General features: G+C 30.1%; 3 protein-coding genes across 3 annotated transcripts; all 3 read right to left on the bottom strand.

The window, feature by feature from the left end:
• Nucleotides 1–1,597: 1,597 nt before the first annotated feature.
• Nucleotides 1,598–9,777, bottom strand: LOC126676351 (bZIP transcription factor TGA10). The gene is made up of 11 exons (XM_050370536.2): nt 9,310–9,777; nt 9,101–9,198; nt 8,544–8,632; nt 8,268–8,396; nt 8,017–8,088; nt 7,863–7,922; nt 7,667–7,744; nt 7,488–7,575; nt 7,102–7,373; nt 4,940–5,179; nt 1,598–1,864 (listed from the first exon to the last, which is right to left on the bottom strand). Exons 1-11 carry the CDS (start codon nt 9,630–9,632, stop codon nt 1,715–1,717), a joined length of 1,599 nt encoding a protein of 532 aa, XP_050226493.1. The 5' UTR covers nt 9,633–9,777; the 3' UTR covers nt 1,598–1,714.
• Nucleotides 9,778–35,642: 25,865 nt separating this feature from the next.
• On the bottom strand, nt 35,643–38,761 carry LOC126676779 (uncharacterized). Its single transcript, XM_050371061.1, has 4 exons — nt 38,422–38,761; nt 37,458–38,351; nt 36,180–36,266; nt 35,643–36,082 (listed from the first exon to the last, which is right to left on the bottom strand). Exons 1-4 carry the CDS (start codon nt 38,659–38,661, stop codon nt 35,918–35,920), a joined length of 1,386 nt encoding a protein of 461 aa, XP_050227018.1. The 5' UTR covers nt 38,662–38,761; the 3' UTR covers nt 35,643–35,917.
• A 3,041-nt stretch (nt 38,762–41,802) lies between these two features.
• On the bottom strand, nt 41,803–44,326 carry LOC126676780 (histone H1-like). The gene is made up of 4 exons (XM_050371062.2): nt 43,943–44,326; nt 43,116–43,874; nt 42,260–42,346; nt 41,803–42,161 (listed from the first exon to the last, which is right to left on the bottom strand). Exons 1-4 carry the CDS (start codon nt 44,171–44,173, stop codon nt 41,973–41,975), a joined length of 1,266 nt encoding a protein of 421 aa, XP_050227019.1. The 5' UTR covers nt 44,174–44,326; the 3' UTR covers nt 41,803–41,972.
• Nucleotides 44,327–52,371: the final 8,045 nt, after the last annotated feature.

The following is a 52,371-nucleotide window of genomic DNA, read 5'->3' as shown; positions in this document are numbered from 1 at the left end:
TTAAATATAACTATTAAGATAATTATTTTTAATTTGATATAACTTATAACAATCATATTATTTAAACATAATATTAATAAAATTATACATTATATAAAAATTAAATGTTAACAAAAATAGTTTTATTTTTAAGATTATTAAATTATAGTGTTTTTACTGTAAAATGCACTTCTTGTGCGAAAGCTTAGTGTTGTTTAGTTGCCACTTCTTGTGGCTTTTTATAAAATTATACTTTCATCAAAAAAACTTTTAAATTATTAATTATATTTTAATAATTATAACTTTAATTTTACCAACATTATAGGTCATTAAGTAAATTTGTATGAAAAATTACTTACAAAGGTGATGAGTCTCTTCTTATTTTTATCATGTCATTAATATCCGTTTGAAAAAAAATATAAAGTTTGTAAATTTTAAAACATGATAAGTAGATTTCTTTTGAAAATTATTTAATAATATTCCGTTATTAGTAAAATTAAATAACTACCGAACTACTATAAGATTTTAAAGATAAATAAGTATTTATAAGAACATTATAGCTTTGATAAGACAAAACAATTTTAATTATATTCATAATTTTGATTTTTTTTTTAATTACTTTGATTAATTTATCAAATATATCTCTTAGAAAAGATATTATTATTCTAGTTTTGCAAATTGAGATTACGACATATTCAGATCCAAATTTTAGTTATTTTTCAAATTTGTTTTTATAATTTTTTTGATTACGTAAAATAATATTGATCTTTAATTCTAGTTTAAAATGAGTCATTTGGATTTAAAATGAGAATTATGTGCTCGAAAATAGGTTTAAATTGAGGATTAAATATTTATATTGATTTATAAAATTGGCGAACCAAAATATCCAAATTATATATTAGTAATATATTTAATAAAATGATCAAAATTATGAAAATAAAATAATATTTTACAATTATTTGTAATGAGTGATTATCACCATTCAACGGTTGTGTTATTTCATTTTTACAACTAGCCAATAAGTATTTGCAATATTAAAATATCTAATTATTTCTTATTTTTTATTAAATGTTCTGATATTATAAATGCCTTATTAATTTTTATACAAATAACTTGACACAACCGTCTTTAAATAATTATTTTTAACCGTGAATTTGCTCATATCGCATTGAAGAGGAAAACTCAAAAAAGAGAAACACACAAAGCAAAAAGCAAAAAGCTTGTAAATTAGTGAGTTTAATTGTAAACAAAAAGCAAATGCATGCAGACACACAAAATAAGCCAAATGGACGTGTAAGTTTCAAAAGATCCAACACCCGGCTTCTCAATCCTCTCTCTAACAATTTTAGTTTTTGTCTTACTCTTACAAACACAAACAAAAATTTACTTAATTTCATCATCTTTTTCTTCTTCCTTTCTCCATTTTTAATCTCTTCAGCTGATCTTCTACCACTACATTAATATCTAGTCAAGAATGGCTGCCATTGGATTCAGTTTCTGAGCCTGTTAATTAATCCATCACATATTAAAAACAAAGAAACAAAGCTCTACTGCTTTTAAGTTTAATCTACCTTTTGTCTATCTATACATATCTGATCTGATCATCTGTAGAAAGTAATCAAAAGAAATAATATAATTTCATCCATTTAATAATTGAGAGAGAACTGAGATATATATTGTGAGGATTCTTATAAAATTCTACTAATTAATTAATGAACTAGGGTTTCTTTTTCTGTTATTCTTGACGTGGACGACCCAACCACAGAGAACTTAAAGCTCGAAGACGATGGAAATACTCAGCAATCGCCAGAAAACACCTCGCAGCTTGCCGGGTTGTCAGTATTTGATGCAGCCGATGAAGGGTCTGGTGCCGCAAATTATCTGCCTGTAAGTTCAGTTTCTACATTAATACACATCACTATCGTTCTATTTATTGCACAATTATTACATTCAGTTTACACTCAGAAAATTACACCAATCAACCATATCCTAATAGTCAAAACATTATGTTTGAAATTACCCTTAATTTTAATTTGATTCTGAAATTTCAATTCGTATCAAAAAATTATCGTAAATTTAATTTACATTTAACACAATAGCACTTAGACAAATTCAAACAAATTGACATTCGAAGATGAGAGTTTTATTTCAAATATCATCTTATATATCACTAATCAGATTGAATTTCTCTAAAGACCATTGTATGAAAAATATATATTAAATTTTTGGTAAATTTGATACAAATAAAAGTTTCAATATCAAATTAGAGTTAAAGCTGATAACTTAGTAGCATACGGACATCCGAAGTAAGAGTATTATCATGCAATTATCATATTCCATGTTAGCATCAATCGGTTAGATCTGAATCTGTCTAAAGACTATTTTCTGAAATACTATGTATTAAATTTATGGAATTAAAGTTTTGATATCAAATTGGAACTAAAGGCAAAAGTTTAGTTCCATATAGGTTGATAACCCTCATAAATTATATATGAATTAGATGGTGGTGCTATAAAAATAAAATGTGAAAAAATAATAATTAGGAAACTTGAATGTAAGTGCTAATGTTAGAATTGTACGCAACACATGATACATTAGATTATACATAATTAATTGACTTTTAAGAGCAACATTAAGAATAAATGGGTCTTGAATGTTTAACATATATTTTAATGGTTATCTACCAAGACTTTTATGAAATTTATGGGGTTTCATTTTCAAATGGGCTATAGGAAGAAAGATTTTAGAAAGAGAAATGTGGGCTGTTTTCTTCTACCATCTCACTGTCACTTAGTAATATGTCTTGAACTTTGACAGGGAACAGAACCATATTAGAAATAAAAACAAATATTTGGGAACTTTTATGTATACCTAATTTCCTTGAATTCATCAAGTCCTTCTCTTTTCCCAGTTTCTATAGGTGCTTGATGTTACATTTAGACCAACCAAATGTTAATTATTTGAGTGCACAAGGGTAGGGATGTGCACTCGGTAACCGAACTAAAATTTTCTATATTTAATATCGAACCGAATTTAAATTTAACGAAATTAATATTAGAATTAAACACAATCATTTGTTTTTTTAGTTCAACTATATATCTGTCAAAAATAGAACGGAACTTAAAAATTAATTTGTTTTTATTGTATGCAACCAAATTGAATTTATCGATTTCGGTTTCATTTGACCTAGCCTGACAAATGGGTGACTATTGCTATGATTTCCATGACTTTCTACATTGTAATTTCATATACTTAATACTTTGCTAGGGTAAAAATCTAATAGGAAATGTTCAAGAATAAGGACCAATTCTACTTGTAAATTTTCAGAGGATTGTGTTAACATTTCAACAATTAACTCTACCTAAGCCAACTAAAAGATTTTAGTTTGTGGAAATTAACTATTAGCAATATTACATATGATAAAATGCATATATATAATATTTTTGGTCAAATTTAACATGCTTAATGGGATAAACTTAATTGTTATGCTAGTGAATTAATAAATATGTTATTTACATTAAATCTAATCGAGGAAAAGGGTATCGGAAGCAAGCACTTACTAACCAAAGATTCGAACCTCAAGCGGATATCAAACAATCCACTTATCCAAAAATAAATGAACTATAAATCATATTTTTTTTTATCTTAACATATTTTTATATGTAAATATTTATAAAAGTTTAAACGTTAAGAAACAAAAATTTAGTTTATTTTATACATGTTCGAACTCCATTTTTTTTTTAATTTATGTAAGGTTTGTAAATATGTTTTAGATACAGTTTTAACAGTCAAAAAGGAAGTTATGGAGAATGGACTATATTTGTCGTTTTAAGTCAAACGGTTACGACTCTTACATCATAAAAACATGGGCTTATGATCAACTGTTTTTTTATGGATGTGGATCTCTATAAAATTATGTTTGTGGGTCCACATTTCTAACACTCTGCCACGTCTACCTAATCACTCTAATAATTACCGATCTGTCTTGCTATTCTAAACAAATTCCCTAATTATTTGAACATACACCCTACTATATAACCTAGGCAGTGGGTTGGATTATTGATTAGACTAATGATATTAATTACATTTTCAGATCAAGATTGATGTTACAATATTCCCCTATTAATTAGACTAGTATGCCTAAAGATTTAAAATTCATATAGAGTTCACTTGTATGAGAAGATTAATTCATTTTAGTCAAACACTTTTAATTGATTTTAATTTTGACAATGAATTTTAAAATTATAAAAAACAACTATCAATTTTTTTCTTTTTTAATTTCGCATCATATTAAGTCTATGTAACAACCAAATCTCTCCACACCATAAAACAATAAATTATTCTTCTTACACCAAAATAAATAAAATAAAAATTTAATGCTCGTGTAAATTTAACTTTAGTATAAATATAAGAGAAAATATAACATGTCAAGACCCAATAGCCATATGTAAATTCAATTTCACAAAAAAAACCAATAAAAAAATATTATTTTAGTTATAATTTTGAAATTTAGCAAACAAATTAAAAAGAAGTTACATTTTTATGATTAAAATAAAATAAAATAAATTTTAATGATCATAAAAATGTATTTTTTTTACAGAAAATAGTCACTATTATTTGAGTGAGATAAAAAGAATCAGTTTTTATATATTTATGGCAAGTTAAACTATATGGTACAGTGGTTCATTGAAATCCTAGGTACAAGGGTCACTTTCAGAAATTATTTATAAACCAACAATTAATGTTTTTGTATTTTGAGTTTATATAACCCAGCATTTCCCTTAGATGTTTATATACTTGTTTGACTATACAACCATAGACATGGTTCATGTCTTTGGGGGTAGGTTTATTCCTATTCGGATCCTACACGTGTATATTAAAACCCTAAATTAATTTATCACTAAATAATACTAATGTCAACTTATAAAAATAAAAATAAAAAAAGTAAAAGCATATATACCTGTCTAACAAAACCTTCAAGTGTAGAAAGCTTGTTCATGGCTAGAGCCATCTGGGCCATGTAGTTAGCCATGTTAGGAGGGCAGCTCAGTGAATCAGAAGCAATTGTATCTGATAAAGATTGATTTAGAGCTTCTAATCCTTGTGATAATGCTTCTTCTGCTTCTTGTGTTGATTGCTGCAATCCACATATTCCTAATATTTGTTGCTCTGTTAAGGGCTCTATTTGGTTCAAGATAACCTGCAATTTTTAATCGAAGTCAGAATAGATATTACAATAATCAAAGGGGTACTTTTTTGTTTTGCCATTTTCCTAAAAAAAATCATCAATTTTGCTATATTTTCCAATTTTATTTTCAATTGTATCCATTTTTTTCTTCAAATTGAACATTTTTCACTTTGAAAAAGGATCAGATATATCATTCATATTTGATACACAACCTAAATAAGCCCTTAGTATTTTAAAAAATACTAAAAATTGATTTGAAACTTTTTCAAGCAAAAAACCACCAACTTTAAAAATATATAAAATTGAAAGTGAAAATAAAAAAAATGGAGTAAAATTAACAATTTTGAAAATTTGAGATATAAATGAAGGACGTTGAAATATAAAATATTTTTAGATGATTAAGCTTTTTAAAGAATAAGAGTGTACCTGATCAATTTAGGTCAAATTTTACTTGACCAGACAGATTGCCACGGAAGTAAAATTTCGACATGAATTGATAAGATATAACCTCTCATTGTATAAAAAGTGAATATTGAATTACCAAAATTCAACAAACTGAACATGGATAATTGTTCTGTAAAAGTAATATATATACTACTCAACCTAAATAAAAAGAAAAGAATCAATAGCTTAGTTGTCTTAATCATATTTCCATTTCTTATGCGTTGATTAATGCATAAAATAATATATGTTTGTGAATGTTTGGTGAAAGTTGCGAAAAACATTGAAACCATAATGAAGTAGAGACCAAAAGAAACCATGAAAAGAGAAAAAAAGAATCGTGCAATTGTATCCAAACCAATGTTTTGAATTTGCATGCCAATTGTAAGCAGAAGTTGGATTAGCAGACATGAACTTTTTTGGCTTGACATCTTACTCTACCCTTTAGTAGAAAAAAGATTGAGGATTCGATCGTCATTCATTGATTTTCATCTTCTTATATATATTGCTATATCTTCTTTGAAATTCTACCAACAAGTTGCACCATGCAATTATAACGTACTATATGTCTCGTGCACTATTTCATAATCATATACTACATTATTTTTTGCTTATTTTCTTTCTGCCATAACTCCCAATTTTTATAGGATTATATATTATCAATAAAGCTCATTTGTTTGTAACTTTTATGTATTTATTTTTAAGGAAAAATAACTTTTTATGTCTATAATTGATAAATTATGATGAATATTTCAAATATATCCTGAATAGAATACTTAGATAGTTTGGTCCTATAATTTTTAGGTTTTATGTCAATTATATCCAAAGGATAAACAAAAAAAGTTGAAAGATTTAATTAATAAAAATAAGATATATATACAAATCAATATATGAAATTATTTTTTATAATCAATTAGTGTATATTTGGAGAAAATGTTTATAATTTTTATAATAATGTAAATTTTAATAATAATATACAGACTTTGATAATATTAGATAGATAAGTTTTCCTTCAATTATGGACTGAATTATTATTCATCAAAAAATAATAAGTTAAGAAATTAAAATATATATATTTTTTTATCAATTATACCCTTTATAATTTTTTTATTTACTACTTGAATAAAATTGACACAATTGTAAAATGTTAGACCAAACTGTCCAAATATTTTTTATAAATTGATTATAGTTTTAGATATAAAAATTCATTTTTCCAATTCAAGATTTAACAGTTTTGAAAAAAATAATTATTTTTTATGTGTCAATTTTATTGGAAAAATAATTTAATTAAATCCCAAAAAGTTTATTAATCAAATTAAAAAAGAAAATTATTTATTAGTTGTCTTCAACTAGTTTTACACTTAATAATGCAAGCAAGCTTCTGTCATTTTCTTGTCACATATATTAGGGTAACACTTTTTGCAATAGCTAAGTACTGGAATTAAAATTAGGTAACTTTTTGGTTGATCGGAAAATGAAGAAGAGGTATATACCTTGATGAGCTCAGATGGCCGGAAACCTCCCATCCACATGAAGCAACGCTCGGCCGGAGTTTTCCACATACCAGAAACAAGATGAAAAACATCCGTTTTGGCAACCATTGTTTTGAGGTTCATAACCTCATCATAATGAGCTAAGCAATTATCCACAAATAGCCTCAGCTCATTTTCCGGTAAATGCTCTTGCACCGCTGCCCGTAGCTCACATGTTAGCCGATGATGCTCCTCTACCCATCTTGCGTACTCCATGTCAAACACAGCAGCATCTAACCAATACATATGCCAAGTTTAAAATTAATTTTTAGAATTTTTTTCCGAAAAATTTAAAACGACGAAATATAGTACCCGATAAGTCTTCGTAAAAGATGAGTTATATATACCTGAGCTGATATTGTTAATACCTACGGGTAGACCTTGATCTCCTCCTAAAAGACCTCCACCACCACCACCTCCACCGAAGAAAAGACCCTAATTGAGCCAAACAAAAAAAGATCAGATCATGAAATAAGAACATGTTATTATGTATAAAACCTAACAAAAATGAACTGAAAAAACTTACTTGAGTTCTAGCTCTTTGTAATTCTTGTTCAATTTGGGTTAGCCTAATTCTACTTGACTCTAGCTGCTGAACATAAGCCTGCAATCATTAACCAAGGAAATGGAAACAAAACCCATCATTTTATGCGTTGAATTACTAAAGTTTTAAAACAGTAAAAAATAATAACAAAAATGATTGGAATGGACTTATAATTAACCTTTTTTCTTAGTCTACTTTTTCTTGCTGCCTCTCTATTCTGAGCAAGTCTTCTCAATGTCTACATATAAATAATTTAATCAAGCCAAAATATTTCAATAATAAGAACAAGAAATTAAAACAAATAATTAAGAAATGTAAAATATATAATTTACCTTTGGGTCAGGTGTTTTAGGTCCTTCTTGCTCTGAACTTGAAGTTGTTGGACCTTTACGGGCTCCTTCACGCTGCCATGATAAAAACAAGAGTCAAATTTTATAATAATTCAACTTGTAATTAATAATCTACAGAATCTCAGTTTTCCATTAATTTATAGTATAGACTTTTTGTTATATGTGGTTCTTGATTTATTTAATTATTGCTTAATAATTTTTCAACATTAATTATTTAAAGTAGTAGCTAGTACCTTAATTGATTTAGCTGGTTCAGGAGCAGATACAATATTATCATCTCTTATGTTGGCCAACTCCATGGACGGCTCTGATGGTCTCTTTGAACCACTAGTTGCTGAAGAAACTAACCTTGGAGTATTAGTCTACCAAATCCAAAACAAACCCATTAGTTTTATTATTATTAAAAAATGATTAGGTTAAATAACCCATAGAACAAGAAAACAAGAATCATAATTATAATATTAAGTTAATTAACGGTTTGGTAATTAGAGTTTAATTATCATATATACCTTTGTTGATGATGGCTCTACTACATGCATAGGCTGAGATGGAAAAATGTTGAGAGTTGGAGGTCTCATTCCACCACTACTACTACTCTCTGCAACAAATTAAACCCTCAAATTTTTTAATTAATCTTGAACAAAATATATATGATTAATTATAGCAAGAAACCCTTACCCTATTTTAGAAAAAGTTTGATATTATAAAGTTATGAAAGAAATTCATGTTTGTTAGATGTCATGGTCCAATCTCCAAACAAAAAGAAACCAAGAAAATAAAATTGAAAACTTTTTTGTTAATTCTTGAAATTGGAAAAAGGAAATTTTCTTTTTGTATGTGAATTTTCTTTCTATCTGCTGCAAGGATCTGGTCAAAGAAAGTACCAACAGGAAGCAGATTTGATCAGTTGGACATGCTATACCTGTGACCCCCCAAAAAAACAAATTTCCAAAGAGAATCTCCCCAACACAAACACAAAAGTAAAAAAAAAAAAGAACAAAAGAAAATCAAAGATATAGAGCTAGAGAGAGAAGCTAGAGAGAGAAGTTAGAGGTGATTGTTATACGTCTTTGATCTTGAACAGTGGAAGGATCTTGACCATCAAGATAAAGAAATAGGGCTTGATCCAATTCTCCCAAGTCATAAGCTCCCGCATCCTTGCTTCTGCTCACAGTACCAAACCAATTAAATCTCTTTTGCATAACATAAAAAGTTGAACAGTATTGTATATAGGGTTCTTGATTGTTGTTGGTTATTAGTGGTGAAGAAAATTACATGAAGCTCCCTGCAGGGATGGAGGATGATGATGATGATTGCATCATTCCATAAGGAATTTGCTGATGATCATGGTGATGCTGTTCTTGATGATGATGATGATGATGCTGATGATGGTGATTTTGTATTTGTTGCTGTTGTATTTGATGTTGTTGTTGCTGATGATGGTCTAGTTGATGAGCTGAGTGATGATTGATGACTTTATTATTACTAGTAGCCATGAAAGAACTCTCAAAAAGCAGCTTTTTTGAGTCTTGTTCTTGATTTTCTTCTTGTTTTTCTACTACTACTACACCTTCTCCAAATGCCCATGAAAACCCCATTAATTATATAACCGCTTTCTTCTTTTAATTCCTCCTTTCAAGATCATCATCATCTACTTTTTTTTTTTACTTCACATATAGAACAGACCAAGATAAGAAAAAAAATAGAGAGAGAAAATGAGGAATGGTTGAATTATAACAAAAATAAACTAAACTATTATATCTATCTTCTAATATTTAAAAATTAGACTGACTTTTTATACACTAAAAAAATTAAAATATAAAGCGGTCTTAAGGTACCTTGTTAGGGTAGGAAGAAAAATAAAAAATGAGAAAAACCAGAAGACCTAGATAAGTTGGCTTGCCAAAGTTTTTTCTTAGCAGATTTGACAAAATGACGGAAATGCCCTTGAGGCTGTTGTAAGAAGTTTACTGTTTGACATTTCCATGCAAACTTACACGTAGACAGTGAGGCGGCTATGCTTTCATTACCATTGGCTTTTTCCCTTTTATTATATTTTGAAGGAAATTTTTTATTTTTCCCTGTCCCCTGTATTCTTCTGGTGCATTCTTTGTTTATATATTTTCTGGTACAATTAAATGATTTTCTAAAAACGTAACTGAGAATTTAATCTTTTTATTATTTAGTTAATAGCTAATCAATTTCTTGTATGTGGAAAGTAAGTAAGAACTTGTCTTAAATTAAAAAAAACTCCCTCTAGAAAAGTTAAGCGGTGCTCTACTAACTTAAAATTGAAACTTTTTTTAAGTCTCGCTTGGGTCGTTTTATAGCAATTTCTGAGAAGTATAGTTCCTGAGAAATTAACTTCTCAGTAAATTGATAAATATTGTTTGTGTTAATTTTTATTTACCGGAAAGTACGAAACTAATTTTTAATTAAAAGATAAAAATGTCTTATGATAATTTTTCTATAAATTTAAAAAGAAAAAAAAAGAAAAAATTAAGGTTAAATTAGAAAAATACAATAAAAGTGTTAGGGAAGTTCTACTTCATTGGGTTTTATTAAGGAAGTTACTTTCCTAATCAAAGGGAAGTCAAACATCCAACTTCCCGGGAAATAGAATGTATAAATTGAACCAAGTAAAAAATATTTGCTACTTCCCGGAATATAGAACGTATAAATTGAAACCGAATTTTTTGATTTAGATAAAAAAATCAACTCATCACCAACCATATCTCCACAATTTCAGTTGTTTTAATTTTAGTTGAATAAATCTACTCCATTTTTAAAATTTTGCATATTTTTGATATGTTTAATATTGTTATTTTTAGTTAAAATGAGTGAATTTTTGAATCGATAAAGTGTTTAGCAATGCACAGAAGATCCAGTAACATTCTTTTGCTATTGCAAGAGATCAAGATTTTTCATGATGACAGGTAAAAGGTTGTTCTTGCGAGCGGAAGACCTCGATTGCGCTTACAAAACAAGTACAAAGCTGCATATTTTTAAAGTCTCAAAAAATTTTATCAAAAAAAAACAAAGTCTTAAAAATACCTCCGAAAACTTGAAAAATCCAAAGGCGAGTTTGAAATTCTCTGTTGATATCTATTTCGGCCAAGAGGGTATAAAAAGGCCTCTTTTTTATTAGCCACAATATCTTATATTTTCTCTTTTTTAGCAAACGCCCTAGTTTTTTAAGAACTCTTATTTTTTTTAGATTAGTTAGTTTTAATTATTTGTAATCAATATTTTCTGGATCAAGGCTTCAATTGAAGGTGTCAACTCTATTGAGTATTTATTCTCTCTTTGATGATGTCTTCTCTTATTATGTTGTTTGTTTTTGATTTTACCATGAGTAGCTAGACCCCTTGATTGGGGGCAACATGATGTATGTCTGATTGATTGTTATTGATGTTTTGTTAGTTGGTTTGGGTTTATATGTTTTTTGTTTATGCTTAATGATATGTGTTGGACTAAGTCTCATTTGAACTCTAATTTTGAGTTTGATATTCAATTTAAAGAGTCTAATCATGTTTATTAGTGTGTAGGGACATATAAAAACCATCCCGGATCGAATCGGAGCTTTCTGGTAGAATCGAAAAATCGGATTTCCCACTAGTTCCAGTAGGTTTTTGCGCCAAGATGCCTCAAGCATCACAGGCGAGATCCATTAATCTCGGGCGCGACAAACCACATCGCGGGCGCGATATACCATGCATCCAAACACCTTTGGCTCATCAAGTGTATCGTGGGCGCTACATATGCATCACGGGCGCGATGAATATGACCGTTGAAGGTCCAACGGCTATTTCAAAGCCATCCATCAGTTGCTTGACAAGTGGCCTTCAACCATTGGCTGAAATCCTGACATTGTGTTTTATTCAAGATTTAATATTACAATTTATTAATTTTTCGACTCTTAAAATTAAAAATTCAAATCTGATTAGGAATATTATTAATCTATACTATATATAAAAGCACGAATGGGGGGGGACAGGCACTTTTACCTAATAGCCCTTTCTAATTTATTAGTTAATTAGGTGTTTTAGTAATTTGCTATATTTAACTAAAAAGTAGCTACTTTTTAATATTTACAGCATTAATTAATAATTAAAAATAGATTATTATTAGAGTCCTAATTAAAACACTAATATGAATCTCTCTTTATCTAAATTATAGTCTAAAATATAGACTCGAAGTTGAATTATATATTCCCAAACTATGGGTTTTGTCACTCGGATAATTATGGCAAGTAAGTAATTGTGAAGACTATATATATTAGTAATTGATCCAGTTGCCAATTGCACGAATTCAACAATTTAAAATTTGAAGGTGTTGTCCAAACACAAACTTTGGTGTGCATCTATAATTTAAAAAATTAAAGACTCATAATATAGACCATCAGAAAACTCTTTTGAACGAACACTTTCCTTAAAAAGAAAAACAAGTACAAAGCTGCATATTTTTAAAGTCTCAAAAATTTTTATCAAAAAAAAACAAAGTCTCAAAAATACCTCCGAAAACTTGAAAAATCCAAAGGCGAGTTTGAAATTCTCTGTTGATATCTATTTCGGCCAAGAGGGTATAAAAAGGCCTCTTTTTTATTAGCCACAATATCTTATATTTTCTCTTTTTTAGCAAACGCCCTAGTTTTTTAAGAACTCTATTTCTTTTAGATTAGTTAGTTTTAATTATTTGTAATCAATATTTTCTGGATCAAGGCTTCAATTGAAGGTGTCAACTCTATTGAGTATTTATTCTCTCTTTGATGATGTCTTCTCTTATTATGTTGTTTGTTTTTGATTTTACCATGAGTAGCTAGACCCCTTGATTGGGGGCAACATGATGTATGTCTGATTGATTGTTATTGATGTTTTGTTAGTTGGTTTGGGTTTATATGTTTTTTGTTTATGCTTAATGATATGTGTTGGACTAAGTCTCATTTGAACTCTAATTTTGAGTTTGATATTCAATTTAAAGAGTCTAATCATGTTTATTAGTGTGTAGGGACATATAGAAACCATCCCGGATCGAATCGGAGCTTTCTGGTAGAATCGAAAAATCGGATTTCCCACTAGTTCCAGTAGGTTTTTGCGCCAAGATGCCTCAAGCATCACAGGCGAGATCCATTAATCTCGGGCGCGACAAACCACATCGCGGGCGCGATATACCATGCATCCAAACACCTTTGGCTCATCACGTGTATCGTGGGCGCTACATATGCATCACGGGCGCGATGAATATGACCGTTGAAGGTCCAACGGCTATTTCAAAGCCATCCATCAGTTGCTTGACAAGTGGCCTTCAACCATTGGCTGAAATCCTGACATTGTATTTTATTCAAGATTTAATATTACAATTTATTAATTTTTCGACTCTTAAAATTAAAAATTCAAATCTGATTAGGAATATTATTAATCTATACTATATATAAAAGCACGAATGGGGGGGGACATGCACTTTTACCTAATAGCCCTTTCTAATTTATTAGTTAATTAGGTGTTTTAGTAATTTGCTATATTTAACTAAAAAGTAGCTACTTTTTAATATTTACAGCATTAATTAATAATTAAAAATAGATTATTATTAGAGTCTTAATTAAAACACTAATATGAATCTCTCTTTATCTAAATTATAGTCTAAAATATAGACTCGAAGTTGAATTATATATTCCCAAACTATGGGTTTTGTCACTCGGATAATTATGGCAAGTAAGTAATTGTGAAGACTATATATATTAGTAATTGATCCAGTTGCCAATTGCACGAATTCAACAATTTAAAATTTGAAGGTGTTGTCCAAACACAAACTTTGGTGTGCATCTATAATTTAAAAAATTAAAGACTCATAATATAGACCATCAGAAAACTCTTTTGAACGAACACTTTCCTTAAAAAGAAAAACAAGTACAAAGCTGCATATTTTTAAAGTCTCAAAAATACCTCCGAAAACTTGAAAAATCCAAAGGCGAGTTTGAAATTCTCTGTTGATATCTATTTCGGCCAAGAGGGTATAAAAAAGGCCTCTTTTTTATTAGCCACAATATCTTATATTTTCTCTTTTTTAGCAAACGCCCTAGTTTTTTAAGAACTCTTATTTCTTTTAGATTAGTTAGTTTTAATTATTTGTAATCAATATTTTCTGGATCAAGGCTTCAATTGAAGGTGTCAACTCTATTGAGTATTTATTCTCTCTTTGATGATGTCTTCTCTTATTATGTTGTTTGTTTTTGATTTTACCATGAGTAGCTAGACCCCTTGATTGGGGGCAACATGATGTATGTCTGATTGATTGTTATTGATGTTTTGTTAGTTGGTTTGGGTTTATATGTTTTTTGTTTATGCTTAATGATATGTGTTGGACTAAGTCTCATTTGAACTCTAATTTTGAGTTTGATATTCAATTTAAAGAGTCTAATCATGTTTATTAGTGTGTAGGGACATATAGAAACCATCCCGGATCGAATCGGAGCTTTCTGGTAGAATCGAAAAATCGGATTTCCCACTAGTTCCAGTAGGTTTTTGCGCCAAGATGCCTCAAGCATCACAGGCGAGATCCATTAATCTCGGGCGCGACAAACCACATCGCGGGCGCGATATACCATGCATCCAAACACCTTTGGCTCATCAAGTGTATCGTGGGCGCTACATATGCATCACGGGCGCGATGAATATGACCGTTGAAGGTCCAACGGCTATTTCAAAGCCATCCATCAGTTGCTTGACAAGTGGCCTTCAACCATTGGCTGAAATCCTGACATTGTGTTTTATTCAAGATTTAATATTACAATTTATTAATTTTTCGACTCTTAAAATTAAAAATTCAAATCTGATTAGGAATATTATTAATCTATACTATATATAAAAGCACGAATGGGGGGGACATGCACTTTTACCTAATAGCCCTTTCTAATTTATTAGTTAATTAGGTGTTTTAGTAATTTGCTATATTTAACTAAAAAGTAGCTACTTTTTAATATTTACAGCATTAATTAATAATTAAAAATAGATTATTATTAGAGTCCTAATTAAAACACTAATATGAATCTCTCTTTATCTAAATTATAGTCTAAAATATAGACTCGAAGTTGAATTATATATTCCCAAACTATGGGTTTTGTCACTCGGATAATTATGGCAAGTAAGTAATTGTGAAGACTATATATATTAGTAATTGATCCAGTTGCCAATTGCACGAATTCAACAATTTAAAATTTGAAGGTGTTGTCCAAACACAAACTTTGGTGTGCATCTATAATTTAAAAAATTAAAGACTCATAATATAGACCATTAGAAAACTCTTTTGAACGAACACTTTCCTTAAAAAGAAAAACAAGTACAAAGCTGCATATTTTTAAAGTCTCAAAAAATTTTATCAAAAAAAAAAAACAAAGTCTCAAAAATACCTCCGAAAACTTGAAAAATCCAAAGGCGAGTTTGAAATTCTCTGTTGATATCTATTTCGGCCAAGAGGGTATAAAAAGGCCTCTTTTTTATTAGCCACAATATCTTATATTTTCTCTTTTTTAGCAAACGCCCTAGTTTTTTAAGAACTCTTATTTCTTTTAGATTAGTTAGTTTTAATTATTTGTAATCAATATTTTCTGGATCAAGGCTTCAATTGAAGGTGTCAACTCTATTGAGTATTTATTCTCTCTTTGATGATGTCTTCTCTTATTATGTTGTTTGTTTTTGATTTTACCATGAGTAGCTAGACCCCTTGATTGGGGGTAACATGATGTATGTCTGATTGATTGTTATTGATGTTTTGTTAGTTGGTTTGGGTTTATATGTTTTTTGTTTATGCTTAATGATATGTGTTGGACTAAGTCTCATTTGAACTCTAATTTTGAGTTTGATATTCAATTTAAAGAGTCTAATCATGTTTATTAGTGTGTAGGGACATATAGAAACCATCCCGGATCGAATCGGAGCTTTCTGGTAGAATCGAAAAATCGGATTTCCCACTAGTTCCAGTAGGTTTTTGCGCCAAGATGCCTCAAGCATCACAGGCGAGATCCATTAATCTCGGGCGCGACAAACCACATCGCGGGCGCGATATACCATGCATCCAAACACCTTTGGCTCATCAAGTGTATCGTGGGCGCTACATATGCATCACGGGCGCGATGAATATGACCGTTGAAGGTCCAACGGCTATTTCAAAGCCATCCATCAGTTGCTTGACAAGTGGCCTTCAACCATTGGCTGAAATCCTGACATTCAAAGATCTCGGGCGCGATTGACGGCATCACAGGCGCGACAGAGAGTTTTTCAGCACAAACTTGAGTTTTCTTCTAAAAGATTCAAGGTTTGTTGTTAGGGTTATAAATACCCCTTGTCTACCTCATTTATGAGTTTAGACACTCCAGCAACAACAAATATACTCAGGCATTCAATTTATTCTCTCTAAATTTATTGTGTATCATTTATTGATTGCTTATTCTTTTTGTTGATTGCTTAATCTTTGCAATTCAATCATTAGTGTTGTAGGTTTGTGTTTTATCCTTAGAAAAACACATTGTGAGTTTGAGATCATCTCTTAAAAAATCTCTTTATAAAATTTGTGTTTAGCTTTAAAGCACAGTCCCTATTAGTGAATTCTAAAATCTCAATCCTTAATTGAGTAGTGGAGTAGGATCGAGTTGTGATCTGAACCACTCTAATTGCTTGTGTCAATTTCTCTTCTCTTAAACTCCTCCTAAATTTGAATTACCCACTATACCTTATTCACCCTCCTATAAGATAGCTATTTAGGGATTTCACCTCAATTATTAATCAATTTAGTAATTTTCAATTTTATTATTTTATTTGAGCACATTAAGTTTGAATTTATTTAATTTTTGTTGTTGTCACCGTCTAAAATGACAATCGAATATTCTTCTCATTCAAAATAATTTAATAAAAATTGATCAACAAAATTTAAATTTTTCATTTTTTTTCATGAATTAATAAAAATTATTTTATAAAAGAATATAACTAACAAATGGTTACAGTTTTTATAACAAATGGTTACTGTTATGAAAATTCCAGTATCGTAATAAAAGAGTTTTCAGGCATGAGAATACGAACATAGGGTTGTTGGTTACTTGATTATTTGTTGGGCGGTTTTGTATTATTCTTCTTTTCACTTTCAGTTTCCTTACACTAGAAGTGATGTTTTTAGATGTTTAGATTGTTTTATCAAGTCACATTGACTTGCTGTAGCCATTTTAATTCTTTGTCTTCCACTCCTTGTGGATGAGCTAATAACAATCTTTTTTATCTAAAAAAACTTTGACAGATGATTTTTTTATTATTTAGGAGTTTTAAAAAGCACACAATAGGAGAGTGTTGAGAAAGGAAGTTTCGTGATATTTAGATTTGATATTTTTTACTAACTAGTTTTGCTTTACGTGTTTCACACGTGGCTCGTAGTGTGACTTGTCAAATTATGTAGCTCGTAACGTAACTCGTCAATTACATATTAGTAAATTTATTATAATTATATCAATTTTTTATTTATAATTAATATTAAATTAGTTAAGAATTTTCGTAAAAGTAAATATAATATATTCGGTTATTAATTTTTTTCCATTCTTCTTTTGGTTTTATAATAACTATAATTAAATATTTAACTTAATTTTATTAATAATATCTTTAAAAATAATAAGATAGAAATTTATATAATAATATATTAGTCAAATATAGTATTTTAATTTTTTAGTTCAATCAAACTAAAAGATAGATATTCCTATTAATTTGGAGACAATTTAGTTATTTTTTACATAATAAAAATTAAATTGGAGATAATTTAGCTACTTAGTCTAATTAGGACTTTAATTACAATTGTGAATAATTAAATAACTAATTAGTTAATGACTATAAAACCTTTATTTAGTAGTAAATTAAAAAGGATTATTCAGTAAATTTGCCTGTCCCCCCCCATCCGTGCTTTTATATATAGTATAGATAGATAAGAACGTCATTCATTATAAATTTTATAATTTTTATTTTAGTTATAATTGCACCAATGTTTTTAGAGACCTAAACTCTTTTTTAAAAAACTGGCATTGTTTTTATTTTTCATTTTTTATTATCGTGTTAATATAATTATTAAAAAAAGTTTTATTGGTGATCACCTAAGTAATATGTGTTATTTTAGTCATAATCCAAAGATGGAAATCTAATTTGAAAATCGTGAAACCAAAAACATCAGAACATATTTCTGACAAGACACGTGTGTCATTGACTCTCAATGTTTTAGGTCAATTCTATTTTTAGAATGGATTAAACATGATTTCAAACAAAAAAAAAAGCAGTGGATTAACCTGCATAGTATAATCGTCAAATCTAACAATGGAACTAATATCATATGGATTTGTGAGTACAAAACTTACATTCGTAAAGCAGGTTATGGGCCGGGTCAGCCCGTGAATCGATCCGAAATCGTTTAAAGTCGAAATCAGCCTGGAATTGTCGAAAGATCGGTTTCGGACCGGTTATAAATTTTTTGAACCGTAAAACTGCAGTTTTAGATCAGAACCGGCGGTTCAAGGGTCCAACTCATTGATAAAAGTTATTTAATTTTAATATATATATATATATATATATATATTTTATTTTATATTATATTCTATATTTTTATAGTTATATTATATTATTATTATTTATTTTAGTTTTAAATTATATATACTTTTTAGCTTTTAGTAATTAAATTTTAATTTCACTTTTAATTTCTTTCCGAACCGCCTCGGACTTGAAACCGGAAGCGGAACTGGCCGGGTCCAAACCGTTATCTAAACGGGTCCGGGCCGGTTTCATTTTCTTTTGAACCGTGTTCCGACGGTTTCGAACCAGAACTGGCGGGTTATGAACCGTTGCCAGCTCTATACATTCGTATAAAATTTATAGATTTAGTGACCTTTTAAAATTCTCAACTAAACTATTTCAATTACCGTTATTCTTCATTTGAATTTTTCTTTTTATTAGTTTTTTTTATTTATTTATCTAAAAATACTTCATTTTTTAATTTTCTTTTTATTTATAATCTCACTTTAAAAAATAATAATTTTAATTTATTTTTTAATTTTTAATTTTTATTATAGTCATTTCTCCGGAAAAAATAAATATATCGTTTATATTACTTTATATTGTTCCAATTTGCATTATTATCATACCAATTAAATTTGAAGTGATATAGAGGGTTGTGTTTGAACCTTTTTTCTTTCTAATTTAAATAAATGATGGTAATTTTATAATTTAATTAATTTATACTCTTTCCGTCTCTTTTTAAAATAATTTTATAATTTAATTAAGTTTATCTTATATAAAACAATTCATATCAATAATTTCAATAACTATTATACTATTAGTTGATTTAAAATTTTAAAATTATTGTCGTTCATCAAGGGATAAAAACACAAATAAAAATATTAAAAATTATTTTCAATTGCTAATATATAAATAACCGATATTCATTTTCATTTATATCCGACAATAGTTCAAATTTTACAAATAATCATGTAAGCTAATATTTTATTAGCAATAATAAGCTACAAATATTTTTGATAAAAGATACAAAAAAAAAATTTACGTTATTCAAAAAGAACACATATTTTAGACTGTTTGAACTCTTGATGTTTTTAAATTGTACAATAAAGTCTTCCTTTTTTTGGAAAGAGCATTTAATTTTTTTTAATTTATTTTTAAACACTTGACCCTTCAAGTTTTCAGTAAATATTTTAAACATTAAAATTATTTTTGAACATTTTTTATATGGTTGTGAGAGATATGTTAGCAATTAACAGGTGCTCCTGAATTCTGATAGTGTTGGACGAAAAGGATTATTTATTCTATTTTGGAAATAAAGAAGGTTTAATTGTGTTTAAAATTAATTTAAAATTTTTTATATTTTAAAAAAAACAATTTTTTTTATCTTTTGCCAATATTTGTATTGTTGATGTTGTACTTGTATATTTACGGTAATAACTTTAGCAGTTGTTTAGCAATATTAACATTTACTACTAGTATTCAAAAAGAAAAAAAAACATTTAATACTAATTACATTGTTACTTGGTAATGATGGTAATTTGTTTTATCACGTGAAAAACAATTAGATAATACTCCCTCCGTCCCGTAAAGATAGAAAAAGTACCACCTTCTTTTATCCCATAAAAATAGAAAAAGTGGAGTTAGTTAAGTCAAAAATTATCAAAATATCCCTACATGCTTATCATAAAACATTCAATGCATATTTTGAAAAAATAAAAAAAAGGAGTTGTAAGTGTTATATTTAGTAAAGTGGCTTTGGGAAATGTACATAACTAATTGATTACAAAGGGTAATTTAGACAAATTATCACAAGTTACCTATAAATAACTACTTTCTTAATTCTTGTAAAATGGATGCTTTTTCTATCTTTACGGGACGGAGGGAGTACGTACAAGCATAGACGTCGCAATTTAAACACCACACCATTATATAATACATGCGTCCATGAGTTAAACACAATTAATTCATTTAAATATAATTAAACATGATTAAATATTTTTATTTATATTTAAAATTTTGTTAAATTATTTTGTTATATTCATTTTTTTTAAATCGTCAAAATATCATTAAATCGGTTCTGAAATAGTTACATTTATTAGATATTCACAAAGGAATAAAAATCAATTCTAATAATCTGACATGAAAACAATTTATATTGTTTTTATTATTATATAATTATTATATTATTTATTTTAATTGATATTTTTTTTTTGGTGACGAGGGAACCCCCGGCGGAGCCCGACCACCCTTTAGGGCGGAACCCGACCACCTGAGTAAACCCCCGGAGAGGCTAGTCTCGGCATCCCACCGCCCGGACCTCCCACTTAATATGGGCCTTAACAACTCATTCACAAATGCTTCCAATAAGTCCCATTTGTGGAAAATGGGATTCGAACCTTGGTTTTTTCAAGTCTCATGCTTACTGTCCACATTTGTGACCAATTGAGCCAACCCATGGTGAGTTTTAATTGATATTAATAATTCTATTTATGTCAAATTATATAAATTTATATACTATTCAAATAATTAAATGAGTTCAATTGTATTATTTTAAACAAATTAATTCAATTATACATTTAGTTGAACATATATGTATCGTATTGTATAATCTGTTTGTATAATGTGGTGTTCTTGGATTTTATATATAAAAATGTATACTAAATATATTTCGTATTTAAATTCATACTAGTATTTATTTATAATTGGCAAAAGGTACAAAAAAACCCTCTTAGTTTTCACAAAAGTACAAATCAGCCCTTTTACTTTTTTGGGATATAATTAAGCCCTCTTTATTTTCAAATAGAACAAATAACCCCTTTCATCCAACATCATTAGAAACACTCGTTAATAGTTGACGTGTCTCTCATATTCATATAGGAAAAAAGTTCAAAAATAATTTTAATATTTAAAATATTTACCAAAAAATTGAGGGGGTAAGTGTCCCAAAAGTAAATTAAAAGGGTTTATTTGTTCGATTTTAAAATTATAAGGGTTTAATTGTTCAATTTTAAAAACACGGGGGCTTAATTGTGCCCAAATAAAGTAAAAGGGCTGATTTGTACTTTTGAAAAAAACTTGAGGGTTTTTTTATACCTTCTGCCTTTATAATTCATAGACACTAATTGTGTGTGTATGTGTTTCTAGTTCAAGATATTCGAAATCCCGAGCTTGCTAAGGGTGATTTGTTGGTTGAGGATTGTGTTTTATTAGCGGAGCAGTTTTCTAGTTTATCTTTTTTTTTTTGTAAGGCGGTCTGCGAATCTAGCTGCGCACTTGTTAGCGCGTAATGCTCGTTCCTTGTCAGGTCATCGGGATTGGTTTTCGAACTTTCCTGAATATCTTACGTCTGTAACTGCTTCGATTTATCCTCAATAAAGTTATTTGATTATCAAAAAAAAAAAATAGATTAATAATTTCAATACAGAAATTAGGTCACCCAATGCAGACATTAGCATTACATGTACACCGTACATCCAATACAGAGTCAGAGAAAGATTGGAATATCAAATACATATGGTTTACTTATCTAACAATTATTGATTAGCGGTAATTGTATTTTTAATGACAATGATTGACATGATTATGATTAGATTCAATGTTTAATTTTTTTTATTTTTTTTTGCAATTGAAAATATTACTTACAATAATTCGACCATCCTATAAATGGATGCAATGCAACCCATTATTCGAATTTCAGTTCTGGTTGACTTTCGAATTTTAGTATAAAAATGGTCAACTAATCACACCTTCTTTTTCAATAATTAATTAGCTATGTTAGTTTCAAACAGTATTTTAAGATTTGAACCGGATCGGCTGGTTTAATCTATTCAACCGCAAATAGAATATCTATCTGATTTGATTCTGTATAAAAATCAAAAATATAACTTAACCGTCTTAAACCAAAATAAACATATGATAGCCCTATGAATAATGAAACAGACTGAACTGTAAAAATCAACCGATTTAATTATAATACATTTTCTTTAACTACAAACGTGCATACATAAAATCTAATTATATTTTTTATTATTTTAAAAAATCACTTATTTATTTTAAGTAGTTTAACTTGTGATTAAATTAGTTGAATCGTGAACCAAAAATCACAAGTCACAGATTCAGATTTTAAGACATCGCTGATTTCAAAATACTAAAATAATCAAAATATAGTTTGTTGTTACGAAAATTGTTATAGACTTATGATAAGAGGATTAAACAAAACTGCTCAGCACAAATAAATTTGTGCGTTCCATTAATTCTACAAATGAAACTTTCAATATAATTAATATATACCATCTTATTTTTAATAATTAATAATTAAAAAAAGTCTTAAATAGGATATTAATTAAGTTGGTTTTTTTATAAGCAGTGTTATATTATTCGTAAAATTCTTGTTGAATAAATGTAAAATATTTCCTCAAAACGTTGAGTAATAAACTGTTAGGTCGTGGGTTCAAATCCTCCCACAAACATTTTTCTTCTCTAATTATACAAAAAAATGTAAAATATGTAAACACTTGCAAATAATCTAATCATTAATATGTACACCCGTTGTATTTAAATTATTCCCGACTTACTGTATTTTGTAGTTTTTTTTTTCAAAGGTAAGTTCATTGATGAAGATTACAAAATAAGGATGAAAGTTAGGGATGGCAATGGGGCGGGGTGGGGACGGGGAAGCCATCCCCATCCCCATCTCCGTGTCTATGGGAAATCCCCGTCCCCATTTAATTAATGGAGTTTAAATCATCCCCGTCCCCATACCCATGGATTCCCCATCCCTATGGGGATTCCCGTTTCCCGTACAATTAAATATAATTTATAAATAATTTCATTATTTTCATAAGATATTTAAAAAAAACTAATTATAGAAAATACTATTATTTTTTATAATATTATATATTTATAACTAAATTGAAACTAATAAAAAAATTAAATTAAATTATTTAAAATTATAAATAATATACTAAAACTTATACTAATATAATATAAATATGCATAAATATAAATCGGGTCTCCATGGGGACGGGGATGGGGATCCCCATGGAGTGGGGACTATACTCCCCGTCCCCTCCCCATTCCCGTGGTTGGGGAATGATTTTCCCCCATTCCCGTATCCATGGGGGTAATTGGTGGAGATTCCCCGCCCCATTAGGGGCGGGTCCCCACGGAGAACGGGGAATCCCCTCCCCATTGCCATCCCTAATGAAAGTCATATCACAAGAATTTTCTATATGATCTTTTAAGGTTTGAATAAACCAAATAAAGGCAAACAATCCACGATACAAGCAAAAGCAAAGCAAAGATGAAAAGAAATTTAGTCATTGATTCCGTAAATTTAACTCAACGATAAACAAAATCCGTTGAACGGGGACTTCGATCTCCTTCTCCCGATAAGGCGGAAGAATCAATTCTATTATTTCCAATCAACATCTTCATCTAGATCTATAAAGTTAGAATCCACAAACCTCCCGATCTTTAGACCTACAAGAGTTTGAATATGAAAAACAAACAATTACTAAAGATTTTTGGTAGATCTAAAAATCTAAATAAAAAGAGTAATGCTATATAATCCTCCTTTTTAACTCACCTTCTTTGACCCGCCTGATGTGGCAACAAATTAATGTATGCATTTAAAGTTGTTTTTTGAGATATACACTTTTGGAGGGGAATTGGACAAATTAAATGCTGACACGTAAGGAGGGACAATGAAGGTGGTACAAAATGGTGGGCTAAATAATATTATCCAAATAAAAAAGGAGGAGAAATCTTATAAGATGTATTAGACTTAAAAAAAAGACCAAATCAAAATAAATATAAAAAGGAACTTTATTGAAATCAAATTCAAAATTCCAATCGTAGTAATATGGGCGGAGAGAAGATGATTTCTCGACTATAGCCGGAAAATCACCTTCTCCCACTATCAAAATAATTAAGATGAAAAAACTTTTTTTATAGAAAAGGGAGAGCAATTTTAAAGAGAGAAAATGAACTTTTTTTATCTTGTATTTTGTAGTTGGCTAATTACTGTTTCAACCTCTTCTGTGGCCAGTGTATGCCTATTCTAAATAGAATAAAGGATTAAATCGTCTTTCCAATTTTTCACAAAATATCAAACCAGTCAATCTCGTCACTTTTGATATAAACAATTAACGTTTTCGTATTAAAAAAGTCCTCATAACATATCAAATCAGTATGGTTATATAGATTAATTAAACTTTAACAGTTTATCTTTATTTGTTTATACAATTTTTATTACTTAACTTAATGCTAATATTAAGTGAACAAATAATTGCTTGATGCTAAATTATTTAAAAATTAAGAAATAAAGCTGGTCAAGTGAAAGAATCGGAAAGATAATAAAAGCATAAGTAAACAATTTGAGTCGGAAAATTGCCTTGTATAATCAATTTAAATAACTAAAATTAGTGTTTTTTACTATAAATTGATGATTATCACGCTTTAGGGATGTTAGATTATAGTTAAAAATCTAACCACCACTAAGAAGAGAAGATAAGTAATTAAAAACAATTATTGTATAAAACATTTAAAATTGATTAATATATATACTATAAATCAATTTAAAAAAAAATCATGTCAAAATAATATTTTAGATTTTATTACTTATCAATATTATAAATTATCATTATTAGTGTATAGTTAAACACCTCTTTTCCGGACAGATAAAAAGTGATAAAAGATTGAACGTCCGATAATGATTTTTAGAGACACCTGTTCTGGTAACGAGCTAATGATCTGCCTATTAGAATTTAAGCGGACTAAAGCAATGCATAGCGGCAAACTTGAAAAACGGAAGCATAATTGCCGCAAGTAACTCATAAATATCCAAAGGAATTGTGATAGAAGTCTAAAAAATTGAATTAATTACAATGCAATAGAAGTTTATGAGCCAATTTGTAGGTTTGACATATTAAATAGCCCAAAACCTAAACTTGGTGACCCTCGAGGCCCTTTGTAACACTTTCAGGGACCAAAAACGACCCTTTGCCATCTTTTTCGTGGCACACAATTATCAATACGAAAATTACATGTAATTAATTAAAAATATAGTTTTATCCTATCCTAAACACCTAACCTTAACCCTATTTGTAATCTACCTCTATAAATACCGCTTTAGAAACCTTAAAAAAGGGTGGCACATAATCAAAAAGAAACCATAAATTGTACACACAAATCCTAGATCTAGCCACCATAGCCAAAAATTATAGCCACCACATTACACACAAATTACACACTTTTTGTCAATAAAATCAGGACCTTACGCTTCAAATCATCAAAGATTTACTAATGTACATCAGTCTACACTAGATTCTACATCTGAATCTCCAGAAACAACCTCATGACTCATAAATAATACTTCTGAGGACCCTAATTGTTCTTTAAATTCATATTTTTTGTCATATATGCATGTTGTTTTGATTCTGATTCATTAGGATGCATGATTACGTTTTTAGCGTTCTTAAATAAATTGTCATGATTTTCATTTTTTTGCTTCTAGATCCATGTTTTAGGATGTCTTATTTGCTGTTAAACATATTATTTTACTTACATATGGATTTAACAAGTCTAATCATGTGTTTTCCGCCTTTTTTTCATGTTTTTCATATGAAATCTGAAATTTAGTTTAGACCCAGAGGTGTGGCGTTGAAAACACATTGATTTGGAGCTTCCGCCAGTTCTATTGGCACAATGATTTTGCTCCCTCAACACTTCTAGATCTTTGATCCTTATTCTGAATCTTGTTTTTGCTTTTTCGGCCTCATCCGAGCTCGGAATCGCTCCTCGTTTGAACTGTTAGCCAAAGTTAATTAGCTCTAGATTTATTTTCTGTTTTCCCTATTTAGTCCCATCCATGTCAGCAACAGTTCCATAAGCCATGTCATATGGGCCTTGAAGCCCGATCTTTAGCCCGATAATTTTCAGTGGAGATTTTTGTTTCGTTTATACTCGGAATTGACCTTAGTTTAAACTAATGAACTCGTATTAACCAGAGAAACGACTTCCGTGTTTCGACCAGATCCCGAATCTGATTGTATTGACATAAAAATGACAAACAACCGTCTTACACTCCATAATAAGGTTTAAAAGTATTTCTAACCTTTATGTTTATCAACTGCTGTTTAGGCATGTAAATATTGTTTACTGCTCTGAATGTATGTCTAGATCCATCATTAACAGACTTAATCAGATAATCATGTTAAATTAGCTCCCAACTTATTAATCACATAGAAATCTTAAAAGTGCCATGAAAAGTGTAATTAGTGGTTATAGGTGCTCAAGATGGTAATTAATAAAATCGATCTCACTTTTACATCTGGTTTAGGTTTTAGGCATGTAATCGGAATAAAGTCCACATCTGTTATTATATGTTTGAAATCCCAGAATTAGATGTTTGTTTAGGAGTACTTGCTTCTTGTTTACGATGTCAGTCCGGATCGAGTTATATGCAAGTTTTAAATGTAATGCATGTTTACATTTCCGCACTTATCTTTCCAGCTATTTATTCTCTACCCATTTACTTTTCTGTATTCTATTTTCGGACTTCCTGCTTTGATGAGATGATTAATTTTATTTGAGATATACGTGATAAATCGATAAAATCAATAAGCCAAGTACAAGAGTTGATTCTGTCCACAATTCTGAATCTTTTGGTCTGATGCACGACAATTCATCCATAGGCGCGAGAGATTGTCAAGTCGATAGAAAAAATATTTCCTAAATAAATTAGATGGGAACTCTATTTTTCAAACTAAATCATCGAGGGTGCCATAAGTCTAGGTGAGCCGCACCCCTGCTCTGTTCACAATAGTCATAATTTAAATTAGTTAAATAAATTTTCAAACTACAATTAGTTGTTTAAATAATAAGATATACAGTTAATTAATTTAGTATTAAATTGAATTTTTATTGATCGATATTTTACATACTTTATCTATACTATATATAAAAGTACGGATGGGGGGGACAGGCAAATTTACTGAATAATCCTTTTCAGTTTACTACTAAATGAAGGTTTTATAGTCATTAACTAATTAGTTATTTAATTAATCACTATTGTAATTAAAGTCCTAATTAGAATAGGTAGCTAAATTATCTCCATATTGTAATTAAAGTTCTAATTAGAATAGGTAGCTAAATTATCTCCAATTTAGTTTTTAATATGTACAAAATAACTAAATTGTTTCCAAATTAGTAGGAATACCTATCTTTTAGTAATATTATTAAAATTTCTATCTTATTATTTTTAAAGATATTATTAATAAAATTAAATTAATTATTTAATTATGTTTATTATAAACCAAAAAAAGAATAAATTCAGGGTGGAAAAAATTTAATAGCCGAATATATTATATTTACTTTTAAAAAAATTCTTAACTAATTTAATATTAATTATAAATAAAAAAATTGATATAATTATAATAAATTTATTAATATGTTCATTGACGAGTTACGTTACGAGCCACGTGCATAGCACGTAATGCGAAACTAGTATTATTAAATGGCTTAATGTCTTAAAAACAACCTACCTTTTTTTCCTTTTCAATCCTATCATGAATTTGAAAACTGGTCAATGTTACCATATTTTATATCTTCCCAATTTAATTGTACTTTTAAACATAAATGATTTTTTTTCAATTTGGAAAAAGTCTAAAAAAATCTTCAAATGGACCCTTTTTACATTAAGTTGATCTATTTACATTAAATTGATCTTTTTCAAAAAAAATCAAAAAAAAAAATATCAATATACCTAAGGATACAATTAAAACGAGAAAATACAAAATAGGATAAAATTGATCACTTTTCAACATCAGCGTAAAATTGAAAAAGGGATAAAAGGTTGGATATTTTTAAAATTGTTTTTTTGAAGAATTTTTCTGAATTTTATTTTAAATAAAAAATATCAATTTAATATATAAGGGTACGATTGAAACAAAAAAAATGTAAAATAGAATAAAATTGAACATTTTTTAATATTGGGGTAAAATTGAAATGGGATAAAATATTGGATATTTTTAAGACATTAGACTTATTAAATTGAGAAAATCTTACAAATTTTATTCATTAGTACACATAATCAGTCTATGTAAGTATTTCTCTCAAATTGAACTAGAATTTGAAAATGAAACAGTGTGTACTTAGAGTTGATTGATGTTTGTTGAAGAATATATGCATAAAATATTCAATAATATGTATAGACATGCCTAATCTTGATGGCCTCAAATAGGAATGTTTTATTTTTTCTTAGGGGTGTATTATTATGATTAGCTAAATCATGACCAAATTAATTAACACATGAAATGGCAAATCATATAACAGAACAAGAATAGATGTATTTACACCTGCTATCTTAGTGTTCACCTAATTTTGGTCATTTGATAGCTCAATATCTTAATTTCCTTTTTTTATTTAATATTTCATAACTATGTGTACTTTATTAGGTCTTGGTTATTAAGTCAGATATTTGACAATGCCTAGCATTTTCAATTTTATGTTTGCTGATTAGTTTAATTCGTATGAAGAATATCTTATATCATTAAAATAAATAAATAAGGAGTTTATAAACTTAAATAGTCAACTGTCTAAATAATTATGTTCTAGTTATTTTAAATATGGTCGAATCTAAATTCATTATATGTATTATGTATAAGTGATTTACTTTCTTATATATTAGCTGCTTAAATCTATTTTTTGCAAACATTAATGGCAAAAGAAAATATTTTTTAGTGTTGATAGTATAATTTCAATTTTATTATTCATTTTCTGTTTATCGTTATTATTATTATTTTTTAATTTAATTATGTAATTTAATTTTAAAATTTATTTAACTATCTGCAAATATTGTTGCACATGTTTTTACTCATGCATCTCGTTCTATACTATGTTAGTAGAAACGCATTTCCAATGCCGAAACTTGTTATGATATGACTTAATGAAAATTCTTATAGTATTAAAAAAATAACTCATTTATTTGATTTTAATTTTAATTATTCACTCTTCTAACAATTAAATATTTTCTATTCATATCATCCTAATAATTACTTCATTAATTACATGTTTATGTGAAGCTATATAGATAAGAATCCTGACTGATAAAACATCAAACTAGTCCCATTCAAAGCTATCACTTCACTATAAAAGGAAAATATTGGTATGCTAATCCTTGTTTATTAGTAGATTGAAGGGATGGAGTATTGGGTAGCTAATTAGCCATTTGGTGTGCACACAACTTCCATATCCATCCATTTCTGTTTGTATGAAATAATTAATGCACTAGTAATTCTACTTTGATTTTACTAATCTTTTACTTAGAATTTAGTGTTGCAATCATGATATATATAATTTTAAAAATCAATTAAATAATTTTAAAAATTACTATTTAAAATTATTAAAATTAAAAATTTGATTGGGTTTATAAAAAAGTCTGAAATGTTTAAATTTTATTGTGTCCATCAGTTAATATAAGTATGATCTAGCTAATCAAAACATTTTAAGTTGGAAATTGGAATCTCTTCAATTTGATTGGAAATTTGACAAGATTGAAGATAGAAGATGAGATTGGGATGAAGATAAAGAATTTAGTATTTATAGAAAAAGTTGAGAAGGTTTGTTCAAAGAAGACGGACCCTTAATTTGAGAAGGTTTCAACAAACTAAGTCCATAATGTTTCAAAGTGGGTCCTTCCACTTTCTATAAATAGCAAATACTCACACAAGTGGGATTTACTCTTTTCTAGGATTTCTGTTTCAGCTGTCAACCATTTTGGATGAATGGAATCAAACATTGTTTTAGGAAATATTAGCAGAGGTTAACAAGGTCCCTGAATTTGTTATTCACGATTATACAGTTTATTTTTAGTTATTTTGATCAACTATGAATAATGTTCTCTATATTTTTCGTATTTAAAAATAAAATTATTAATATGAACAAATTTAAAAACTAGAATGATTCAATTTTATTTTTAATTGACTAAAAATAAAAGATATTGTCTTTGATTGACATATAAATAATTAATTGATTAAAATGATTGTGAATGAATTATTTGTTCTCGAGTCATAAGTTCAAAAACCGGACTAATCTTATTTTGTTTTTCTAAAATCTAGGAGGAACCTATATCTAGCACGAGCCAATCCCCCCGCGAGTATAATATGATGAGCCCCAGGCAGTTCCGGATGAAAGGAGAATTGGCCGTCAAAGCAATTTGTTCACAAATCATGTTTCACAATCCACAGTGTAACCGATTCAACTTCATATTTAATCACTTAAATAAAAATAAATGTTGAAATAATGTCTAGAATTCTATTTATATTAAAACTCTATTTGTGAAGTATTTGAATGAAAAATAATTTTATTATCATTAAATAATTAGAAAGTATAGTATAATTAGAATTAAAATTTCTAATATCATATGAATTATTTATTCACTATAAATACTCTATCTTGTTTATTTTTTAAAATAAAATTAAAACAACCTAATACACAAGTAGACATTAATGTATATAAGAGAAAAGGGGGGGGTGTGATGTCAAAAAATTTAGTTAATCCTAACTCTTTTGGTTTACTTTTTGTAGAGAGTTAAACATTTTATGGATTTTTTTTAAGGACATATTTACTAGAGATGTTCTGTATTTGACGATTCACCGCCAATTTTATACTTCTTTTGAAAATTAGTGGATGTACATTATCTGAACCACGTATATCTCATATGTTATTTATTAATTTTGTTATATTGTTATTTATTGATCAAATCCATACTTAAATACCTATTAAATGGTTTCTGCACATACTACTCGGGTCACAAATATGTCAACAATTGCTTTTTCATATTTGATTTTGTATTATGATTATTTTAAAAAATTATCATTTTGAGGATTTTGCAATTTGAAAGAAAAAAATTACTCGACACGAAGAAGTTGATTTAGAGATAGAGAAGCCACTAGTTTGAACTACCGAGAGTCGTTAATTTAGATTGAAGACAGACTTGGGATGAAATTTTTAAGGATAATTTTGTGATGGAGATGCATATGTTATTTTAAAGAGTTTGTCATAAAAATTCACCAACTTTACACGTTTTCTCAATTAATCACGTTCTTTAAAATTTCTCGTAAAAATACATCAACTTTCATTTTTTTTTTCCAAATTCATACACGGTGCCGATGTGTCACTAATGCATTGGTTAAAAATGGCTTACACCTCAGTAACTAGCACAAATGAATGAATGTCATGTGAGCATCGTGTATGAATTTGGGAAAAAAATGAAAATTGGTGTACATTTATGAGAAGTTTTAAATAACGTAATTAAATTGAGAAAACATGTAAAGTTGGTGAATTTTTATGACATTGCCCCTATTTTAAACAACAAAAAAGGATTTGACTTTTCTATATACAGCTTAAGAATTTTATAGAGTTTTTATAAGATGAATGATTGAGGTAATCTCTTTATACTCTCATGATATTGTATAAGTGATTTGAATCTAAATCAGGAAGATATATTTCTATTTAGCACTCTTCTTTAAAAAGGCAAGATAGAGATCATGCTACAAAGTAAAAATCTCTTTCCTATTTTGACCCTATTTTCTAAAGAACTTTTTTTTTCTTCTAAGATTCAACCAGGTCAGATTTCACTACTATAAAAATAGTTAAGGTATGACACTTCAACAAATGTCTTTGGGAGCACCTCGCATAGAACCAAAGACCTTTTAAGCTCAACTATAGGGTATCAAACTTAGCCAATCCGGGGAACAGCACCCGTTGCTTTTAAATCGCTAGGTGGAAACGGAAAAACTACTCTAGCATGAGTCTTTTCAAATATTTAACATCAAATGATGACAAAGATTCTAGAACAATTCTAGAAAAACATGGACAAGATCGCAGAAGAAGCAAGACATGCAACAAAAACTCATATCGAAAGCATCAACTTACAACAAGCAGAATTCATGACCCCTCCTCAAATCGGACGAGGGCGGAATTTGGAAGTAGGAGAAAGGAATAGCGGAGGAAATACAGAAGGAGGGGAGAACACCATTAGAAGAAACGAAGAAAGAAACACATATGAAGATGGAAAAAATCCAGAAAATCATGAAAATCAAGCGAACATCGCCCAACGAAACAACAACACTAGAACCGGAGAAAGAAATGGCCCAAGAGCCGAAGCAAGAGATGGCAAAGATAGAAATAGCCTAAGAGGAGAAACGTGCAGAGTGACAAAGAAGAGGTCCCAATCAGAAGCAAAAGAACAAAGAAAGCACCATAAAATTCCAATCAAAAAAAAAATATCAGGAAGAAGACAAAGGAGAATCCTCTGAACGCCCACCTAAGAGCAAAGTAGCCTATGTAGCGGATGAAGACTTAGAAGAAAAAATAGCAAGAATGTTGAAAAAGATAAAATCTGAAAAACTAGATTTGAATGACCTGAAACTAAAGGGCTCATCTTTTTCGGTGAAAATCATGGAGGAAACAATTCCTCACAATCTGAAATGGCCGACCCTACCAGCCTTCAACTGAGAAGGAGATCCAAGGGATCATACATCTAGATTCTACTCTACATGGGTCTCCTTAGCGTAACCGATGCGATCATTTGTAGAGTCTTCTCAACAACGCTGAACGGAACTGCTCAGTGATGGTTCAACATATTGAAATCGCGCTCCATTAAAAATTACATAACACTCTCTAATGAATTTCTTAACAAGTGTCTGACTAACATACCCGCGAAAACAACAACGAGCATAATATGATCTTGTGTTCAAGAATAAAGTGAGAATCTACGGAGTTATGTGGAGAGATTCAATAAAAAAGCAATAAAGATAGACAACCTAAACATCAACATAGCCTGGAGGAAACGAGATTTGAAAAGCAAGTCGAAAAGTTGCTGACAAACAAACCTACCACCTTCTCCAACCTAATTGATTGCCAATAAAAGTCTTTTGTGCTAGACAAAGGGCGAAGGGCACTGAAAGAAAAAGAGGCAAAGGCAAAAATCCAAAACATGAAAGAACCAAAGAAAAATCTAAGCCAAAACCTGATGAAAGAAATCACATGCATGACGAAGGAAAGCGTTTCGCCCCATATTCTAGAATCGAAAGCCGACATGATAGTAGAGACGATGAAAGAAATTACATACCGCTCAACACCAATAGAACAGAAGTCCTAATAGTTATGAATCAAGCGAGGTCTAAATGCTTAATTTTAAGAGCTGTACATATTAATCATTGAGATTTTCAAGTTTTTTCTTACGAGGAGATTTTCAAGTGTTAAATGTCATAATCCGCTTGGTAACTTATATTACTAAAAAAAATTAATTTCGTTCTGAAATGCAATTTAATTTAATTTTTTTGTATTTTATGATAGATTTATTAAAATAAATATAAAATGTATAGTACTAACACTATAATATAATGTTTATATATAAATATAAGTGTAAGGGTATAATGATAAATAGTATTGTTAAAGAATATAAAGATAGAAACAATTTATTGATTGATATAATAAATTACATACCTAACAATCATTTTCTTTAGAAAGTAACATCCAAACTTTTTCGATAGAATTTTTAAATCAAATTTGTTGACTTATTATTTTATCTAATGACAAATGAAGTTCAGAAATCCAATTAAACAAAAATAAAATTAGAGAATTTAATTATAAAAGAGGTACAAATTAGGAATACCGTTATGGGTTTTACCAAAAGAAAAGAATCAAATTTTAATGAATATTTTTTAGAAGAATATGCTAGTGGAATTTTAATTGATTTTCATTTACTAAAAGTTAGATTAAATAAAGTTTCAAAAGAAAAAAGTTAGATTCTATTATGAAAATTCGAAGTACACCTCAGTAAATTAAATACGAAAAAATATCAAAAAGGGTAAATTAAATTTATTACCTAAGAATGAATAAAATTCTTCAATCTCCCTCATTTCATATGAAAGGGAGTCATTTAAACAAAGTATATGCTCAATAAGATAATCTGTCAAAGCTGCCAATGCATTGTGTCCAATTTGTGGGGAAAAAAGAGAGTAAGTTAAACCTCACTTGATCCACTCGAAAATTAACGAAACATATAGGACAAATTGTAGAAATTCTCGTGCACAATTTTCATCCTTAAAATTTCCATATTAATTTAATCTTTTTTGACATAATTCAATTAAGCTGCAAATAATGAATCATAAAAGATCTTATATCTGAAATTTGAACATATACTAAAAAAAAAATTGAATGACTACGGATCTATTCATACAAATGCTAAATAAAAACACTCCAAAACAAACTATAGTCCCTGACAGGGAAAACTTATTAAAAAAAATAAGTAAATATAGTAGATAATATAAGGACATAAGGACAGAAAGAAGATAAATTTTCGGCCAAAACCGGAAAACCGCCCCATCTCATTGTCAAAAACCAACGTGAGTCAGAGAAGAAGATGACATTTTTCTTTTTTGTGGAGTATAACATTATCTAATTAGAGGAATCACTAAGCTATAAATCAAATAGCATAAGTGTTAAAGAGCAATCTATTAGACCATTAACTCAATTCCTCTCACAAATGCTCTCCCGTTTTATGATTAAAAAAACTAATTAGAGAACATTAATATTGTTGTCATACCCATGATATATACTTATACAAACCTAGTTTATTACGTAGAATTATAAATGGTTCACTTATCGTGTAATATTAATTGATTATATTTTAACTATATTAATTAATGGGTCGTGACATTTATTATCTCCACGTATTAAATGATAAGTAGTATATGATTATATTTTAACTATATTAATTAATGGGTCATGACATTTATTATCTCCACGTATTAAATGATAAGTATATGATTCACATTCCACGTGGTGAACTACATACTAACACCCTAACTATTAGGATAAATATGATTGTGAAATTAATTATTTAAACTATGGTCACTCTAAAATATGTTACAGTATCTTGTTTGATCTTGCAATTAGAGAGAATGTCATATAATTACTGAAAAATGGAAACAAATCCATCAACTGTGTGCACAATATTCAAAAACTATGAAAAGAAATAAAATTCCAGCGCTAATAGATCAACTATTAACAAAGAAGACATGAGTTGTTACTCATGTAATGTTGAACCAAATGCAAATTCTGATCAATTGTACTGAAAAATCTACTGAATACAGTACCCAAAAAAAAGGAAAGAAATGAGCATCCACAGTTCATCAAATATCAAACTACATCCTACTCTTCACATGAACAACAATTAGTTTTTGATCCTAATAACGGAGCCCGCTAAGGCTGCAAATTAAATTGACAATCTTCGGACATTTCTCCTAATTCTGGATAAGCGGTGGAAGTGGCGGTTGTGGTTAAAGCTGTGGCGGTTGAGCTGGCGGAGCTTCCTCTCTTAGTGGTGCATTAATGTCCATTGATGCAAGGCCTTCTAATTCTTGGATTGCAGCTACTACACTCACTGGAGTTTCGTTCGTCAACTGCGGCCTTAACACACCCACAGCTTGCATTACTTTTGATTGCTGCAAGAAGCATTTTAATTTAAATGAATCAGAGTTTCTAAAACAATGGTAGATTTCACGACTTCAGAAGTATATAATTTAAATTACTATCACTTACAAAAAAGTCAAATTTCATCTTCAGATCTCCATATGCTTCCGATTGCTGTTGAGACGGTTCAGTTGCTCCCCAAGATACATTTGCATTCTTGATTTAAAAATGGCAAATCATGTAAAACGTTAATATTAATAACCCAACAGAATATCACAGCAAATTGCAAGTTGAAAATTGTCAAGACCGTTCAAATATATGCAATTTTACACCGTAGCAGGTCTGCATTACATAAATATTTCATATTAAATAAACACCCAATTCCTTATTTTTGCTTGAGTTCATAATTAAATAACAGCACATTTAGCCTAAAGAATAATTCAAAATTAAACCAGCCTTTTAGTTTGCAATCTATATTTTTTTCACCATGGTAGCCTAAATTCATTTTTGATTTGGTAATTAAATATTAACAGATTTAAAGTACGTTCATGAACAAAATCACATACTTTTAGCAAGGATATAAACTACTGCGATAGAAAAATACATTCTTCAACTTAATCTATTCTAAATTCATTTACTAAGTTTATACATCAACTAATACTAATAATCCTACTTACAATATCAATAGTAGGTTAGTCCATAATTTTACAGCATCTTTTCGACAAGGAATTCCAGTTCTTCAATACATAAAATTTTCTTATTAAATATTAAATAATCACCAGATTCCTTATTTTTGCTCGAGTAATTCATAACAAAATAAAAGCATCAACAAACAGCAATTCAAGATTAAACAACACTTTTAGCAAGAATTTAAATTCTGAACATCTAAAATTTGTCTTTCTTTTATACCATGATACCCAAATTCATGTCTTGATTCTGTAACTAAATAGTCATATAAGCTGACCCGTAAACACAATGTGACATACTTTTAGCAAGGAAATAAACTTTTAAAAAATATTTTTCAACTAAATCTGCATAATATGAATTCATTTCTTAAGTTCATAACTATATATTGTAATAATCGAACTTCCTAAATGAATACTAGGTTAGTTCAAAATTTCCTCTTTCTGGATTTTTTGAATTAAATGCAGAACCCATCTTTTGAAACTGACATGTATATTAAAACAAATGTAAATAACATGCCTAATTTTAAAAGAAAACGCCTTTGCTGTACACAATAGACACATATTTCTTATACCAAAAATTTGAATCAAGCCATTTCCAATGTGGTCGTTACCAATCAAAATATAAACCCATTTCTTGAAAGTAGAAACAACAAAAAATAAATATCAATAACATAATAACAAAACACATAAAAACAGAACATGCGTTAGACCAAAAACATACCTTCTTAGGCCTACCAGGTCTCTTCTTATGACTAAAAACACCAGCACCAACAGCAGCCTTTGGCGGCCGCCCCGGTCGCTTTCCCTGCACCACTCCAGCACCAACATAGCCAGAAGCAGCAGGTGCAGCGGCAGCAGGAGCCGCACCACCGGTACCTTTCTTGGGGCGGCCTCGAGGTCTCGGAGAAACAACAGCAGCAGCAGCAACACTATTAGCATAAGGAACCACAACAGATTTAGGCAGCCTTTTAGGACCTCTCTTAACTCCATTTGATGCAACAGACTTCAGCTTCCTCGGTCTCCCCGGGCTCCTCTTCACCCCAAACGGCCCGCTCTTCGGCGGCCGTCCTCTCGGCCTCACAGCCACCGGCGCACCTCCACCTCCAACTGGACTCACTTTCTTGGGACGCCCCGGACGCCTCTTGTCCCCCTCCTGGCTCTGAGGGCTCACTACAGCAGAAATAATAGCCTCACTGGGAGAAATAGAAAGTCCGACAGGAACCGTTACAGGAGCAGCAGGAGCATTATTGGGCTCAGTGGATTTGGGCTTAGGAGGCCGGCCTCGGCCTCTTTTCGACCCAACAGTAGGAGAACCAGCAACGCCGGCAGTAGGATTAGGATTAGGATTTGGATTAGGATTAAGATTAGGAAGAGCAGCAGGTGAAATGTTGGTGTCGGAGTTATTAACGGTGACAGTTTCAGCAGATCTAGGAAGAGCGTAAGAATTTTTTACCATAACGAGATAACCGTTGTTTTTTAACTGTTTCAAGTGATGAGTCAACAAGGCCGAGTGAGTCTCAGGTAGACCTGTATAAACGCTCTCTATATACTTAGCTATTGCTCTCTTGCTTGACCCGTCTCTTTCTTTTAACGCCGTTATCGCTCCATATATCATCTGCACCAAAATCCCCAACATTTAGGGTTTTCAAGAAAATCAACAAAATTAACAAACTACTTCAACTTACGTCAGCATACGGCGGGTGGTTTAACGACTGAGCGGCGGTTGGATCTGTAGCTGTAGCTGCATAAGCTGTGTGGTTGTGAGCAGCTGCAGCTCCAGCTGCTGCTTCTGGTGCTAGTTGCTCTGGAAGTGACGGAAAAGTAGGAAAGATTTGGGTTTGCGGTGCGACGGAGTGGACGGCGGCGCCGGTTATTGTAGCTGTAGGAAGTTGAAAAAATGGTGGTTGTGGTGGTGGTGGGTCCATAATTAGAGTGAGAGCAAGGAAATGAAGGAAAATAGTTTTTTTTTTCTTTTAATTCTTTCTTTGTAAATCTAAATCTAAATCCAAAGACAGAAAAATAAAATAAAATGTTAAATCTTTTATTCTAGAGAGGTAGATAACAAAATTGAGTAGGTAAACGGTATAGTAAAATATGATAAAATAAAAGGATATAATTGTCTTTTTGATATAAATGATGAGCTTTAATACTTTCCGGTGGGAATTTCCGTCGGCGGTGAGGCTCTTACAGAGTGTAGTTTAAAAACAGGTGGTGGTGGATGACAGGCTGGCGAGTTTTAATGAGGGATCGGACCCAACTTGATTGGAAGAAATGGATGATCCAAATTTGATTTTACTCCATGATGACGTAACTGCCCCTGTTCTGTGAGTGGATTTACAACTGGATGCCATTTATTGGAATATATGCTAAAAGACTGGTATTGTATTGGCTGGTGTATATAATCAATTTTTCATTTTGCTTTTTCAGGCGCGGGCAGTTTTCATTGAGTTTGCGTATTTAAGCTACAAAGGCAAAATATGTGATTTGACACCTAATCTTTGGCTATCCACCTTTTCTTTATGCAACTTGTTATTTTTACTTTTTAATGCTAGTAATTTATTAGTAGAATGAGAGGGAGTGTTAGGAAACATATATGAATTTCAAGATAAATATAATGGAAAGAGTGAAAGAATACTTTGGTTTTATTAAAATAACATTTTGTAAAATTTATTAATTTATGTTCATAAGTTTAAAATGATAAATAAAAAATTGGTAATATGTTTGTTGGTAACCATATATTTTAAAAAAAAAAAAGACGTCCAAATGAAAACAATTATATTAATTTACCATAAAATAAGTTTGATGTTATTTTTTATTATAATTTAAATATATTTTTTATTTATATATAATAATATTGACCTGGTGCTATACATTATTATTAAAAATTATTTAAAATGTTATCTTATTATATATATTAAAATACATACATACCAATTTAGTAATAAGTTGAGCCTTGCAGCTAGAAATTTTTGTTGAAAAATATGTACTGTACAAAAAACCAAGATTTTTTCATACTAATCAAAACGGAACTTCGAATCAGGATCTATTATAAAGAAAACTATCTCCAATCAGTTTCAACAAAAATAGGCGTATGACCCACCACCAAATTGTCCCCTTCAAAATATCATGTCTAGATTCGCCACTGTTTACCGTTCATCTATCCAAATACGATAAATTTAACGTAATATACATTTAACATTTAAATACTCATAAATTTTAAACATTAATCTATAAATTAACATTATTAATATTATAGATATAAATGGAATGAAACAAGAAAATAAGTCGTAATATTTGGAACAACTAATAGTAAGATGATCATATAAAAAATATATACAAGCAATACATATAGACATATTAAAAAAAATATTTAAATATCATTCAAAAAAGAATAAATTGAATTATTTGTTATATTATATTAAAAGTTCAGGTGCTAATATTGGTGACTAGTTAAAAGTATGATTAATGTGATTTAATTCATCTATTTTAATCCAATTTGTGGTACTGCCTTATGTGACATACTCTTGTTTGCCCAATTTCTATTAAAAATGTGGATGCTTTAATTTTTTTTTTTTGAATTGATCCATTTTTTTATTGCCACAGGTCGTACAACAAAATAGATTGAAATGAGTGAGGTACATAACACTATATTAAAAGTTTAGGGACCAAATAAAATTTTATCACAATATTAAATTATGTGCATTTAAAGTCCGTTGGATGAGCTCTGTTGGTGATTGGTAATTTGGTAGTAAAGCAGTAATGGATAAGAACGAATGATAAGGCACGTGGCTTATTATGATGGACTGTTTTTTTTAAGGCATCTCCGATCCAAAATAAGGCACTTTTTTGAATAAAATTTGAATTCGTAAATTTTCTTATATTTGTAAATTTCAAACCATTAATATGTAACAAAATTAGATTTTTATTGCTTAAAGTTTTAAAATTAATAAAATCATAAAAAACATTTTGAAAATAATATTTTCTCCGTCCTAATAGAGTTGTCTATTTTGAAAATTTTTTTGATCCAAAACTCTTGTTCACTTTCAAAAAAAATGATTTTTACACTCAAATTTTCTATATTACCCCTATTAAAATCAACTAATAAGTAAATTGAAAATAAATTATAATTGGACCCTATATTTAATAAGGGTACGACAAGAAATGTAAGAAAAAAATTACAAAACCCATAAACAATGATTATTTTTCTTAAACTGTATGATAAAGATAAAGTGGACAATTTTATTGGGACAGATGGAATAGATTATTAGATAGTCTATAATTTTTTAAAATAATACATTTAACTTTTTCCATTTAGAATATGAGATTTCAAATAATAGATTTTAAAAAAATAACAAATTTTGGACTTTTACATGCTATTTGCGCTTTAATCCCTCAAGTCCGCTACTGTACTTCGCTTGAATTCTTCATGCAGACCGCTAACTCGTCGCTCAGACGAATTTTTTTGAAAATCATCATCAGATACTTTAGTCTCTTATTACTTTTACATGTCCGAAAAATAGGTGTCTATTGATATGTTTTTAAATAATAGTAATAAACAAAAGAATATATATTATAACATTTACATTTCAAAAATATAATTTATTAGACGAAGGAAAGATGAAGAATTATAAATTTTAAAATATTTTTTCATTTTATAATAAATAAAATACATTAGTGAGTTATATTATAAGTACCGTATGAAGCACGTAATTCGATCCTAGAACCTTAAAAATATACACACTAGAATATATTAAAATTTTACTAGCAATATACAAAGTATATCAAATTATACATTATACCCAAACCATATTTTTATAAATGTATTTATTTTTTAGTATTTTACAAAAAAAAATTATTTTACATTGTATTTTTACAAAAAAAGAATAAATCAATCCCTAATTTTACAAATATTTTTAAAAGTGACGGTATTTTGTACGCACATTATTGTAAACTAACACAAGAAATGAAATTCTAGCGCTAACTGAGGTCCTCCGTCAGCCAAGCTTCTGCATGTTGAAGCCATTCAAATTCTGATCAATAATATTGAAATCTAATGAAACACTAAATTTGCCAGTTTGGTCAATTATACTCAAATCCATGGTTCAAAAATCAAACCACATGCCTCTTTTTCATATGAACAAGAATTAGTCATCCTTGATTCTCTTTACAGAAGAATTGTTTAAAATTTCCTCATCTATCATGGTTAAATTAAATAGACAATCTTCATGCATTTCTCCTAATTCTGCGCAGCCAGTGGTTGTGGTTGAGCCTGTGGTGGCGGTGGCGGAGCTTCCTCTCTTAATGGTGTATTAATGTCCATTGATGCGAGGCCTTCTAATTCTTGGATTGCAGCTACTACACTCATCGGCGTTTCAATCGTCAACTGAGGCCTTAACACACCCACAGCTTCCATTACTTTTGATTGCTGCAAGTACCATTTTAATTTCAATGAATCAAAGTTCGTATCTAAAATAACCGTATATTTCACGATTTCGGAAGTATGATTAAATTGCTATCACTTACAAAAAAATCAAGTTTCATCTTCAGATCTCCATATGCTTCTGATTGCTGTTGAGATGGTTCAGTTGCTCCCCAAGATACATTTGCATTCTTGATTCAAAAATGGCAAATCATGTAAGAAATTAGTTCAATATATCCAACAGAACATGACAGCAAAATTGAAGTTGAAAATTGTCAAGACCATTCAGATGTATGCAATTTTACATCATTTTTTAGCTAGGAATTCAGGTCCTACAACACACACATTTTTCTTATTAAATAATCACATATTCCATATTTTTGCTTGAGTTCGAAACTAAATAATTGCTCATTTATATTAAACCACAAGCTCTACTCCTTTTTACTTCCAATTCCCAAATTCCTTTCTTGACTCTATAACTAAATAGTCACACATTTAAAGTAGACTCATAAATAAGTTCACACACTTTAAACAAAGAAATTAAATTTTGAGATACAAAATAGTTTCTTAAACTCTATCTGCAAATCCTAAACTCATTTCTAAAGTTCATAACTATATCAGATACTATCTAATAACCCAACTTACTATATGAAAAGTGAGTTAATTCAAAATGTCCTAGTCTTAATATTCTTCAATTAAATGTTGAAAATTAAAACAAATGTAAAAAATATCCACTTTTGTGCCCCAAGAAAGTGGGACAATATCGTACAACCTAATTCAAAAACATCCATTCTATACTAAAAATCTGAATTAGACCATTTTTATTTTGGTAGTTACCTATATATATGAGTCGATTTTCCAATCTTTGACAAAAAAAAGTTACCTATATATCCGCCAAAACATAAACATCCATAAACTATATAATAACAGAACTGAAAATGTATTTAACCAAAGACATACCTTCCTAGGCCTACCGGGTCTCTTCTTACCACCACCAACAGCCGCCTTGGGTGGCCGCCCCGGTCGCTTACCCTGAACCGCTCCAGCACCCACGGAGCCAGAAGCAGCAGGACCAGTACCTTTTCTCGGACGGCCTCGAGGTCTAGGAGAAACAACAGCAGCAGCAGCAGTACCGTTAGCATAAGGAACAACGACAGATTTAGGTAGCCTTTTAGGTCTCCCTGGACCCTTCTTGGTCCCGAATGGCCGCCCTCTTCTCTTCGCAGCCACCTGCGCACCTCCACCGCCACCTGGGCTCACTTTCTTGGGACGCCCGGGACGCCTCTTGCTCCCCTCCTCGGTGTGAGGGTTGACTAGAGCAGAACCAATAGTCTGAGCAGTGGAAATAGGAACCGTTACAAGAGCACCAGAAGCATCACCGGAGTCAAAAGTTGGCTCGGCGGGCTTGGGCTTCGGAGGCCGACCTCTGCCCCTTTTCGGCCCACCGGAGGCGGAAACAGCGGCGGGAGGAGGATTGTGATTAAGATTAAGATCAGGAGATGAAATGTTGTCGAAGTTGATATCATCAGATCTAGCAAGTTTATAAGATTTTTTTACCAAAACGAGTTGACCCGTGTTTTTTAGCTGTTTTAAGTAATGAGTCAACAGAGCCGAGTGAGTCGGAGGTAGACCTGTATAAACGCTCTCTATATACTTAGCTATTGCTCTCTTGCTTGACCCGTCTCTTTCTTTTAACGCCGTTATGGCTCCATATATCATCTGCACCAAAATCCCCAACATTTAGGGTTTGCTCAAATCAAGAAAATTAAGAAACCAGTTCAACTTACGTCAGCATACGGCGGGTGGTTAAATGTTTGAGTGGCGGTTGGATCTGTAGCTGCCTGAGCTGTGTGGTTGTGAGCTGCTGCAGCTGCAGCTGCTTCTTCTGGTGTCAGTTGTTCTGGAGGAAGAGGAGCAGCAGTTGGAAAGGTTTGAGTTAGCGGTGCGACGGAGTGGACGGCGGCGCCGGCTATAGTAGCTGTGGGAAGTGTAAAAAATGGTGGTGGCGGTGGGTCCATAATTAGAGTGAAAGCAAGGGAAACAGAAAAAAATAATTTGTTTTAATTATTTTCTTTGTAATTTTAAATCTAAATCCAAAGACAAAAAAGAAAATGAAAATGCTAATTTCTTTATTGTAGAGAAAGAGAATTAGATATATTGAGTAGATAAACAGTATAGTAAAATATGACAAGAATGAAGGATATAATTGCCTTTTCAAAATAAATGATTAAGTGTGTCGAACTATTTCATTTTCTGTCATATGTTATATAGAAGAAAAAAAAAAGGGATAAAGTACAAAAATGATCCTAATATTTACCTAAAATCTCATTTGACTCCTTTATTTTTTTCGGGTCTCAATTGACAATTAAAATTTTCATGTTGTCGCTGCGCAAAAATGACTCTTATATCTTGAAAATTAAAATTTATATCTCTCTGTTAGACGAGGTTAAATTTTACCGTTAAACTAAGAGTCATGTTACAGGTTTCAAATTATTATTTTATTTTTGCACTTCTCATATTAAAGTCATTAATCAAAAAAATTATTTTTTTGATTTTTTATTATAAATTATTAATTATAAGATTCTAACAGTCCAACGACTTCATTGCATGTGAGTTGTGAGCTAGTTGGTACACTCATAATAGCATTTTTTTAGAAACCAGGGGTTCGACCCTCCCTCTGCAGCCAGTGGGCTATTCATTAACATAATTAATTCCGCTAATTCCTGCTAACAATTAGAATAGGTCTATTTTTACTAAAAAAACAACTTTCTTTAACCTTTATTGTTTTTACTCCTTTTAATATCTACAGAATTAGAGGTGAGCAAATACCAAATCAAGTATTACCAAAACTGAAAGTAGGGTTGTTAGTGATTAATATGATTTGAGTGCATTTAGAATTTATAGAAATTAAACAAAGGATCAATTCACCAATCAAATTGGCACGAAATATAAAATAGATCCAAGTTCACAAAATTAGATCAATTCAACCAATAAACTATAACAACCCGGACACACCCTCCCTCATTCACCCCGCAAGTGAAACACACTCTTCATTATGAAGTGAAAGAAAAATATAATTGATCCTTAATATTTATTTCTTTCGTAAAATTAGTACTTAGTGATTTTCAAATATCAATTTAGTCTTTTATAATTCTAAAACTTCATATATCATTACTCCCTCTGCTCCAAATTGATAGGCATTATTCTACTTTTCTTTATTCCAAATTATTAAACAGTCATTAATTACTTAAATGATAAAACGGCATAGATTCTTTCATTGATTATATTATATTACATTAAAAAGAGAGTAAACACCACTAAGAGTTAAGTCAACGCTATATTAAATAAGGGTAACTATGGTATGTTATTATAAAATTACTCATTTTACAAATTTCTTTATACTTGTATTTGTCCTAAACTGCCTATCAATTTGAGATGGAGAGAGTATATTTTTTTATTAAAAAATCTAGAATTTTTTTTTCACTTTTTGCATTTCATGTTCTAAACCAAATATATGAAACCCTCACACCCTAAATGTAATACCCCAAAATGTTTAATTATTTAATTGGGCCACGTGTCCAATTTCGAGTCGCCAGAGTGGCGATATCGGAAAGTTTTCCGATAAAATTAAGATAAATAAGTTTTAGTAGGTCGGTTTTGGAAAAGATTATATGCGAGAATTTAATGTTATATTTCAATTCTAAAGTTGGAATTGAAATTAAAAGAAAAAATATTAAGAAAAGTCCCAAAATAAAGTTCAGGGGCTAAAGTGGTAATTTAGCCACTACATCTTAAAAATGGAAATTTATAAGTTTTGACGGGTAAAGTATTAATATCGAGTTCTGTATTATTTATCGGGTATAAATAATACGTATAAGTTATAATAAAAGAAGTTAACGATTTAGTTATGGACTAAATCAAACAAAAGAAAAGTTCAAAGGTTAATTTGTAACAAATAAAGAAAATAAGGATTGAAGGGATGACTTAACCAAATATATATATAACTTTCATTATGAATGAAAGAATCAGCGAGAAGGAAAGAAAAGGCTCCAGAAACTTCATTTATCGATCGATTACCGTCGTCGCCGCCGTTTCTCCGTTCGGCGTCCGTTTCGGACGATTTTCGCGGCGATCTCTTCGGAATTGAATCCTCTATCATTCTAAGGCATCATAACAAGATAATCTCTCAGTTTGTGGTGTTGTATCTCAGTTTTTGTGGGCTGTTTCGTATAGGAAGTTACGTTCGAATCGTACGGTTAGGAATCAAGTTGTTTTTGACGTTTTTGAAGTGTAAAATGATGAATTATGTATTACAATGAATTGGGTATGAATTGGTATGAATTATGGGTGATTTGGGGCTTCGGAAACGGCCGGAATCCGTCAAAACGTCGCACCCGAAAGGGGTGCACGACGTGCTGAAAATCAGCACGTCGTGCTGGTGCGCGACGTGCACCACAGGGTGCACGACGTGCACCATTAAGGGCACGACATACCCTTCACAAAAATTGAAGGGCACGACGTGCCAAGGTGGCACGACGTGCCCTACCTCGACCAGAACCTCCGTGGGACTTCCGGGAGCGAAAATGAGCTTCTGATAGCTTGATTTGAGTGTGAAACTCAATCAAATGTCCTGAAATGGATGTAAAACATTATTGAAGTGAATGCTAATATGATAAGTAAGAAGTCGGTTAAGAAAGTTATTTAATTCCCAAGTACGAGGAATAGTACTCGATAAGTCGTAAGTACGACTAAGGATCATCGAGTTTTTAAGCAAACTAGAAGTGGAATCTAATCAACTTAAACTTAGAACTTAAAAATATTATACATATAAACATGAAATCTACGTCTAACTATTAGACGTTTTATCAGACACGTCAGCGAGCAGTGGGGTCAGCAAAAGTGGATTAGTACGAGCATACCACCACATCGACTTCATAATAGAGTGGATAGCGGTCACTATGAGTTGCACTTTACTTTCGTGTATTATCGATTAATATTATTTTGATATCATATTATATATATATACTGTTTATATGCATCGCACTATATATATATATATATATATATATATATATATATATATGAATTGTTGATATGCTACATGTGATTAAGTTTTATGTACGAGAACCTAGTATACGATCCAACGAAACTAGCTACCTATTGGGTGTCAATAGGCTGTGTGATCACCAGTAATTGAGTCAGTCTAGCGTGTCTGACTATGAGATATGATTTGAGATGCATGCATGATTTGATTATGAAAGCTATGATATGGATGCGATACGAGAGTGAACTCGGTTACAGTGTAACCTGAGCCCCGTATATAGTAGGTTGGACCTACCAGTGTGTTGGACCCACCACTTTGGGATTAAGAGATATGTCCTGACTGACGTGGTAGAGTGTGAGCATTCCCCGGTCGGACTATTGGAATCAGTATGATTTGAACAATAGAGAATTATGTTATGTTTCAGGATTTTAGTTTCGAAAGGATCGAGTACTTGTTCATATGTATTTTTATATTGATATTGATTTGAAATGCGATGCTATGTTTTTATAATAATACTGTTAGTAAACTGCGAACTCACTCAGTATTTTCCCAAATACTGACCCCTCACCTTTGATGTCTTTCAGGTACTTAGAGTGTGGACTTAGCTAGAAGCTAGTTTTGGGATCCGGAAGTCAGCCACGTATGCATAGTTCTTTGACTTCCGTAGTGCTGCAGTAGTGGTCCCGCGTAGGCAGTGCCGTAGCCTAGACAGCAGTACATTTTGATTGTACATATTATTTGTTGTTCTTGTTTATATTTTTGTAGGCTACGTGTATTATATGTGGTTCACGGCCCCAGATGCCGATGACATGATCTGAGACACTAACTGATGTATATAGTACCGCGAGGCCAGTTCGTACGGGGTACGGTAACTAGAGCCCGCGAGGTTAACAGAACAGTTAGTGTAATATATATATATATATATATATATATATATATATATATATATATATATATATGTTATAAATGTGATTGCATTGCGAAAAATTAATAGTGATTTAAGTCTTGCTACGGGTTCTGGAGCTACCACTCCCGTTCCCTAGCGCCGGTTGCGGCTCAATATTTTGGGTCGTGACACTAAATTCATCTTCTTCTAAATTTCATTCTATCGTTGCTCGTCCTTTTTTAGATGCTTATTGTCTGCTCGTCGTCTGCCCCTGTGTGGAGTGGTGTTATGATTGGATATCGACGTTTAGTTCGGATGAGACCTCCTTTTTGCAGCTTACATATGTTGGTCTATTTGGCTGAATAGGAATAATGTTGTGTGGATGCAGGTTAAATGTATGGCTAGATCCATTATTGCTTCAACCGAGTTCCATCAGGCTTCATGGCTGATTGCTAATAGTAGAATTGGTGAAGCGGGTATGATGAAGGTTAGCAGAAGAGACGGTGGTATTCGCTGGTTTCCTCTGGAGAAGGGATGTCTGAAAATAAATGTAGATGCAGCAGTGTTTGCTGGTAAGCAAGAAGTGAGAGTGGGTATCGTGGTTCGTGATCATCGAGTAAGCTTATTCAGGCTAGACAAGTAAATCTGCTTGGTTCCTTCTCTCATTGTCATGCTGAAATTATGGGTGTTAGAGAGGTGCTGATATCGTGATCGAGGTGGATGCGAGGGACATTGTTTTGGATATCTGAAATCCTAGCTTAGCATGACTTGATGGTTGAAGATTGTGTGGAGTTAGTTAGGCAGTTTCATAATATTTCTTTTGTTATCGTGAGGCGATCTGCGAATCAAGCTGTGCATATATTAGCGCAAAATGCCCGGTACTTGTCAGGTCATCAGGAGTGGTTCTGTCACTTTCCAGAGTTTCTCACCAATATAACTGCCTTTGATTTGATTTAATGATAATCATTTTTCCATAAAAAAAAACAACTTAACTCAATTTGAAACTTTTTTTTTACATATTCATCTTAATAGTAGAAACATATAGTTCTTATCGATTAGTAAAATAATAAATTTTAAATAAATATTAATAATAATATATATTTACTAAATGAAATTGAATAAATATTAATACATGTAAATTTAAAATTATATTTGAATAAACACACATACTAAACATTACACAAAAATACAATAATAATAAAAATAATAAAAAAATTACACAAAATAATATATCCATTTTTTCATTATTTAATTAACTATTTAATTTTATTAGGAGTCATATAAAAAAATATAATAATAAGAATATTAAATTATAATATTTGAATATACTATTTTGTCATGGGAAATTATAGTATAAATTATAGTTAATGGATTAAACAAGTAATTTGTAAAATTAAAAAAAATACAAATTAGTCCTTATAGAGTAATGAATAGTGAAACTCTACATGTAAAGTAAATTGTTCAAAACTCTAAAAAAATAAATTTATAGAATTCGGTTGTAGTTGGCTAACTCTAAATAATGGGACTCAATTCAGTTTTAAAGTTGGATTGGAGATGCCCTTAGTAATTATTTAAAATAACAGTCGTAACTCTAAAAAGACCAATTAATATGAATAAATTGTTTACTATCAAACATCAAATGTTTTACTTTTGCTACTAGTTATGAGATATAATGACTGCTGATTAAAATAATTGATCAAATGAACACCATTTAAGAATGACCATTATTTACAATGACAAATAGGAGAGATTCTTAGATAGACTCAGTCCACCACGTCATCCGTGTACTAAGCCTATCATATAATGACACGTCATTAAAATGATGACAATTTTATAAATTCGTTTATTACTTATTTACACTTTTGAATATTAATATTATAAGATTGCCATTATTTTAATAACGTGTCATTATGTGATAGGCTTAATCCACGAATGACGTGGTGGACTGAGTCTACCTAAGAATTTTTCTGACAAATAGAATAAAAAATTTAGTTACAAAATGTTTGATATCATAAAAATGATGTAAAATAATTTTAACCTTTTTTCCGAAATAATTTTATCATCTAATAATGAAGAAATAGCCTAACTTCTTTATTTAAAATGTTAGAAATAAAATAATATTATTTAATTAATATGCTGTTTGATGTGATCAAGGGCGGAAGTAGAGGCGGGGTAAGTTTGCGGTTTGCCTCATTTTTCTTTTTTGGACGACATTGTAACAACCTCTTCTTGTTATTTTGCCTCACTTTTTAGTTATGGCAAAAGGTATGAAAAACTACCGACCTTTTAATTTTTTTTATAATAGCACCCTCATCTTATAATTTTGTCAATAGCACTCTATTTCATATTTTTCGATTTCAATAGCACCCTAAATTTTAAAAAAAAAGATGATTTTATCATTATAAGCATTAAATTTTTTAAAACAATTAAATTTAAGGGTCATTTTATACTTTTTTCTACTTGGACAAATTCAAATAAGTCCCTTAATTTAAAAATCTTTCAAATAAATCCAAATAAATAAATAAATATGTATTAATAATTTAATTTAAAAAAGAAAAAACTGAACCCGCTCTGGAGGAAGCCGAACAGCTCGTCTTCCTCGGAAGATCAGCTGCTGCTAGTCTTCCTCCATGGAAGACCAGCAAATCCGGTCTTCCGCCATGGAAGGGAAGAACAGCGAGCTACTGGTCTTCCTCCATGGAAGACCAGCAGATCTGGTCTTCCGCCATGGAAGATCAGCAGCTCGCTGGTCTTCCTCCATGGAAGACGAGCAGCTCGTCTTCGGATTCCGTCACGGGTTCCGCCACGAGTCTAATTTAATTAAATATTTATTCATATTTTTTTTATTTTGTGAAGAAGAGGGCGTTTATGTATAATTTAAAATATTGTAGAATATTTAGAACTTAGGATATATATGAAGGATTTTTTTTTGAATATTAACCAAATAAAAAAAGTTCAATTTGATGTTTTAGGGTGCTATTGAAACTGAAAAATACGAAATAGGGTGTTATTGAAAAAATTATAAAGTCATGGTGCTATTGAAAAAAATGAAAGGTGGGCAGTTTTTGAGCCCTTTTGCCTTTAGTTATCTGACTCTGTTAGGGATAGGAAAGACGAAGAAAATGATTTGAAACCCAATTTGTGAACTCCATGTTGTTTGATTTGGTTTTGCATATCCCTGGTCCTTCTTTCCCTGTATTTAATAAAAGAGCAAATTACCAATGTTTTTAAAATAGGATCGGAGATCAAACCGGCTTCACCAAGGGTTTATGGTTCAACCGGTTCAACCGGGTTCAACCGGATTTTTAATTTTATTAAATAAAAAATAAAAATATATAATATATAATATTACAAATAGAAAATATGATATAATTGTTGTATATAATTATTTTGAAAATTATGTAAGTTTTATAAATAAAAATATAATAATTAATTAAATAAAAAAAGTAAATTTTGAGAATTTTATTTACTTTATAACTAGAATTATTACTAATCAATATTAATATATAATTATTTTTAGGTAAATTAATTAAATAAAATATAATGAAAAATTAAATAGAAAAAAGTTAATTGTGAGAATTTTATTTATTTATAAGTAGAAGGCTTAATTACTTAAAAACCACCCACCTTGTAACTTTTTTTCATTTATACCATGATCTAGGAAAATTTTCAATTGTGCCCTATTTTTGATTTTTATGTTTCATCTCTACCCTAATGAGTTGAATTGACCTATTTTCTTTTAAAAAAAGTTTAAATTAGTCCTTCATTTTTAACCTATATTCTAATAAAACGTTAATGTTAATCATTTATGTATTTTGTTTTTAATATTTTCATCTTTAAATTAATTAAATTATCAAAAAAATTACTCTTGGGGTACAAACAAAACATAAAAATCGAAAATAAGGTACAATTGAAAATTTTCCTAGGTCGTGGTATAAATGAAAAAAAAATTACAAGGTGAGTGGTTTTTAAATAATTAGGCCTAAGTAGAATTATAACTAATATTATCAATATATATTTTTAGAAAATCTATTTTGCTTTGGAAGAGTATTGCCTCACAAGCCATTGAAAAGTAATAACAAAAGGAAGAAGAGAGAGTTAATAATAGAGTGGTTAAGAGTTTGTAATTTTAAGGCAAAACCCATACGGAGACCCCTCTACTTTACCAGTTTTGTTCGAGAGACCCCTATCCCAAAGTTGTTCACGTTTGGATCCTCATACTTGGCAAAATCCAATTTTAACACCCTTCAATGGATGGAATTTGTCGAGTGTGTTACACTCTCCGA

Source organism: Mercurialis annua, linkage group LG4 (genome assembly GCF_937616625.2).
Source record: "Mercurialis annua linkage group LG4, ddMerAnnu1.2, whole genome shotgun sequence".
Classification (NCBI taxonomy): Eukaryota; Viridiplantae; Streptophyta; class Magnoliopsida; order Malpighiales; family Euphorbiaceae; genus Mercurialis; species Mercurialis annua.
Note: the sequence above shows the minus strand (reverse complement) of the source record. Positions and strands in the feature narration are given on the sequence as shown.

Excerpts from the sequence above, each read along its gene's own strand:
- LOC126676351 (XM_050370536.2), bottom strand. The coding sequence starts at position 9,632 with ATGGGGTTTTCATGGGCATTTGGAGAAGGTGTAGTAGTAGTAGAAAAA. Across the intron at positions 8,633-9,100 it reads CACTGTTCAAGATCAAAGAC|AGAGTAGTAGTAGTGGTGGA; the intron begins GTATAACAATCA and ends AATTTGTTGCAG. Across the intron at positions 7,923-8,016 it reads CTAAAACACCTGACCCAAAG|ACATTGAGAAGACTTGCTCA; the intron begins GTAAATTATATA and ends ATTTATATGTAG.
- LOC126676779 (XM_050371061.1), bottom strand. The coding sequence starts at position 38,661 with ATGGACCCACCACCACCACAACCACCATTTTTTCAACTTCCTACAGCT. Across the intron at positions 36,267-37,457 it reads GACCTGGTAGGCCTAAGAAG|AATGCAAATGTATCTTGGGG; the intron begins GTATGTTTTTGG and ends TTTTAAATCAAG. Across the intron at positions 36,083-36,179 it reads AGATGAAATTTGACTTTTTT|CAATCAAAAGTAATGCAAGC; the intron begins GTAAGTGATAGT and ends TGCTTCTTGCAG.
- LOC126676780 (XM_050371062.2), bottom strand. The coding sequence starts at position 44,173 with ATGGACCCACCGCCACCACCATTTTTTACACTTCCCACAGCTACTATA. Across the intron at positions 43,875-43,942 it reads ACCACCCGCCGTATGCTGAC|ATGATATATGGAGCCATAAC; the intron begins GTAAGTTGAACT and ends ATTTTGGTGCAG. Across the intron at positions 42,347-43,115 it reads GACCCGGTAGGCCTAGGAAG|AATGCAAATGTATCTTGGGG; the intron begins GTATGTCTTTGG and ends TTTTGAATCAAG.